The 60,948-nt window shown below is 39.5% G+C and overlaps 3 protein-coding genes across 6 annotated transcripts; 2 read left to right on the top strand and 1 right to left on the bottom strand.

The window, feature by feature from the left end:
- Positions 1–716: 716 nt before the first annotated feature.
- On the top strand, positions 717–9,716 carry CCNB1IP1 (cyclin B1 interacting protein 1). Its single transcript, XM_082736845.1, has 4 exons — positions 717–823; positions 2,349–2,681; positions 6,283–6,616; positions 8,633–9,716. Exons 2-4 carry the CDS (start codon positions 2,385–2,387, stop codon positions 8,833–8,835), a joined length of 834 nt encoding a protein of 277 aa, XP_082592971.1. The 5' UTR covers positions 717–823; positions 2,349–2,384; the 3' UTR covers positions 8,836–9,716.
- Positions 9,717–13,283: 3,567 nt separating this feature from the next.
- On the top strand, positions 13,284–31,809 carry TTC5 (tetratricopeptide repeat domain 5; the record flags this gene model as incomplete). 4 transcript variants are annotated; one of them, XM_082736753.1, is made up of 10 exons in its annotated part: positions 13,284–13,388; positions 16,984–17,116; positions 18,576–18,787; positions 19,148–19,298; positions 20,356–20,447; positions 22,346–22,402; positions 22,954–23,100; positions 23,268–23,482; positions 28,027–28,171; positions 31,187–31,809. In XM_082736753.1, the coding sequence occupies 10 exons, from the start codon at positions 13,284–13,286 to the stop codon at positions 31,304–31,306; spliced, it is 1,377 nt and encodes a 458-aa protein (XP_082592879.1). In that variant the 3' UTR covers positions 31,307–31,809. The 4 variants fall into 4 exon arrangements, with proteins under 4 accessions (XP_082592879.1, XP_082592880.1, XP_082592882.1 ...); XM_082736754.1 differs by having other exon boundaries at positions 13,305–13,388; positions 16,984–17,164; XM_082736756.1 differs by lacking the exon at positions 28,027–28,171 and having other exon boundaries at positions 13,305–13,388.
- A 27,930-nt stretch (positions 31,810–59,739) lies between these two features.
- LOC309867709 (olfactory receptor 11H4) lies at positions 59,740–60,720 on the bottom strand (the record flags this gene model as incomplete). The annotated part of the gene is made up of 1 exon (XM_082736777.1): positions 59,740–60,720. The coding sequence occupies one exon, from the start codon at positions 60,718–60,720 to the stop codon at positions 59,740–59,742; it is 981 nt and encodes a 326-aa protein (XP_082592903.1).
- Positions 60,721–60,948: the final 228 nt, after the last annotated feature.

Here is a 60,948-nt window from a genome sequence, read left to right as displayed (position 1 = left end):
CATTTAAACAATTAAAAGTAGGTCCAGGAGAGCACCTCAAAAAAGCTGACACCTCAAAAAAGGCAGGCAGATCACCTCAAAAAGCTGACACCTGATCCTCTCGCTTCGTTACAGGCACTGTAATGAATGTTCCTAATACAGATTCTAAACGAAGGAAAAGTTCTATTTTCTTTAAATGTATATAGAGGATGTGTAAAAGCTAGAAAGATGTCTTTACAAGATGGATTAAAAAATAAAACGGCAGAATCTACCTCAACATGGAGGTGATAATTATCCAAGTACAGGTATCTCAAATTTCTGGGACTTTTCCTTGAGACAACTTAGCAAGTCTGTGCTGCCCAGCCGGTCCTCCCCAAGAGCTCCCAGGACAAACACCCGCATATACGCAGGCGCACAAGCTAGCCCTGTTAGCTTCCCAGCTGTCCCTATCCTGCTCTTACTCAGGAGCCTCTGACCTCAAATGTTATACCCAGGATAGCCTAGGATGTTACTTTTTGTGCCAGCTGAGGGCAGTAAAGGGTACTCCATGGCCTATCCACGGGGCTCCCGTGTGGGAAACCCGGACCATGCTCAGTGGGATTCTTGCCCTCACAGCGCCTGAGACGCGCGTGCATGGGGATATGTGCCTGAATCCAGGTGCCACAGCCTGACGGTCCCAGGATCCTGCGCGGCCGGAAGCCCTGTGCCCACCACCCCCAGGCTCCAGGGCCACCCCACGCATGCGTTCTGTGTCGTACTGGAGAGGTACCGCGAATCCTCGCCGGTGTAGTGGTAGAGTTGTGGAGGCGACGGCGTTTTCCCGCGCTTTTTCTGGGCCCCTCAGGTTGGATATATTATTTGTATTATTATTGTTATTATTTTCTCTGTAGAGTGCAGAAAGCAGAAAGAACTCAAGTGAACTTTCCGTGAGTCCAATTCTTAAAAACTTGGTCTTCAGTAACTTAAAATTTGCCGAATTGGCTTTTCCCCGAGTCGGGGAAAATTTGGAATTAGCTGCACCTTCCGCTCTGCCTGAGAAAGCTCTCAGCTTTAAAACTTCCCAGCTCTTCTGCTTCCCCTGTGCCTGTTATCCAGCTGGAGGTAAAATAGGCCTCATAATTCCTGCTGCGAGGTGCCATTTATCGTTGGAGACTAACTCAGTGGGTACTTAGGGGTAAAGGTGTCAGAGTGCCCTCATCGACCCATGTGACCAAGGCAACATTTTTTAACCCCCTTTGGAATCAAGGCAACATTCTTGACAGAATTTGTCGGTTAATAAATGTGTTAAATATGAACGTTTTCCTTGGTGTGTAATTGGTGTGTCAAAGTTATTTCATACAATGTATGGTTTTGGTATATCCAGAATATTGCTGTCCAGTTTGGATTAGTAAAACCAGTGAGAATGGACACTATATTGAAAAATAACAGAAGAGTATTTATTTATTTATGAGTATTTATTTAGTTTTACAAACTTTTTTTTTTTTTTAGGTTTTATTTATTTATTTGAGAGAGAGCGAGCACAAGAGAGCAGAAAGGTCAGGGAGAGGAGCAGGCTCTCTGCCGAGCAGGGAGCCTGATGTGGGACTCGATTCTGAGACTCCCAAGCTCATGACCTGAGCCAAAGGCAGTTGCTTAACCAACTGAGCCTCCCAGGCACCCTAGTTTCACAAACTTCTTTACTGAGAGTATAGCATTCAATAGTATTTATATTAATAGGTGAATTATTTGATGGTAAGCAGCTTTTGTTCAGATTTTCAGTTTTCATAATGGTCATTTGCTGGAATGAATTAAGTTATTTTCCATTTAATACTACATATTATTACTCTTTTTTAGGTAAGGCAACACAAGTAAAGAATCTGAGAAATCAGTGTATATGAAAAATGTAAAACTGTAACTTAAAAAACACTTTTTCCTAAAGAGTGGCTGAACTTGGTGCCTGGACTTATATCTGCCAAGTGTGAGAAGTGGTACTGAAATATTCTGGCAAACTATGGATGGGTATAAATTTGGCTTTTTTGTTTAGGCATTGAGGAATGGCAAAAGGCACAGATTAATTTTTATTTGTATTTTGTAAATATTCCTAAACTTTATTTTCCATGTGCATATTATTTTTGGTTTTAGTAAGATTTGGATCACTTTGTGTCTTTAATTTTTTCTTTACATTTTTTTTATGGGCTTTCTAGAGGTTTATATAAAGGAGCACAGTTAATATTGTCGAGTCACTGAAATCAATATACTGAAATCAATATATTGATTATAATAAATGCAAACAATAAAATACATTATTTTATCATAATAAAATGAAAACATGCTCTATTTCATTTCATTGAAATTTGACTTATTTCACCTTTTCATTTACCTCTTATTAGGCTTCTTTTCAGCATCTGGAGACTTCACTCTCTATTATGTCTTTGTGTGAAGACATGCTGCTTTGTAACTATCGCAAGTGTCGCCTCAAACTCTCTGGTTATGCATGGGTCACTGCCTGCTCTCACATCTTCTGTGATCAGCATGGCAGTGGTGAGTTTAGTCGGTCACCAGCTATCTGCCCTGCCTGCAATAGTACCCTTTCTGGAAAGCTAGACATTGTCCGCACAGAACTCAGTCCATCAGAGGAATATAAAGCCATGGTATTGGCAGGACTTCGACCGGAAATTGTGTTGGACATTAGCTCCCGTGCACTGGCCTTCTGGACATATCAGGTTAGTGCTTAGGCTTGTTTTTCTGGAGAGTGTGATTTGAAGCATATGTGGAAGTTTCTAATGTTTCTCCTTCATTGTGTTTGTATTCATTTTTTTTTAAAGATTTACTTATTTATTTGACAGATAGAAATCACAAGTAGGCAGAGAGGCAGGCAGAGAGAGGGTGTGGGGGAAGCAGGCTCACGCTGAGCAGAGAGCCCGATATGGGGCTCGATCCCAGGACTCTGGGACCATGACCCGAGCTGAAGGCAGAGGCTTCAACCCACTGAGCCACCCAGGCACCCCTGTATTCATTTTTTTAAAAATATCTTATTTTTTTAAAAATTTGTTAGAGGGCACAAGCAGGGGGGCAGCAGACAGAGGGAGAAGTTGGTTCCTCTCTGAGCAAGGAGCTTGATGGGGGACTCAATCCCAGGACCCTGGGATCATGACCTGAGCCAAAGGCAGATGGTTAACCAAATGAGACGCTGAAGCATCCCTCATTTTTTATGAATATATAGAAAACATTCTTTTAAATAAATTAAAAAAAATTATTTATTTATTTGAGAGAGTATAAAAGAGAGAGTGTGTGTGTGCGTGAGAGAGAGAGGGCATGCGCACCAGCATCAGGGAGGGGTAGAGGGAGAAGCAGACTCCCCTCTAAGCAGGGAACCTGATTTGGGATTGGATCCTAGGACCTTAGGACCCTAGGATCATGACCTGAACAAAAGGCAGATGCTCAACTGACTGAGCCACCCAGGAACCCTAATAATTTTTTTTTAAAGTAATAGGTTAATTTTTGGAATTCCAAAAGAAAGAAAAAAAAATGAACCATAATTCCATCACTCAGATATATTTGTTTGATATATTTGTTTGTGTATTGCTGGACTTTTTCTGTGCATAAATATGTATTTTGTCTAAAAGTAAGGGTAATATCAGTTAAAGCTGACATTATGCTTATGAATATTTTATTAAGTATTTTAAAGTTAGCTATCCTATAATTATAATTATAATAGTTGTATTGCATCATAATTTATTTTCACGTAGTAAAAAAAGTGGGGTTGAGCTTTCTTATCAAATTCCACATTTAATTTTTTGCTAATTTAAATTCCCGAAAGTGGATGAATACATTTCAAAGTTGTAAAAATTGCAGTATTTTGGGGTGCCTGGTGGCTCAGTTGGTTAAGCATCCAACTCTTGATTTCAGCTCAGGTCATGATCTCAGGATGGTGAGATCAAGTCCCAAGTTGGGCTCCAAGCTGAGTGTGGAGCCTGCTTAAGATTCTCTCTCTTCCTCTGCCCCTCCCCTGTATGCTCTTCTCTCTCTCTCTCTCTCTCTCTCTCTCTCTCTCTCTCTCTCCCTCTCCTAAATAAATAAATAAATAAATGGGGACACCTGTGTGGCTCAGTCCGTTAAGTGTCTGCCTTAGGTTCAGGTCATGATCCCAGAGTCCTGGGATGAGTCACATTGGGTTCCTTGCTCAGTGAGGACCCTGCTTCTCTCTCAGTCTCTACTGTTTCCTCTGCTTATGTTCTCTTTCTTTCTCTCTGAGAAACAAATAAAATCTTTTTTTTTTTTTTAAAGATTTTATTTATTTATTTGTCAGAGAGAGAGAGTGAGTACAGGCAGACAGAGTGGCAGGCAGGGTCAGAGGGAGAAGCAGGCTCCCTGTGGAGCAAGGAACCCGATGCAGAACTTGATCCTAGGACGCTGGGATCATGACCTGAGCCGAAGGCAGCTCTTAACCAACTGAGCCACCCAGGCGTCCTGAAACAAATAATATCTTTAAAAAAAGATTTTTTAAAAGATTTTATTTATTTATTTGACAGAGAGAGATCATAAGTAGGCAGAGAGAGAGGAAGAAAGCAGGCTCCCTGCTGAGCAGAGAGCCCGATGCAGGACTCAATCCCAGGATTCTAGGATCATGACCTGAGCAGAAGGCAGAGGCTTAACCCACTGAGCCACCCAGGCACCCTTAAAAAAAGATTTTTAAAAAATAAAAAAATTTAAAAGTTGCAGTATTTTATTTTATTTTATTTTTTAAAGATTTCATTTTTAGGGGCGCCTGGGTGGCTCAGTGGTTTAAGCCGCTGCCTTCGGCTCAGGTCATGATCTCAGGGTGCTGGGATCGAGTCCCGCATCGGGCTCTCTGCTCAGCAGGGAGTCTGCTTCCCTCTGTCTCTCTCTGTCTGCCTCTCCATCTACTTGTGATTTCTCTCTGTCAAATAAATAAATGAATAAATAAAATCTTAAAAAAAATTTTTTTATTTTTAAGTGCTCTCTATACTCAATGTGGGACTTGAACTCACAACCCTAAAATCAAGATAGCATGCTGTGAGCCAGCCAGGCGTTCCCAAAATTGCAGTATTTTAAAATTGCCCTCCAGTTAGGCCATATTATTTTGTGTTCCCTTAAGTGTATGATGGTGCTTGATTTTCCAAACTTTCTACTCACCAATTAGCATGAGTAAAGTAGAATCTTGTTAATCTTTTAATATGCCTTTCTTGGATGACTTTTAGATGAAAACATTTTCTTGTATTTTTTTCATGAACTTTTCTTTTATGAATTGCCTGTTTCAGTTTGCTTATTTCAATTGCTATAGGTTTTTTCGTATTGATAAGAATTCTCTATATATCTAACTCAGATGTTACAGGAATTTTCTTTTTTTCAGTTATCTTTTATTAGTTTGATTTTTAAATTGGCCTTTTTACTGTTGAGTTCTAAAAGTTCTTTGTATGTTTTGGGTATACAGTCTTTTATGAGATAACGTCTTTTACAAATATTTGCTCTTAGTCTGTGGCTTGTCTTTTTATTCTCTTGACATTGTCTTTTGCAGAACAGAAGTCTAGCTTATCAATTTTTTCTTTTGTAGATTGTGTTTGCTGGTGTTGCATCTAAAAAGTCACCATCAAACCCAAGATCATTTAGATTGTCTCCTCTGTTATCATATTGCAATTTTACAGTTTTGTGTTTACATTTAGGTCTTGATTCGTATTGAGTCAATTTTTGTGAAGGTTGTACAGTCTATGTTTAGATTCAGTGTGACCTCAGTATTTTGCTGGCTATTGCCCAAAAAGTGCTCTTGGTAACTTGGCTTGTTGCCCTTTGTAATATGGCTACTTGCTTCTACAAAGCCAGCCAAGAGAGAGAATGCTAAGGCAGACTTTATAGTCTTATGTAGTGTGTTCATCCTGTCATTTTTCCTGTATTCCAGTCATAGTTTCTGTCCACATTCAAAAGGAGGATCTAAGTACAAGGAGGTAGGGTTAATTGGAGGCTATTTTATAATCTGCTCTCTGTAGTATGGATTACTTGAGATATGAAATTATTTCTTAAAAACCTTAAGACTACATGTCACTTGTTAAGGTTAGACAAATCCTTTTTTTGTTAGTATATTTGTAGTAGTTTGAGAGTATTCCTTCAGAATTTTTTCCTATGCATTTAGTGACACAGTGTATTATTTACTATAATAACCATCCTATTGTACATCTTAACCCGATTCTAAATGTTAAATTAATAACATCCCAGTGTAAGTCTTTCTTTTTCTTTTACATTTAAACTTTTACAATATATAACTATATTTATTACCTTAAAAATCTTTTTTTTCCTGTCTTGGGACAGGTACATCAGGAGCGTCTCTATCAAGAATATAATTTCAGCAAGGCTGAAGGCCATCTGAAACAGATGGAGAAGATATATACTCAGCAAATACAGAGCAAGGATGTAGAGTTGACCTCTATGAAGGGGGAGGTCACCTCTATGAAGAAAGTGCTAGAAGAATATAAGAAAAAGTTCAGTGACATATCTGAGAAACTTATGGAGCGAAATCGTCAGTATCAAAAGCTCCAAGGCCTCTATGATAGCCTTAGGCTGCGAAACATCACTATTGCTAACCAAGAAAGTACCCTTGAGCCTTCCATGATTGCACAATCTGGTGTTTTTGGCTTTCCATTAGGTAAGAAGGGATATGTAATATCCAATAACTGTTCTTTAAATCTTTCACACTGTGTTCTGCACAGTTCCAGGAAGGTAGTGGAGACTCCAAAGGCGTAAAATGGTGGTAAGCAGATTCTTCATCCATGTCTCAACATGTGCATCTTTGCTTTTATCTATTTTATTTGCTTGTGATTAAATTACATCTTCAATGTAAACAGAGAAAAAAATCTCTCCAAAGTAAAAGTTTTCATATTGGTACTTTAAGTGGAAAGCTATTTCCTTGCAGTAATAATAATGATATTAGCTGCTATTTATTGATTGTTTACCAAATACTAGACACTGTTACAGTTGTACATGTATTCCTCTTATTTTCAAAACTTTATGGTGTAGTTATTATTATTATTATCCTTATTTTACAGATGAGAAAACTGAGCACAGAAAATTTAAGTAAAATTTAAGTAAATTAAGTAAATTTAAGGTCACAGAACTGTCTTCAGAGCCCACACTCAAAAAGGCCATGTTTGGTTTCTTTCACATGGCAATACTGAGTGCACCATTCTTAACTTATTGTTGGTTGTTTGGTTCACATTTTTTCATTTACCAAATATTTATCAGACATATTTCATGTGCTAACTGCTAGACATAATCCTAGGCAATGAGATATAAGAATTATCCAGATAGGATCCCTGCTTCCTGGAAGTGTACAATCTAGGAAGATGCCAGTACTTTTTTGCTTTCTAGGTGCTTTGGAAAATGCAATGAATATCGTATCTCTTCTTGAGTCCTTCTCTTTATACTACTCTTGATATAACAGAATCCAAAAGATTTTTGTAATGCTATTAATGTAAGTTAGTTTTGGCATATAAAAAAGTGAGGTTTCTTGTACTTGACTTTCCTAAATATGTGTTTTTTGAATTATAGGCTGAAGAAAAAGATTTAGTGGGGAGGAGATATCCTAGAAAAGGCAGGAGGCAGGACGTAATGAGATGAGGTTTATCAGCTAGAAGAACTGAAACAAAAATGAATTTTTGCTTAACTTTCAGTTAATCATAATTATAATTTAGTCAAAGTGTTATTGTATATTAATACTGTAGATATTTTTTCCTTGTTATGATCCACATTTATTTTGATTTCTTTCATATTTACTAGTTCTTTCCTGTTCCACATTTTATGCACACTTAACTTTTTACTTTCACCTCTTGCTACAGTTGTTGGCTTGAAGAAGATATAGTCCACACTCTTCCTTTAGTTAGTTACATGTTCCCTTTAAAACTTGTAGAAGCCAGAGAATGGCTTGGTTGAAGTTGTTAGATGCTTATTTAATCAGATCTATTGTCTGATTTTTCTTAAGGTTATTCTAATTGATCTTGGATCATGAGTATATGCCAATTGTTCATAGTTGTCTTATATTTTCTAGAGTGTTTATGGCAATCTTTAAAAGAAAAATTATTCTTTTTTATTTTTTTATTTATTAGACAGAGAGAAATCACAACTAGGCAGAGAGGCAGGCAGAGAGAGAGGAGGAAGCAGGCTCCCCGCTGAGCGGAGAGCCCGATCGGGGCTCGATCCCAGGACTCTGGGATCATGACCTGAGCTGAAGGCAGAGGCTTTAACCCACTGAGCCACCCAGGCACCCCAAAAGAAAAATTATTCTTAAAGCACTGGGTCAAATGGTTTTATACACACACTATATTCCTTTGAAGTAGATTACATAGACAATGAATAAGATTATGAATTATAAGTTCTAGCATTACTAAAAACATATTTCATTGTGTCAAATTACTTTGGGTGATGAGGTCATAGCTACTGGAAACTGTGTCACAGCAGAAGATATGGTATATACTGTGGTCACGGAGGGAGTGGGAGCTATCATAGCCCTTTATCCAAAATTAGGTTTATATTTTACAGTCTCATAGGAGTTGAGTTCTGTTAAAATATTTATTAAATAAAAAAGATTTCTTAAATAATATTGTGTTTTGTTTCTAAAGATCTGTGAAGAAATAGATGCTTAAATTTTTCACTTATTTTTTTCTAGGGAACAACTCCAAGTTTCCTTTGGACAGTTCACCAGTTCGAAATCAGGGTGGTGGAGATGGAGATTTTCACTTCAGACCATTTTTTGTGGGGTCTCCCACAGCACCTGAACCCAGCAACAGCTTTTTTAGTTTTGCTTCCCCAAGTCGTGAATTAGAGCAGCAGCAAATCTCTAGCAGGGCCTTTAAAGTAAAAAGAATTTAGCTCACTTTACAGAATATTTCTCTGTTCACTGTTAGTGATCTCATTTAGCAGATAATCTTTATTCTGATTAGGATAGTAGTCACCAACCTTTGTGTGTTATTACATTTTCAACTTATGAGAAACTCAGTGCCAGTAGGAGTCCCTTTAGGGTCTGCCCCCCCATTATTTAAAGTATGAGCATTGTATTGAGCCCAATTTTATTGTGACTGTTGAATTTTCATGTTTTGTAGATGACTGTTGGTTTTCTGTCTGTGTTATTTCTGACTGAACTAGGTGTTTATGTATATGTACATAAGCACCTATATTATAGGTCTACATGTCACTTTGTGTTCTGGTATTTATGCATATGTGTGTGTGTGTATATTTGTGTTCCTTTATATTGATATTTTGCTGTATTTTCCAGTATATTTATGCAGAGACTTTGGTCTCAGGAAGTGGCAGGTGAATCTTTGTAGTTTGTTATTTGGGTATGTACATCTATGTATTTTTGTATTTGCCCTCGTATTAATTTGTTTGGAGTGTGCTCATGTTGGTGAATAAGAATACAATTTCATGCTTTTATGTTAAGTCTATATTTACAATTAAAAATGATTCACATTGGGTGTGAGGTTTGGTGAGCCTGGTGGTGGGTATTATAGAGGGCATGTATTGCATGGAGCACTGGGTGTGGTGCATAAACAATAAATTCTGGAATACTGAAAAGAAATTTAAAAAAAAGAAAAAAATGATTTACATTGATAAAATTATTTTGTAAAGTTGATTTTTTGGCATTTATTTTAAAATGAAATGACTCCACCCTTCTGACAGAGTGCCTTATTTAAGGATGCACTCTTACCACAGAAAATTTACAATATGTTATTTATCTCAAGAGATTATATTAATTAAAATACCTTTAAAGACTTATTCCTTGTTTTCCTTTATTAAATAGCATTTATGATCACTATCTCAAACAACTTATTTAAACCGTAGAGCTGGCCCACGTGGGTGGTTCAGTGGGTTAAGTGTCTGACTCTTGATTTTCGCTCGGGTCATGATGTCAGGGTCCTGAGATAGGGCCCTGGGTCTGGCTGTGCACTCAGGAGGAAGTCTGCTTCAGGTCTCCTCTCTCCCTCTGCCTTTCCTCCCCTGCACATGTGCTTTCTTAAATAAATCTTAAAAAGCAAACAAACAAACATAAAGCCCAAAAGAAATTTGAAAAATACTTTCAGTTACTGTACATCATTTTAGTGGCATGATTTGAAAGCATACTGGTTGCAGAAGCAGAACATCTAGGATTTAACTATGTTTTCTCCCCGTAGGTTGGTTTTGAATCTGAATTTAAACTTTTTGGGATTGCTTCTGAATCTGTAAAATGAGGGACTGAATTAAATTATCCTATAGACCTTTTCTAACTCTTGAATTTTATTATTTATTTCTATTGGGTTAGGAGGAATTATAGTAGAATTACTCTAAATACCAAATCCCTTTGATATTTGGGTAATAAAGTCATACTGAATATATTTGAGGATATTTTATATTTAGACATAGAAAAGCAAATGAATATTTTTGCTTTACATAATTGGATAGCAAGTACTGTTTTCTTCCTTAGTAGTATAGAATATAAAGCTTTTTCAAAAACATTTTTTACTCTATTCCAAAGTTAAAATGGTATATCAGAAAGAGGATGAAAAGTCTTCACTTAAAAAGTTTTAAAATATCTCTTCCCATTTCATAGCTGTTAACATATTTTATATATTACATTACAAAGTATTTTTCTTCCCTTTGCAGTTTAAATTTTGTTAGAAAATGGTGGGGAAATAATTTTATGTTTATTTATGATTTGCTTCTGCTTTGAAACTTCTTGTGTTAGGTTTATAGGATCAGTTTGAAATACATGTAAGCTATAATTAAAAAGTAGAGAGAATTTCTTAGGACTTTTACATGCTACTTTTAATTAGTTACTTATTGAAGAGTTTAATATAGTCACATGACACCAATTCAAAAAAAGTGTAAAACAAAGCATGGAGTGAGGTCTCACTTTCACCCTGTCCCCCAGTCACTCACTTCACTTTTTTGAAAGCGACTACTGTTGTCAGTATCTTGTGTCTCTTTTAGAGATAGTCTATGTGGAAGCAACTAATATTTTATGTAAAATTTATATTTATTTTTCAAGATGGAATTGGGAGGGAGACAAACCATAAGTGTCTCTTAATCTCACAAAACAAATTGAGGGTTGCTGGGGGGAGGGGGGTGGGGAGAAGGGGGTGGGATTATAGACATTGGGGAGGGTATGTGCTTTGGTGAGTGCTGTGAAGTGTGTAAACCTGGTGATTCACAGACCTGTACCCCTGGGGATAAAAATATATGTTTATAAAAAATAAAAAATTAAAAAAAATTATGTTTATTTTTAAATAGGTAGTACATGCACATGATAAGTTCAAAAGTGTACACAGCAAAAGCATTTTCTTTGCCTACTGACAGCTCTTGGTCCGCATTTCCTTTTACAGAGATAGTCATTGTTTCTTATTTATCCTTCTAGACATAGTCTATCAATATGTTGGCACTATTAATGTACTGATATACTATTAGTTTATTAGTTATGACTTTCATGATACCATTCTGAGTGTAACAGAATTATTAATATAGTCTGTTCAAAATGATGAAATCCCTCTGATATAGAAAATAACTGTCAAGTTTGGAAAATATTCAGACAAATTACCTTACCATTGTACTACATTTCCCTTAAGGTTTTAAACTTACAACACAGCATACACTGTCTTAACCTGTCCTTTTTTGGTGCGGAAGATGGTATTATAATCTTGGTATAAATAGAAAGATATGGAACAAAAAGATATATGCAATCAACCTGAGAATATTAGAAGTTTGCAGGATTTGGAACAAGTTTATAAACTCAAAAGTGATTATAGAGCATCTTCTTTGAGCTACAGGCATTGGGTTAAGTTGATTTGCCGCAGTGCCGTTTCATGAAAATCAGTTTCTAGCCATCCTTTGCACATTTCTAGCAGATAACCTTGCTCTAGTACCTGCTTGGATGTACTTTTGGTAATGTGGTTGGAATGTATCTGGCTCAGAATTATGACATATCACACCTGATTAAAAAAACTTATAGAAATTAAAAGGACTTGGACGTAAAGAAGGAATTCCCTAGTTCACGAGGTGGACTCCAGCATGGCCTTCTGGATATACCGATTCTGTTGTTTTTGTGTGCCTCCTTACCCTCAAAGCCAAAGTTTTTTTGTTTTAAATTCCAGCCTCTGATTTTCCTCTCTGCTAGATCCTGTGTTGGCTTAGAGTACCAATGGGCCACAAATTAAGAACTATGCTTTTCCAACATGCTTATCTCTTCTCTTCCTCCTTCTAGCCACTTGGGATGGCCTAAGACTGGAATGATGGTGCTAGGTTCATAAATGTGACCCCTAATTAGTAGTCTCTTTTTTATTCTTTGGGATTTCTACTACCTTTTCTTTTTTTTCAGGAAAAAATTGATGATTTGGGACGCCTGGGTGGCTCAGTTGGTTAAGCAGCTGCCTTCGGCTCAGGTCATGATCCCAGCATCCTGGGATCAAGTCCCACATCGGGCTCCTTGCTTGGCAGGGAGCCTGCTTCTCCCTCTGTCTCTGCCTGCTATTCTGTCTGTCTGTGCTCGCTCACTCTCCCTCTCTCTCTCTGACAAATAAAAATAAAATCTTTAAAAAAAAAAGAGAATTGATGATTTTTGTATACCCGATCAGATATAAATAATTCTGATTTCACAGTTTAGCAATTCTAATGGCTGTTTAAACATTTGGTACTAAATTATGTTGTTTCAAAGTAACTAAATTAAAGTCCAAAAGCTAGTTACTCCGAATTATCCACTTATTTTATGCTGTTGTCAGGAAGCTCCAGAGTTGTTAATTTAACCAGTAAGTCAATTTGCTACTCATTAACTGAGAAACTATATTCTGAGAACTCTGTCAGGAATTAGGGAGTTTAAAGACATTTAAACTCAGAGCTTTTGTCTTCTGTAGAATTCATAGTCTACTATTCAAGTTTTCCCTCAATTTTGTCTTTGATTAGGCTTTTTGCCCTCAAAAGAATCGTATTTATTTTATGGGAGTACAGGTGTATTTGATATTACACGATGGATAAATGACAAGTTGCCCATAAAGGAAATGTTATGCCTCTTTACAATAAAAAATGTATTTGCATTATAACTTTATAGTAATTCTTATACGAAAACTTTTTTTGTTTTTTTTTCTTGAAATAAGAAACCGCCATTTTAATTTATTAAATGTATAATTACTCCATGAATTTTTTTAATTAAATAATGTCTGGACACATAAAAAGCAAAAACAAAAACCCCAAACCAACCCCATTAATCCACCGGCTTTTCTACTCAGATGCAGATAAGCCTCCAGTGCCCTAGATGTCGCTCTGGCTCCACGATGCGGGGGGTGGGTGGGGTGGGTATGAGTCTCTGTGGTTACAAAGTTGGGGGCGGAGAAGCGGAGAGTGGCTGGGAAATGATGGCTGATGAAGACGAGGAAGTCAAGCCGGTCTTGCAGAAATTGCAGGTGGGACCATAGATTAAAATCTGTATGTGCCTTTGTTACTCGGGAAGAAGCGGGGAGCCCAGTTTATGTACTACCAGCGAATTCCGTGGCGCATGCAGGACGCTGCATGTGTCAGTGCGGTTACTATAACAACTCCTGAGGGTGCAGCGGCGGCGGGAGAGGGGAGCCTCCCGGGCCGGGGGAGGAGCGTTGCGGTGTGGTAGGACCTCCTGCTGCCGCCCTGACTACACTCAGTTCCAGTCCCGCGTGGAAGAGGATTTGTTGCCCCTAACTTTATTCTTGCACGTTCTTAGAGAGGATTTTCTTCTCCCTCCGTTCACCCGTCACAAGTAGTCTACACATGTGTGTGGTAGATCTGCAGGGGCTATTATGTGTTGTGATTCCCACAAAGGCCATTTCTTCGCTGCTTACCTGCTTTGAAATGGGCAACAAGCAGAGTAAGAGCTTGCACCAGTAGTATCCTGGTCAGTCCCCTCAGGACTCCACAGTTTTGATTCTTTTGCACACTTGGAATCCCAGTTTGGCATCTGATGCCCAGGGGTCCACATTCCACCCAGTTGCCGTTGTGACTAGGACTAGTCTTTTGTACTTGGTAGGTAGCCACCAACTGCTTGTTTGTTCTTTACCTTCTTTCAGTGACCCAAGATTTTCCTTAAACCTCAGAAACTGAGTTCTTTGTGTTCTAAGACAGCCTAGAATTTATTTTTTATTTTTATTTTTTGAAAAGTTTTATTTATTGAAATAATCTCCATGCCCAGCATTTGGCTCAAACTCACCACCTGGAGATCAAGGGTCGCATGCCTTTCAGACAGAGCTGGCCAGATGCCTCCCTCTGGAATAAACATTAGACCTGTGGCAGGTTTATAACCTGCTTAAAGGCTTGTAATACAAAAGTTTAAACATTGGTGAGATTTGTTTGTTTTTTTGAGGAGACTAAGATAATAACACCTTTTAGAGTGTGAACTTTATTTTACTTCCACTTGACTGAGATTAATTTAATTTCGTTCCCTAGTGTGACTGGGGAATTCCTAATGTGACTGGCTGAAATCAATCCTGGCTTCATATTGGAAGCATTGTGTATATATATTAGTATATGTATACTAAACAGTGGTTATCCCTGAGATTGTTTGGGAGATAATGAGGAACTTCTTACTTTGTATTTTTTTTATGTGTACTTGCATGAATTTTAGCAACTTACATATATTAATTTTTCCATGAGACAAGAAGTTATTAAAAATGTTCACTCCAGCAAAACAAAACAACAAAGCCAAATATTCATTTTGCACATTCGTTTTCAGGACTAGAAGCAGACAATGAAACCCTCACAAAAATTCCCAATTTACAGCCATGCTGATTGCAGGGCAAAAGGAATTGTGTTACAAGTTTTGCTGAGAACTCTCTTTTCCTGGGCTCATTTGTGGTAGATGGATTGAGCAAGTACCTTGGGGTATCTTGGGGTGGGTGGACAGGAATGGTGCAGGAATGGAATGGGGGAATGGAGTAGAGGAGAGGAAAAGGATAGTGATACTGCTATCCATGGGAATGGTGGTATTTCCTTGTCATTTTAGGACAGAAGGAATGTCATAAAAGGTTATTTCTCAAAGTGTGTTTTACAGGCCATTTTCATTAGAGTCATCTGCGGTGCTTGTTAAAAGGTGTTTGGGTTCTGCTAAAACTTCTAAAATCAGAATCTGCAGGCTGAGTCCTGAAAATAACACAAAGAATATTTGAGAAAAATTGCTACTACAGAGGGTACTGTCCATTTTCTTTGCTGTGGGCAGGGTTTTAAATTAAGTGTAGCACATGAGTGTTAGAGACAGGGATGATTCGTTAAGCCATTCCATCAACTTTTTTTAATGAGAGCCTGTCACGTCCTAAGCCCTTCTGTGGCACTCAGGTATAGCTCTGAACGTGGGGGATGGGAGATTAGGACCCTCCCTTCATGGAGCTTACATTCTAGGGGTGGAGACAACAACAGACTGTTACTGTATAGGCCACCTAATTTCAGCTGATAGGGACTGTGAAGAAAAATAAGTATGATTAACAGTGGGCAGAAGAGGAGGTGGTTACTTTAGTTTGGGTAGTCAGGGAGAGCCTCTCTAAGAAGTTTATAGTGAACTGAGGTCTAAATGATAATGAGGAATGAGGTGTGCAAAGATCTAGGGAAAGAGTGTCCAGGCAGAGGGAATAGCAGGTATGAACCCCCAGGGTGGGATTGAGTTTGCTGGAACTGAGGAACTGAGTGAAAGCCAGTGTGGCTTGATTATTGTAGAAGGGAGAGCATGTGAGAATGAAGGGAGAGGAAGTTTGTGGCAGGGTGAATAGTAGTGTGAGGTCAGATCGTACAGTCTTCTAGGCTGTGATTAGGAGTTAGATTTTATTCTCTCTATAGTGGAAAACAGTTTGTGATGTGATGTATATTTTTGTGTGAGGCGAACGTGATAACCACTACACTACGGAAACGTGATGTACATTTTTGTAAGGTTGTCCTGATTACAATGAGGAGAATGGGAGAGAGTAGAAACAAGATGACCAGGTTAGAAGCTATTGCAGCAGTCCAGGCAAGTAATGGTGCTGATTTAGTCCTGGATAGTCCTAGTGAGAAGGAGACAGGTAGATGGGTTTAGGATGTGATGTAGAGGTAGTTAAGATGTGAGAGAACTGTGTTACGTATTTCTGCTGCTAGTCAGTTTCAGTAAAGAATAGATAGTGGAAAGGCTTTGTTGTCACAGGAAGACTCAGAGACAGAGGCATTTAAAATAGGAAATGAGGGAGGTGCCTGGGTGGCTCAGTTCGTTAAGCAACTGCCTTCAGCTCAGGTCATGATCCTGGAGTCCCAGGATCAAGTCCCATGTCAGACTCCCTGATCAGCAGGCAGTCTGCTTCTCTCCTCTCATGCTCTCTCTCTTTCTGAAACAAATAAATAAAATCTTTAAAAAAAAGTAGGAAAGGGAACATTTACTTGGGTCAAATGCAAGAGAGCCAGAAGGTGACTTGACAAAAACAACAAAACAAAACAACAAAAACCACAAATATTTAAAGAAACAAAATCCTGTAAAAATACCAAGATCCTCAAACTTAAATTGATCTGTTTGTTGTGGAAAGCAATGGTTCTCTTGTGTTGGTCATCATCATTGCAAAGGTCAGGTACTAGTACAATAAAAATCAGGGATAGGATTGTTTTTGTTAGGAAGTCCAGTTTTAAGGGTGCATTTCGAAGTTCTATGCTCTGGGGACCAATAACCTTATTACCTTATTAACTCTGTTTTATCTCAAGTTGCAAAGTGTTTCCCTCCTCTTGACTGTGGTACATGAAGTGCTTAGTCATGCTGGAAGCCTTGCTAGGGCTGAAGGAGAGAAAACAATCATCATGGTGCTGAGACCAGCAGGGGACCACACGAGAGTGGTCTGGGACCTGGCTACTTTTCTTCATGATCTGTGGCATTTTGGGAGACCTGTCTGCTTGCCTCTTGTGTCATTCCTCAATGAGAGAGCAGATCTGTATTTCTAGAACAGAGCTGGTACGGCTAGCCAGTTTCCAATTTCCGTGTCTGGCATTCTCTCCTCTTAATGGTACCATTCTTATGCTTCCCAGGAACTGGTGGATCAGCTGTATTTGTTTCGAGAGTGCTATTTTGAGACACATGGTGTTGAGGATGCTGGAAGGAAGCAACAGGATGTGCGGGAGGAGATGGAGAAGACCCTGCAGCAGATGGAGGAAGTAGTGGGTATGAATGGCAAGGAGCGCGCAACCCCCTGCCCTTCACCAAAATGCGGTAGAGTTTTGCTCTCCCTCTGTAAACCCTTTTGTATCCCATTTGTGGTTGCTACAGGATGGTACAACAGAGTATTTCTTCTGAGGGCCCCTCTGTAGGATGGCTACCTTTTAGTCCTTTAAAGTATGTTTTCTGAAGTTTGATTATAGCAGATGCCATGAAATAAAAGAACATAACTGTTCCTTAAACTACTTTTTTTTTTTTTTAAGATTTATTTACTTATTTGAGAAGGGGGGAAAGAGAGAGGGTGTGTGTCTGTGTGTGTGTGTGTGAGAGAGAGAGAGAGAGAAAGAGAGAGAGAGTGTGTGTGTTAGTTGGGGGACGGGCAAGGGGGAGGGGGAGGAGACTCCCTGTTGGCTGAGTGAGCCTTACTCAGGGGTCGATCTCAAGACTCCAAGATCATGACCTGAGCTGAAACCCAGAGCTGGATGGACACTCAACTGTCTGTGCTACCCAGGAGCCCTTAATCTCTTAACTGACCTTTCTGCCTCTAATTTCTTTTACTTTCAAATTAGTATATGTAATGATCATGCAATTATCTTTCTAAATATTACTTCCTGTATTTAGTCTTACCTTTTTTCCTGCCTCCTGGTTCAAGTATATTCAAAGATTCCTACTATTGACTGCTTGAAGTCTAAACACCTTAATTTGGTATTCAGATCTCATTGACCATTTTTTCTTTGTTTTTTTTTTTTTTTTTTTTTTCTCTTCTACCCTTATCTCTGACTACTTACTTAACAGAGGAACTTTTTGTGTCTTTCAGGTTGGACTATCTATTCTCCCTTGAACATGCCACATGGGTTTCTGCCTCTCTGTCTTTGTGTACATCATTTTCTTAACTGGAGGATCTTGTCTTTTCTCCTTTTCACTTCTTTTTAAAACCTTTTTAAAGATTTATTTATTTGAGGGATTGAGAGTGAGCAAGCATGTTGTTTGGGGTGGGGAGTCAGTGAGGGAGGGGCAGCGGGAGAGAGAGAATCCCAAGCAGACTCTCTGCTGAGCATGGAGCCTGATGTGGGGCTTGATCTCATGATGCTGAGATCATGACATGAGCTGAAATCAAGAGTCAGATGCTTAACTGTCACCCAGGTGCCCCTCCTTTTCACTTGGTAAAGCCCATTTATTGGCGTATGCCTCTTTTCATTGTTGTTTTAATCTTCCATGAATATGCTTTGTCCTCTCCACTAGATTGTAAACCTTTCCAAGGTAGGGATAATACTTTCTTTGTTTCCCCATTACCTAACATACTACTCTGCCTTGATAGGCTTTCAATAAGTGGTTTGTTCATAAAGATTTTCTTCAACTATTTCATTCCTGGGGCTGATCTGAGGTTATTTCTTGAGAAAAGTTCTCTGGTCTTCTCTAAGACTGCCTGGGTTTTTCCAATTTCCTCTTTTCCCCTTCCTCCTAGGTTCTGTCCAGGGCAAGGCACAGGTTCTGATGCTGACTGGGAAGGCACTGAATGTGACTCCAGACTACAGTCCTAAGGCTGAGGAGCTTCTGTCAAAGGCTGTGAAGCTGGAGCCCAAGCTAGTGGAAGCCTGGAACCAGCTGGGAGAGGTGTACTGGAAGAAAGGCGATATTGCGGCTGCCCACACCTGCTTCTCAGGAGCCCTGACCCATGTGAGCCATCTGGGGAAACACAGATGGGAAGGCCGACATTCTTTTGGTTCTTGAATCTCCCTAGGATGTGAATACCAGAATAGGACTGTACTAGAACTAGGAGAATGGAATCAGAGGGGAGGAAGAGTCGGGGAGCAGACGTGGCTGAGGAAAACAGGGATAGAGATTGAGAAAGGAAGAAGATGATGGGATTCGTTTCAGGGGTAGATGAGAAGTGAAGAAAAATTAACAGCCAAGTTGATCCTTGTAGACAGTGCTAAGAATCAAGATGAGAAATTAGATTTCGAAGATTAAGATAGAAAAGATCTGGAAAGGGGATTAGAATCAGGAAAGTTGTGTATGTGTCTTCTCTGTTTGCAGTGCAAGAACAAGGTCTCTCTTCAAAACCTGTCCATGGTGCTTCGCCAGCTGCGGACTGACACTGGAGATGATCATTCTCGTCATGTCATGGACAGTGTCCGACAGGCTAAGTTGGCTGTGCAGATGGATGTCCACGATGGCCGCTCCTGGTGTGAGTGCTCTTGAAAGATCTCCCACAGTCCCACAAGTTTCTAGAGCAGTGGTTCTCAACATGGCCACACATGCCAGAATCTTCTGGAGCCCGCCTGTTGGGTCTGATTTTTAATGTCAAGCCTGGGCATCTTTGTTTTGAAGAAGCCTGATAGGTATTTTGATGAACCACGGTTCTAGGAACTCTTGGATCTTTTTGTCCAAGAGAGGGCCCTTATGTTTCCACATAAGCAAGGCAGGGCTTTTGTGCAGTTTGCTCAGGTTTCTGCTTTGGCTCTGTGTTCACCTCTTTATCCCAGTGGAATTTGGAGTATACTAAATATGGTGTTATCACTGGGGTCTGTCAGATGGGGGACCTTTCAGAGAGTCTTTTCAGGGTAACCAAAATAGGTCATATCCTGAACCTGGGCTCTGAGGTGACTCACCACTGTGTTTCTCAGGCTTTTTCCCCTACTTAGGTGGGGCAGGGTGGCTTGAGTGGGCTGCGGCTGGGTGCCTCCCCTCCCCCATATGGATGGCTACAGCCAGATGGAAATTTTCCTTCCTTAGGTTAGTTAGGCTCTAGTTAGCTAGTTTCTTCTGAGAGCAGGCCTCGTGAAGAACAGGGTGCTGTAGCATATTTCGTAACAGTTCTTTCTCCCATTTCCCCTGCTGGAAGTAGGGGAAAGAAGGGGATTTTTCTTGGATACTTGCTGTACGAATCTGGTTGAGCTTTTGGAGGTAAATCTCACAATATTGTGGGGACCTCCTTATGCCTGGGACCCCGGGAGTTTCTGACTCCCTGACTTGGTCACATTGAACCCTCAGCTCTTCGTCAGTCACAGTTGAGGTGTTCCTACCTCAGCACTGGTTCCTGCGCCTCGTGAGTTTCTGCCCTGGTGAACCACAGGACCTATGTTTGCCTGTCTGTCTCCAGTTTTAGGGGCAGTAGTTTGCCCTGTGTTCTTTCCTGTCTTATGGATCCAAGAAGAGTTGTGGGTTTTTCAGTCCACCAGGGTGGAGTGGTGACTTCCAAGCCCCTTACACGAGGAACCAGAATCCGTTTGTTTCTCTTTCAGATATTCTGGGGAATGCATATCTTTCTCTTTACTTCAATACTGGCCAGAACCCTAAGATCTCCCAGCAAGCCCTCAGTGCCTATGCCCAAGCAGTAAGTATTTATGGTCAAAACAGAAGCAAGAGTGTCATTCAGATTTCTTTGTGGCTCTTTAGCAAGCAACATGGATGGTAATCAGTGGCATCAACTGTGCATGGTTTTGCAAAGCTGTGTCTGCAGGGGTGACTTATTTCTTCTTATAAATGGGGTATTAGCAGCTACTTAAAGGGTGCCTCAGTGCTAGATAGCTCTTTGAACTACCTGGATTTCCTGCGGGCACTTATGACCAAATCCCAGAACCCATCCCAATGTGTTCATCTTTTGTGGGGGGGAAAAAGTCTATATTAAAAATAATGTTTATTAATATTTGTATATGTGTTTAAAGAAAAATGAAAGCTCTAATACTTAAGTATAAATGAAGTGTTATCTTGCAATTAACCACGAGACACTATGACTCTGGGTTTCCCATAGGCTAAAATCAAAAACAGTGGAGACACTTGGCTGGCTCAGCTGGTAGAGCATGAGACTCTTGATCTCAGGGTTGTGAGTTTAAGCCCCATGTGGGGTATAGAGATTACTTAAAAATGAAAGCTTTAAAATAGGAAACAGCGTCTAGCTTACTCTGCATCATTTCCTGAGGATCAATCCAGTGGAGCTCATGTTCTGCTTAGGCCTTTCAGGCTGTTTTTCTATCAACAGTCGCTTACATGGGGGATTCCTTCAGGCTTGAGCTCTTGATTACTCCTTATAAGAAGGTTCACATTGGCCTTCTAAGCAGTTTTTATTTGGGTCTCATATTCATCTCTCATTTTTTGCTTTCTTGCTTGTCTTGACCTAAATAATTGCCTTTTAACTTAGTATTACTTATTTGTTCTGTGTGACAGAATAGAGAATATAGCTACCTTCTGTTCATGTTTGTATTTGAGGGACTGATGTTTTTTCCATCGGGGAACTTGAAGGCAGAGGAGTTATATTTTAGTCTAATTTCTTACTTTGGTGGATGTTTACATTTTCAAAAATAGTAACGGTGTATTCTTTAAAAATTTTATATTTGGCTTCCACTAAATTGTTGCTTTTAACTCTTGATTTCTTTACCCAACCTGAATCTTTAAACATGTTTGAACCAACCATTTAAACAGATTTTTTTTTTTTAAATATTTTATTTATTTATTTGTCAGAAAGAGAGAGAGTCAGTGCACAAGCAGGCAGAGCTGCAGGCAGAGGCAGAAAGAGAAGCAGGCTCCCTGCCGAGCAAGGTGCCCGATGCGGGACTCAATCCCAGGACTCTGGGATCAAGACCTGAGCCAAAGGCAGCAGCTTAACCGACTGAGCCACCCAGGTGTCCCCATTTAAACAGTTTTAATCCATGTTGTTTTTACTTTTATAATGTGCTAGGCAATGAACATAATCAGAAAAATAAGCTGAACGTGGCCATGGACATAGCAGTTTCTTCACATCTCTCTGCACTTTCATGTAGTTTTTCTGGTCATCTATTTAAATTAGAGAATCAGAATTTGATTTTCAGTGGATTTTGAGGGGGCTTGAATGTAGAAACATGCTTCTACCTGTATCTGGAGCAGGGTTAATGGGCACAGGAAATGCATTTAATTGATGACATTTCTTTTCTAGGCTTTTCTCATTTATACCATTATATCAACATTAAAAAATTTTTTTTTTAATCAAAATGCATTTATACGTTTATTTTTGTACTATTGCATGGATAAATTATATTCAAAGTTTCATATGCACCCCCAAACCCTTACCTCCTTAAGGTGTCAGGGACTATGTAATATACCACTCAGCCAGTTACTGCATAACAGTGTGGGTATAGGTAACATTTTGACAAGGAAGAAACTCAAATTTTTGCAGGGGGAGAGGACTAGGCTATGTTGGGTATGGCCATCCGTAAGAATGAGACAGGATCCACTGATCGTCCTTTTCTCCTGCTACAGGAGAAGGTTGACAGGACAGCTTGCAGCAATCCTGATCTTCACCTGAACAGGGCAACGGTAAGACCTGTGGGGTGGTGGTCATCTGCAAGTCACCTAGGTGACATCTAAGTCTTTGCCTGGGATAATAACTGAGTATTCATAGGGACAGGGCTGAGTACAAACTATGAGAGAAAAGCCACATTATTTCGAGGGAGGGTTTGCCCAGTTTGACTTTAGGATCTGGTGGAGTCTATGGCAGGAAAGAGGAGGGGGCCGAGGAGGCAGGAGGGTACACAGAGGATGGAGGAACAGTTTAGGAGACTCTTCTGAAATGTTCGTTATAAATACAAAAATAGAATGACCCACTGTATGCAGGGTAACTAGCTTCGAATTTGGAAGTTAGCGTCTTTGAAACGATTCCATCTTCAGGATTTGTGATCCCCTGAGCCAGGAGGAGGGATGTAAAGCATTATTCTTTCTTTAGGCTGTTTCTCATAGATCAGGGAAACCACTGGAAAGAAAACAATTTATTTCTGTAGGTTTCTAGCACATTGTGCTGTTACTCCCCCTGGCATAGTTTGTGTTAGATACACATGTAATTGGGAGGTTTTCATTTACTTTTTGTGCAGTTACATAAATATGAAGAGAATTATGGGGAGGCCCTGGAGGGCTTCTCTCGGGCTGCAGCACTGGACCCTGCCTGGCCAGAGCCCCGGCGACGAGAGCAGCAACTTCTGGAATTCCTGAATAGATTAACCAGCCTCCTTGAGAGCAAGGTAAAGGTGTCAAAAGGCTGGATCCTGCTTTTCTTCTCCTGGGGGTCAATACAATAAGAATAAAATAAGCTTCATTTGTAGTGATTCTATCTACAGAAGTGGGTAGGAACAGACTCTCACAGTAACTAGTTTATAGCTTTTTATCTTTTTCCTTTTTTTTTTTGCAGGGAAAGGTGAAGACCAAAAAGTTGCAGAGCATGCTGGGAAGCTTGCGCCCAGCCCATCTAGGCCCTTGTGGCGATGGGCGCTACCAATCAGCCTCTGGGCAGAAATTGACCCTGGAGCTTAAGCCACTGAGTGCCCTACAGCCTGGGGTGAACAGTGGTGCCGTGGTCCTAGGAAAGGTGGTGTTCAGCCTCACCACAGAGGAGAAAGTCCCCTTGTGAGTTTCTCTTGCCTTTCCTCTTTTTCATTCTTTTGAATGAAAGGGTCTTACTTCCTGGCCCTTTTCTGACAGTGAGGAAGTTGTTGGTGGTCACACGTTAGTGCGTTCTGCTTCGCTCTCTGACTGTCCTATGAGCAGGTATTATCTAGGAGATGTTTCACAGATCTCTCCCCAGATTTTGTCATCACCTGTCCCCCCCCCCCCCCCGATCTTGGTGCTCTGGAGTCCTGCATCCATAGCTAAAATTTGAATACTGTTTTTAGTATTGAAAACCTAGAAATTCTCCTGCCTCTTTGTGTTTTCATGATCCCAGAAGTTGGAAGAGGGAGAGTTTTCAGTTCTGTTGGGACTTAGGTATGCCTAGGCAGTTCTGGAAGGTTAGCTTTAGGTTAGAATTTAAGGCCTGATGGGGAGATAGTCTTAGATGTTATTCAACAAATATTTTTTGAGCATCTGATATATGTGTGGTAGGGAGTGAAATGTAAAGGATCCAAGTGAAGGTGCTTACAGTTTAGCAGAGAGAATGAGTTAAGAACATTCTCTCAGAAAATATGTATTTTTTAAAGATTTTATTTTTATTTATTTTTATTATGTTCAATTAGCAAACATAATACACTGTTAGTTTTTTTTTTTATTTTAAAGATTTTATTTATTTATTTGACAGACAGAGAGAGATCACAAGTAGGCAGAGAGGCAGGCAGAGAGAGAGGGGGAAGCAGGCTCCCCGCTGAGCAGAGAGCCCGATGTGGGGCTCGATCCCAGGACCCTGAGATCATGACCTGAGCCAAAGGCAGAGGCTTAAACCACTGAGCCACCCAGGCGCCCCTACACTGTTAGTTTTTGATACAGTGTTCAGTGGCTCATTGAAAGATTTTATTTTTGGGGCGCCTGGGTGGCTCAGTGGGTTAAAGCCTCTGCCTTCGGCTCAGGTCATGATCCCAGGATCCTGGGATGGAGCCCCGCATCAGGCTCTCTGCTCAGCAGGAAGCCTGCTTCTCTTCCTTTCTTGTGATCTTGCCTATTTGTGATCTCTGTCTGTCAAATAAATAAATTAAAAAAAAATATTAAAAAAAAAAAGATTTTATTTTTAAGTATTCTGTACACTCTTAGTGCAGGGCTTGAACCCACAACCCCGAGGTCATGAGTCACACATTGTACTGACTGAGCCATCTAGGCACTTAGATATTTATTTATTTAAAAGATTTTATTCATTTGTCAGAGAGAGAGAGAGAGCATAGGCAGGGGGAGCAGCAAGCACAGGGAGAGGGAGAAGCAGGCTCCTCGCTGAGCAGGAAGCCCAATGCATGATTCCATCCTGGGACCCTGTGATCATGACCTGAGCTGAAGGCAGATGCTTAACTGACTGAGCCACCCAGGTGTCCTTCACTTAAAAAATTTTTAACTCTTGAAAAATTCCAGTTTAGTCCATGTCATTACCCTTATTTTCTGATCCCTTGTTGACTGGTTTCCTTTTTTTGTTTTCTACTGAATTTATTTTGTCTAGCATCACCAGTGTTTGGTCCAGTGGCTTCCACTACATGGCTTTACAACATTTTGACTTCCATCTCACTCTTCCTTTTCATATCTTTTCTGCTTCATCCAAATCCAAATACTTCCTGTTACATGCCTGAACTTTCTCCGTGGCATTCTCTAGAGATACACGAGTTGAAGAGCAAGAAAGTAGTAGAGAAAAGTTTAGTTAACTAGAGCAGACCTGAAAACTGAGAGGAATGAGAAGGAGAGATGGACAAATGTGGATTTTAGGGGGTCTTGAGGAAATATTTTATCACTCCTTGGTTTGTCTTTTTCTTAACTTCTAAATATTAAGTCCAGAAAGATGCTGTTTTTGTCCTTTCCTCTTTTCTCCCTTTACCAGGATGGCAAATAGGTGCCAGCTTCTATCGCTTAGCTGTGGCTGCCTAGCATACTGTGTAGAGGGTTCTGAGGCTTTGATTGGATTCACTAGCAGAGTGCTGGGCTTGCTTGCAGTGTTGGTTATGAATTTGGGTGTACCAAGTGGTGGCATGAGCCCCAGTTCTTTCCCATCTTTAGAGGTCCTCTCCTTTGGTGATTTCGTATAAATCCAAGGCTGTGGCTGCCCCCATAATGCTCACAGGTGTATCACCAGTCCAAGCCTCATTTCTAAGTTTTGAATTCCTATATCCAGCTGCCTCTGGGCTCCCAACAGAAATGTATAACTCACTATGTCCAAAATTGCTTGCTTTCTCTTTCTCTCTAAACCATTTCTCTACCCTGACTTCCTTGTCAATCAGTGGTGCACTTCTGCTCAGTCACTTAATTAAGACTTCTGGAAGTTGTTCTGGAATTCTCCATTCTCATGCATTATGGCACTCATCAAGTCTAATACATTCCCCCACCTCCCTCTCTCTGTGGACACAATGTAGCCCCTTATTGCTTCTCCAGACAGGTCTTTGGACTCCTTGTTTTTTTGTCCAGTGCTCCACAATGCGGAGAAATATTTTCACAGTGTAGAGAAGCAACACAATGTTAGATGCCATTTCCTGTATAAAATCCCTTCTTACTCCTGTGCTTACTTTCAGGATAAAGTTTGAACTCTTAGGTTAGCTTAGCATGCAAAGTCCTTCGTAATCTGCTCTGTGCCTGCCTCTTTCCATTCTCTTTTTTCATTTTCCTGCTTGTGCCTCTTGTTCCTGTCTTGGCATAGTTTTGTAGTTCCAGAACGGCTGTTTTCATGCCTCCATACCTTTACACAAAGCTCATGTCTGTCTGGATAATCCTTTGGCTGCTTCTTTTTTTTTTTTTTTTTTAAATTTTATTTATTTGACAGAGAGATCACAAGTAGGCAGAGAAGCAGGCAGAGAGAGGAGGAAGCAGGTTCCCCACCAAGCAGAGAGCCCTAAGTGGGGCTCGAACCCAGGACCCTGAGATCATGACCTGAGCCGAAAGCAGAGGCCTAACCCCCTGAGCCACCCAGGCGCCCCCTTTGGCTGCTTCTTTTTTTTTTTTTTTTTTAAAGATTTTATTTATTTATTTGACAGGCAGAGATCACAAGTACGTGGAGAGGCAGGCAGAGAGAGAGGGTGAAGCAGGCTCTCTGCTGAGCAGAGAGCCCGATGCGGGCTCGATCCCAGGACCCTGGGATCATGACCTGAGCTGAAGGCAGAGGCTTTAACCCACTGAGCCACCCAGGTGCCCCTTTTTGGCTGCTTCTTGATACAACTCACATTTTCCCCCCAACATTTTATTTTAAACTTTTCAAACACAGCAAAATTAAAAGAATTTTGCAGTGAACAGGGATGCCTCAGTGGCTCAGTTGGTTAAGTGGCTGCCTTCAGCTCAGGTCATGATCCCAGGGTCCTGGAATCGAGTCCGACATCGGGCTCCTTTCTCAATGGGGAGTCTGCTTCTCTCTCTGCTGCTGTCTGCTTGTGCTCTCTCTCTCTCTTTGACAAATAAATAAATCTTAAAAAATAAATCTTAAAAAAAAATCTGCATACCCAACCACCCATATTTTACCACTAATACCTTACTTGGTTCCTCATGTATCTCTATGTCCCCTTATTAATCTATTAATCCATCTTATTTTTGGAGCATTGCAGAGTAAATTGCAAAGATCAACATACTTTCCCCTAAATACTTAAGCATGTAATCATTAACTAGAGTTCAGTATTTAGTTTTCTTCTTTTTATGTAAAATTTATGTAGAATGAAATATACAAGTCTTAGTGTACATTTGCTAAATTTTGACTAACATACATCTATGTAACCCAAACACCTGTCAAGATAGAGCGCATTACTTACCAGCACCTCAGAAAGTTCTCTTGTGTTCCTTCCCAGGTAATCCCTATTCCCATTCCCCCAGAGGTTTTCTGTTCCTACTGAGGATTAGTTTTCTTTTTGTAACCCAGATAATTTTTCATCCTTTACATTCCGTTTGAGGCTCTCCTTCTCAAGGAAACCTCCCCTGTTTTCTCCTCTGGGTTCCCATGGTCCCACTTTTGGCCTCACTGAACTCAGCATGAGGGAGAAACTGTTCTAGCACCTCTCACACTTGTCTTGTAAGTGACGGTTTAAGTGTCTCACTCCTGCTAGACTGTAAGCTTACTCACAGCTGGATCAGTGTCTTCTCACTAAGCACAAAGCTTGACACATGATCTGTAATCACTGAAAGTTTATGGGATTCAGTGACATTGGTGGTGATGCTTAGAGAATTGGAAGGTTATGATGGTTAAATTGATAGACCATGAATAAAGTTGCAGCTGCCACATTTTGAGCTGGTTCATTATTAGTATTTTTTGAATGGTCCCAGCGTGCATACATCTCAAGTGTGTGGCAAAGTGACTGATGAGTCTTGTGCGTAATCTTTATCAAGGATATTATATATGTATGAAAAATGAGGACTCAGATGTGCGTTGTGCATGATGGTTACCTGTCATAAGTGTTCTAAGTAACTGAGAAAGCATTTGTTTATTTTGTTGGTATTTTAAAACCACTGTTTTTGCTCTTCTTTCCTGCCCACTTTCCTCCCCACCCCTCCCTTAACCCATCTTAACCTGGCAGTACATTTGGCCTGGTAGATTCAGATGGACCTTGCTATGCAGTGATGGTGTATAACATGGTACAGAGTTGGGGAGTGCTCATTGGGGACTCTGTAGCCATTCCTGAGCCCAACCTCCGGCTTCACCAAATTCAGCACAAAGGAAAAGTGAGTGATGGCCAGGATTTGTTCCCAGCTCATAGGCTCTGAAAGTGGAGCCGAGTTTATTTGCTTTAACAAATATGTAAAATAATGCATATATATGTATATATATGTGTGTATACGTATGCATACATGTAATTTTTTTTTTTTTTTTTTTTTTACTAAAAAGGGAAACTACTGGTAAACAAAAAGAATTTTAAAAAAGGACTGGACAGAGAAAGACAAATACTGTATGATATCACTTCTCTGTGGAAAGTAATAAAGCTGAAATTAGGAGAACAGAGATTACAATTGTAGTTGTCAGGGGCTGTGGGAGTGGGCATATTAGGGAGATATTGTTTAAGGGTCAGACTTGTAGTAGATAAATGTGTCCTGGAGACCTAATGCATAGCACAGTGATTACAGACAACAACATGGTATTATATACTTCCGAGCTGTCAAGAGACTAGATCTTAATTGTTCCCATGACAAAAAAAGCAATGACACGATAGAAGTGTTAGCTAGCACCATGGTGGTCATCAGATTCCATGATATAAATTCATTAAATAAACATGTTTAAACCTTAAACTTGCACAATGTTAGATGCCAGTTATCTCAACAAGAATTTTTTAAAAACTGGACCAAAATATTATCACTCAGATGTTATTACTGTTTGTGGTTTCATCTGTACACCTCCAGTTTTTTTTTTCATAAATCTGTACATGCACATTCATATGTTATTTTTAAAAAGAGCGGAATAGTATATGTAATGTTTGTGAACATTTCCTGTGTTTTTACATATTCTACAGCATTGTTTTAAATGGAGAGGTGGTGATAAGGACGATGATGATAGTTAACATTTACTGAAAACTTAACTGACTGCTAGATGCTGGGTTAAGAGCTTTTTTGCCTGTACTGGCTCATTTCATCATCACAGAAATCTTACATGAGTTGCTGTTTAACCATTTTTCACATTTAGATTAGGGGTTGACAGCTGGTGGCCTATTGACCAAATCTGGCTCCCTGCCTGTTTCATATGGTCTGTGAGACAAGAATAGTGTCTGTATTTTCAAATAAAAGCAATTGGAAGAATAATAATAATTGGTGATACCTGAAAATTCAGAAAATCCATATTTCAGTGTCTACAAATTAATTTTTTTGGAACCTAGCCATGCTCATTTGTTCATGATGGTCTGTGGCTGCTTTTTGCAGTGTTCGAGTTGAATAGTTCTGTGACAGAGACTGTAGAGCCCGAAAAGCCTAAACTGTTACTTGGCCATTTACAGAAAAAATACACTGCCCCCAGATATAGATTATTTCTAATTTCTCCCTGTCATAAAGGTACTGTAGTGAAAAAATTTGTATCTGTCTGTATTCAGGATTATTTACTTAAATGAATTTTAAGGTTGAATTCTGGCTCTAAGGGTATGCAGAATTCTAGGACTTTTGCTACATATTGCCAAGTTAATTTTTGGAATGTCGTACCAGTTCTTACGAACAGTAGATGTGAGTAAGTGTTTCTTTGTAGTTTTCTCAGCTCTGGGGAGAATTTGAAACATTATATGCTGCTTTTACATGAAAAATACAGCATCAGTATTGTTTTGCTTTGGTTTCTTGATGATTGGTGACGTTGGACATTTTATCAGATGTTTATTGACTATTTATATTCCTTTTATAAATCAGCTTTTTTTTTTTTTCTTTTTTTGGTTATTGCCCATATTCCTGTTAGGATGTTAAAAAAATTTGATTTAATTCACCTCATTACTTTGACTTAAAAGGGCTGCCTTCACACTCCTGGTGGGAAAGTATTTTTTGGATAAAGATCTTTTTTTAACATGTTTTATAACTTAAAATACATTTGAACTGGTAAAGGGAGCTCTCTTTTCTGTTATTAGAAGAATGTCTAAACTACACATTCTGTTTCTTCCTGCTGATGCAAAAGGAGAGTTAACTCGAATTTATATTTGGCAGATTAATTTCGGGCCTTACAAACACTTGAACTTAGAGTTTCTCAGAATTTTTACTGGTGGCTCTGTGTATCTGGGTTTTTGTTTTTAAGATTTTTTTATTTATATTTTTAAAAGATTTTATTTATTTGACAGAGAGATACACAGTGAGAGAGGGAACACAAGCAGGGGGAAAGGGAGAAGGAGAAGCAGACTCCCCACCGAGCAGGGAGCCTGATGTGGGGCTTGATCCCAGGACCCTGGGATCATGACCTGAGCTGAAGGCAGATGCTTAATGACTGAGCCACTCTGATGCCCCCAAGATTTTATTTTATTTTATTTTATTTTATTTTATTTTATTTTATTTATTTATTTTTTAAAGATTTTTATTTATTTATCAGAGAGAGAGAGAGCAAGCACAGGCAGACAGAATGGCAGGCAGAGGCAGAGGGAGAAGCAGGCTCCCTGCGGAGCAAGGAGCCCGATGTGGGACAGAATGGCAGGCAGAGGCAGAGGGAGAAGCAGGCTCCCTGCGGAGCAAGGAGCCCGATGTGGGACTAGATCCCAGGACGCCGGGATCATGACCTGAGCCGAAGGCAGCTGCTCAACCAACTGAGCCACCCAGGCGTCCCCCCAAGATTTTATTTTTAAGTAAGCTCTACATCCAGCATGGGCTCGAACTCACAGATCAGAGATCAAGAGTCTCATGTTCCACTGACTGAGCCTGCCCAGTGTCCCTCTGGGTATCTGGTTTTGTCAGGAAACAACAGGAAGGGCAGATTCTGTGAGAGCTGCTGGTGGTGCCCTTTTGCTAGGCTGTTTGCCGGAACCTGTCTTTTTTCAGAGAATTGTTCCATTCTTGTAGTGGTGTTACTGGCGTGTTACTTTCTCCAGATCTTCCTTCTGAAGATTGAAAACTTGGGGAAAATGACCCCCCTATGGTAGCTCAGCTTTGTTTCTTTAATGTGAGATAGAGGTAAGGGTGTATGTCCTGAGGGGGAAGGAATGGGGAGAAAGCCCCACTGGTGTATTCCTGTGCTGAAGTTGCTTCCATCTTAGGATCTGTAACGAGCCTCTGTGTGTTTGTCTTTTCTAGGACTATTCCTTTTCCAGTGTTCGTGTGGAGACACCCCTCCTGCTGGTGGTGAATGGGAAGCCTCAGGGCTCCAGCAGTCAGGCTGCAGCCACAGTGGCATCTCGGCCCCAGTGTGAATGACCTTACCTGACTCGCATGCTAAGGAGTCGGGTTGAGAGGAGAAGCTCACGGGCACTTAGCAACTGGACCACCTACACCCCGTGACTCAGCCAGGCCGCGGGGGATGTTTGAGATGATGACTTTTCCCTTCCTCTGCCCTGTGAGACACTATGTGTCTCTTCTTTTCCTCCTTTTATCCTGTTCAAGCTCTCCCTGAGGCCACACACTCCTTGGTGTAATCCCTGCAGCCTCTTTCATTGCTCTTCTGTGTTTTAGGCAAAGAGCATGGAGTTGGTAGAAGTGTGGGATCTTGCCATGGGATGGTGTTCCCAAGGTTCTTGTTCTTGCCTCCCTCCTAAGCCTCATGTGTATATATCATTTCAGTATTTATTGCTGAGGGAGGGGGCTTAATTTTTTAATGGCTTGTTTTTTTTTTTTTTCAATTTTTATTTTTATTTTTAAACTTTAGGTTCTTCCCCTTCTTTGGGGCTAGAACAGAATTAAATTTGTTTGGAGAAAAATAATACTGTAGTTTGGCTTTATTCTCTCCAAGCTTGGATTTTGGTTTTAGGATCACTTCAATCTGTACTCTCCCCTGCCACCCCACACCACCCTTTTTTTTCTTCACATAAAATAGTTCATTTCTCTCCCAGTTAAAAGAATTCTGACAACAGGCAGCCCAAGGCAGGAATGGTAACCCCACAAAGTCACTGGGAAATAGGTTCCTACCATTTCATCCTTCTGTCATCCCTAGGGGTGGCCCTCACCATGGTACAAGAGGACAGTAATATTCTAATAGTGTTACTGGGCTGCAAGACCAGAGGGAGCTAGGTATTCAGTTCCTTTAGATTATAGTGATGTTTTGTAGTAGTTTTTTTTCCTCCTAAGATTTATTTATCTATTTGAGAGGGAGACGGTAGGGGGAGGAATAGGGGAGAGAATCTTCCAACAGACCCCACTGAGTGTGGAACCTGACTTGGGACTTGATCTCAAGACCCTGAGATCATGATCTGAGCCAAGACCAAGTGGGAGACTTAACTGACTGAGCCACTCAGGTACCACGGTCTTGTTGAGCTCTTGATCATTGGCTTGAATATCATTGGTGACTCATTAATTTTATAAAGAATATAAAACTCAGAGGACTGCTCAGAGAATGGGTGATAAATAAGCTAAATGGATGATAATAATGGATGATAAAACTGAAGAAGTTACAAGGGGCGAATCTAAGATAAAAGCTTGAAGTCATTGTTTTGGTCCCAAAAGGCCAACTTCATAGGTGTCTCTTTAGCATCATGTGCGAAAACTTACTGGGAATTTTAGTAGATAAAGTTAGTATGAGTAGTCCATGTGCACAGTTGCAAAAAGCTCTGTTTTCCGACTGTACCAGTGAATCTAGTAGCCAGGAGTTTTCAACACAGCCCACACGTGGAGTTTTGTGGGCAGTTCTGGACGTTGATTTTGAGACCTACAGGCAGGCATGGGAGAGCAATCAGGAACTTGAAGGGATGCAAAATGCGTTGAGAAAAGGCTGAAAGCAACTGGGGAGGTTGTGGGGGTGGTGTGATGTATGAGTCAGTAGAGAGATGAGAGCCAGTCACACTTGCCCTTTTACCTAAGTCCTGGGTGTGATTTTACATACTTGGTGTTAGGACCAGACAGTAGAAAAATGTGCCTAAATGGGGTGTTTTCATTGGATGGGGGCCCCCAGATGTGGGGTGGCAGGTGGTGAAAGAATGACCTGAGGCAGAAAAGGAGAGAAGTTTATTGACTACACCACTAGGGAACAGCAGGCAGGAGGGCAGAGGAGGGGCTGTCTGCCTTGAGGCAGTGGGTGGGGGCTGTATTTAAAGCAAGAAGGCGAGGAGGTAATGCGGCCCATGGAATTCTGTTTTTCTTAGCTGTGCCTGGTTTTGAGTAGCACATTGGTCAGTGAGGGCCTATGGAAATTTTGAGGTGGGGCGCCGGATGGGCCCTAGGGGTGGCTGTGGGCCTCTCTATCTTCTAAAGCTCAAGCCTGTTTGACTAAAAACGACCTATACAGTAGAGTGAAACAGAACTTAAAAGATTTAAGATGAAGTACATGTTCAAGGGAGTATACAAATGTGTACGTAGTTTAGAGAGTAATTAGAATATCTGTGAAAAAGTCTGCCTGGCTTATAAACTAGAACATCCCCAGTATCTTAGAACCCCTTGTGTGCCTCTCCACGAGCTCATTTATTTTCACAGCTGGAAAATATTTCCTTGTATGATTGTGCCACAGTTTAGTCATCCTACTGTTCAAGGATGTTTGGGCTTGTTGTTGTCAGGGTAGCACATTATTAATATTCTGCACATGTCCTGAATGTGTAAGTGTAAGAGTTTCTTTAATAGCAGTGGTTCTCAAAAGACTGGTCCCCAGACCAACTGCATCATCACCACCTGGACCTACTTATTCCCCCCACCGCCCAGAGAGAGTTAATGAGAAGGGGGGGAGGGGAAATGGGCGGAGGGTGGGATTGCATTCCATATATAGATCAGTTTAGGAAAATAGACATCTTTATAACTTTGAATCTTCTTATCCATGATTTTCTTCATTTATTTACATCTTCTTCAATGTCTTTCAATATAATTATATACTTTTCCCACAAAAGTCTTACATATATTTTATTTTTTTTTAAGATTTTATTTGAGAGAGACAGAGAGCTTGAGAGTGGGAAGGGTCAAAGAGAGAAGGAGACTTCCTGCAGAGCAGGGAGCCTGATGGGGGACTCCATCCTGGAACTCCAGGATCATGACCTGAGCTAAAGGCAGTCATTTCACCAACTGAGCCACCCAGGCACCTCATATATATTTTATTAAATTTATTCCTAAATAGTATTCAGTGCTATTGTAAATAGTGTCATTTTAAAAGTTACATTTGCTATGTGTGGGAATAGAAATACAACTGGCTTTTATTTTCTTCTTCAAGATTTTATTTATTTATTTGCGAGAGGGGGAGAGCACGCATGAGCACAAGCAGGGAGAGCTGCAGAGGGAGAGGGAGAGGGAGAAGCAGGTTTCCCATTGAGTAGGGAGCCTGACACAGGGCTGGATCCTAGGACCATGACCTGAGCTGAAGGCAGATGCTTAACCAGCTGAGCCACCCAGGCGCCCCCAACTGGCTGTTTTATATATTTTTCATAGCTGTGACCTTTTTAGAATCTCTCATTCTAATAATTTGTTGTCTCTGTTGGGTTTTCAGCATACAAATAATGACTGTTTTGTATTTTCCTTTCCAGTCCTTTTACATGTTACCTTTTCTTTTCTGTGTAGTTATGACCTCCAGTATGCTGAATACAAGTGATGCTGAATACAAGCATCCTGGTCTTGTTTCTATACTTAAAGGAAATATTTTCAATATTTAATAAAAAGGGTAAACTCACAAACTAATAAATTTCACTCATGACCCACAGATATTGTATGCAAGTGAGTCCAGCAATATATACAAAAATATATATCCTGACTAAGGAAGGTTTGTACCAAGAATGCAAGTTTGGTTTATTAATTGAAAGTTGAGTATTCTACTTCCCACATTAGCAGATTAAAGGAGAAAAATTATTTGCCTTCTCATTAAATGCAGAAAAAGCATTGGATAATTTATAACACCTTTTCATGGCAAATACTCAAAACAGGTGTAGAATCTAAGATCAAGTGTATATAAAAAGCACATAATCTAGTCTGTTTTTTTTTTTTTATTAAAGATTTTTATTTATTTATTTGACAGAGATCACAAGTAGGCAGAGAGGCAGGCAGAGAGAGAGGAAGGGAAGCAGGCTCCCCACGGAGCAGAGAGACCGATGCGGGGCTGGATCCCAGTACCCTGGGATCATGACGTGAGCCGAAGGCAGAGGCCTTAACCCACTGAACCACCCAGGTGCCCCTCTAGTCTTGTTTTGATATGAAACATATGCTAGCCTCATACAATGAGTAAAGAGTATTTCTTCTACATGTTTATTTGAAAAGTTTATTTTATTTTTTTAAGGCTTTATTTATTTGCCAGAGAGAGGGAGAGAGAGAGAGAGAGAGCGAGAGAGCGAGCATACAGTCAGGCAGAGTGGCAGGCAGAGGCAGAGGGAGAAGCAGGCTCCCTGCCCAGCAAGGAGCCCGATTCGGGACTTGATCCCACGACCCTGGGATCATGACCTGAGCAGAAGGCATCAGCTTAACCCACTGAGCCACCCAGGCATCCTGAAAAGTTTATTTTAAATCCGTTTATCTTTTTCTTGGTAAAACTTGCATATAAAATTATCAGTACCTGACTTTTTTTTTATTGTTGTTGTTTCATATTTTTATTTAAATTCTAGTTAGTTTTTAAAATTCCTGTTATAGTGTAAGATTGGTTTCAGGTGTAGAATTTAGTGATTCATCACTTATGTATAACACCCAGTGCTCATCCTAACAAGTGCCCTCTTTATTTTTTTTTAATTTTTTATTTTTTATAAACATATATTTTTATCCCCAGGGGTACAGGTCTGTGAATCACCAGGTTTACACACTTCACAGCACTCACCAAAGCACATACCCTCCCCAATGTCCATAATCCCACCCCCTTCTTCCAAACCCCCTCCCGCCAGCAACCCTCAGTTTGTTTTGAGAGATTAATAGTTGGGAGGGAGACAAACCACAAGTGCCCTCTTTAATCGCCATCACCCATCTAGCCCATCCCCTGCCCACCTTCCCTCCAACAACCCTGTTTGTCCTCTGTAGTTAGTCCCTTATGGTTTGTCTCCATTTTTTTTCTTTCCATCTGTTCATCTGTTTTGTTTCTTAAATTCCAGATGTGAGTGAAATCATATGATGTTGGTTTTTCTCTGACTGACTTATTTCATTTAGCACAATACCCTCTAGTTCCATCCACATTGTTGCAAGTGTCATGATTTCATTCTTTTTTTTTTTTTTTTAAAGATTTTATTTATTTATCAGAGAGAGAGGGAGAGAGAGCGAGCACAGGCAGACAGAATGGCAGGCAGAGGCAGAGGGAGAAGCAGGCTCCCTGCTGAGCAAGGAGCCCGATGTGGGACTCGATCCCAGGACGCCGGGATCATGACCTGAGGCGAAGGCAGCTGCTTAACCCACTGAGCCACCCAGGCGTCCCTATGATTTCATTCTTTTTTATGGCTGAGTAATATTACTCTGTGTGTGTGTGTGTGTGTGTGTGTGTGTGTGTGTGTGTGTGTGAATCTTTATCCATTCTCCAGTCGATGAGCATTTGGGCTCTCTCCATAGTTGGGATATTGTTGATAATGCTGCAATAAACATTGGGGTGCAGGTGCCCCTTTGAATCACTGTGTTTGTATCCTTTGGGTAAATACTTAGTAGTGCAATTGCTGGAGTGTAGGGCAGCTCTATTTTTAACTTTCTGAGGAACCTCCATACTGTTTTCCAGAGTGATTGTATCAGTTTGCATTCCCACCAACACTGCAAAATTGTTCCGCTTTCTCTGCATCTTTACCAACATATGTTTCTTAAATTGTTAATTTTAGCCATTCTGACAGATGTGAGGAGATATCTCACTGTAATTTTGGTTTGTATTTCCCTGACGATGAGTGATGTTGAGCATCTTTTCATGTGTCTGTTAGCCATCTGGATGTCTTCATGGAAAAAATGTCTATTCATGTCTTCTACCACATGGCATTTTTTAATGGAAAGATTAACTACTGATTTAAATTCTTTAATGTTTCTTATTCTCTTGATTTTATTGTGATATTTTATATTTTTAGTAATTTATCCATCTCATTTAAGTTTTCAAATTTACCAAATTATTTGTATTATGTTCCTTATTTATTTATTCTTTGTGGTATGAGAATTTTTGTTCTCTTTTTCTCCACTGATATTGTTTATTCATACTTTGTATCTTTTCTTTCAGCAGTTTGTCTCTTACAACTCTTGAAAGAACTTGACTTTGTTGACCCCCATATTTTGTAGTTTTTTTCCATTTTATTAATTTTATTTGTATCTTCATACTATTGATTTTCTCCCTTCCCAACTGTTACAAGAATGGGTATTCATAACGTGGTGTATGGTTTTTATATCTGATAGGCAACATGACACTTAATTCTTTTAAATTTATATTACTTTATCTGTGATATTGAACATTTTTAAAATTTAAATTAAATTAGCCAACATACAGATATTAAGCATATTTTAACAAAATATTTGTTAGTTACTTATGAATTTGATGTGAAATGTAACAGAGGACATCCAGGACTGAGGAAACCATATTAAAAAGTTAGGAACATATGTTTAGGAAATGATACAGCACTTTGTACATTCTATATTATATGACATATGTTTTATTATGTTAGAAATATTTGGTTATATAGTTTGAACTTTTTAAGGATAGACACGATTCATACTTACCTTTGAGCTTTAGACATTATCACATACCTCGGAGGATTACATTGCCTGACTCAATGACAGATAGCTGGCTGGCTGGATAGATGGTGGATTAGGAAAGAAGGACATACTCAACTAATGTAGAGGGTGCTGACACATTGTATGCAGAATAATAATGCTGAAACTGTATTCTATTGGAGTGAAGAGCCTATAGTGCAGGGCTCCTGCTCTGGTAGTTGCTCCTCTTGCAGGTCAATGTGGTCTCTAGCCTTTCAAAGAAATCGGAGGGATACCTGTGTGGCTCAGTTGCTAAGCATTTGCCTTTGGCTCAGGTCATGATCCTAGAGTCCTGGGATTGAGTCCCCATTGGGCTCCTTGCCCAGGAGGCTTTTCCCTCCACCTGTGGCTCTCCCTGCTTGTGCTCTCTCTCTCTCTTTCTCTGACAAATAAATAAAATCTTGAAAAAAAGAGAGACAGTGGAAATTGCGCTATTCTTAACAGAATATGGAATATATGGGTCAAAATTAGGGAATTAGAGGATGGAATATATCAGTCTGTGGTATAATTGGGAGCAGAACGTTTATGAGTTACGGGATAAAGGATTTATCATACAAATTAGACCTTCTACAGTTGTCAGAGGGCAGGAGGAAGTTAGGAGTCCCCAGCCAGTCAGAGAAGCCAAGCACAACCAGCCCCTGAAATGGGACTGCAGAGGGAAGTTAGGGAGGTGTCTTTGGGAGGCTATTCCACTGTAAACACAGTCTGCATGGCCTGCCCACCACTGGCCTGCCCGTCCATTATAAAGAAGAGCAGGAGAGTAGGGGAGAGTGAGAACAAATTGGAACTTGTTGACACTTCTGTGTCTGTCACCACCTCTTGCCACAACGACCTTCGGAGTAATGACTACTGATTGATTTCCACCTTGTAGGTCTTGTGAAAATTGCTTTTTTTGGCCCACTCCAAACCAGAACTGTGAAGGGCAGAGGATACTTAGAAATGTAGTTCCAGCTCAGCAGGCTGACACAGTGCAATCCAACACGGAACTGCCAGGAGGAGGATCCTCCAAGGGTTGCAGAAGTTGAAGCTTACAACTAGGTACTGCAGGGAATGGAAAAGAGGCCTAATTATAGTGATTAGGGGAAGAACTGAGAGGTGAAACAAAACGCTGAGTGCTCAATCTGAGAGAATAACCATGAGCGCAGTGAATGCTGCCAGTATAAGCACTGTTTCTGATTTGTGGATGAGCATAGCCCTGGTGTGAGGTCAGAATTTTCCCGAGTCCTACTTCCTGCATGTACACTTCCCTCTTCCCATATTTAAACAATGGTGGCCTTAGGAGTTCTACCTGTGGCCTGTGGCTTCTCTTCCTCGAAACATTCTGCTTTCACTGTTTCATTCAGAGCTATGTGTTCAATTACCAAATGAATTACCAATTTTCCCAAATCTTTATTTCCAGATGGTTTCTCTAAGCACTTGTGATAAAATTATACCAGCTTACTAGGCTATGTATGCGCCATAGACACTTTAAATCCAAAATCTGTGAAACACAACTCTTTTTATCTCTGGCATCCACCTCTGTTGTCTCCATATTAGCAACTGCCCTCACGTGTGTTTAGTTATCCAGGTCAGAAACTTGTGAAGTCTGACAGTTTCTTCTTCATTTCTTATATGCTGTCTGTCATTGGATATGTTAATCATACCTCCTAAATATCTCATTTATTTTCTTTCCATTTGTATTATCTTAATTCAGTAGTTCAGCATTTCTTGTCTGATTATTGCAATGGTTTTTTATTTTTATTTTTTTAAAAGATTTTATTTATTTATTTGACAGACGGAAATCAAAGGCAGGCATAGAGGCAGGCAGAGAGAGAGAGAGAGGAGGAAGCAGGCTCCCCATAGAGCAGAAAGCCCGATGTGGCGCTTGATCCCAGGACCCTGGGATCATGACCTGAGCTGAAGGCAGAGGCTTTAACCCATTGAGCCACCCAGGCACCCCCCCCTTTTTTTTTGGAGAGGAAGATTGAGTATGTGTGCATGTGTGAGTGGGGATGAGGACCAGAGAGTGTGAGAGAGAATCTCAAGCAGACTCCATGCTGAATGCAGAGCCCAACATGGAACTCAGTCTCACAATGGTGAGATCATGACTTGAGTCAAATCAAGAGTCAGTTGCTCACCCACTGAGACATACAGGCATCCCTACAATGAATTACTATTTTCATTATTTTCTCAATAGTTGAATAGAATTATTTTCTCAATAGTTGAAATCTTTTTTCCCCATTTTAAAACTTCTTAATAATAATGATCATAATAGTAACTTTGTCCAAGTTTATGAGCTAGTAAGCCACAGAGCCAGCATTTGACATTTTTAAAAAAAGATTTTGTTTATTTGATAGAGACACAGTGAGAGAGGGAACACAAACAGGGGGAAAGGGAGGGTTTGAAGCAGGCTTCCTGCTGAGCAGGGAGCCCAATGTGGGGCTCGATCCGAGGACCCTGGGATCAGGGTCTGAAGACGCTTAATACCTGAGCCACTCAAGAGCCCCGGGACTTGACATCTTAACTATTATTCTGCTCCAAAGGCTGTGGTCAAGTTTCTTAGTTCTCTGAGATTCAGTGTCCCCATCTGTGAAATAAAGATAATTTCACTACCTACCCTGTAGGAATGTTGTGAGATTTAAATGAGTTAATTTATGTCCTCTATGGTATAGGACAGGCAGAGACCAGCAGGACAACACTCAATTATACTGATATTCCAACTGTATGGCAGCTATCATTTGACCCCTGTGATCCTGGCTCCAGATCTTATAGGATTATCTATTCTGCTAATGTGCTCTGCTGCTGTTTCAGAAATGGCAAATGTTGCCAACAGTTTCACCTTTCTCAAACATCAGTCTGATGTTTGACATCAGACTGTTTGACAGTCTGACATTACAGTAGTCCCCCCTCATCCAAGTTTCCGCTCCCACGATTTTGCTTTCTGCTGTTTCCGTTACCCTCATCAGTCACTGTCTGGAAACAGGTGATCCTTCTGATGACTTGTCAGAAGGCCATTAGTAGGTTGACACTAGATCACAATGCCTGTGTCATTCACCTCACTTCATTTTATCATATAGGCATTGTATCATCCCACATCATCACAAGAAGAAAGTTGTGTACAATAAGATGTTTTGAGAGAAAGACCACATAACTTTAATTACTGCATGTTGTTATAATTGTTCTATTGTTCTATTTTATTATTGGTTACTGTTGTTAATCTCATACAATGCCTCACTTACAAATTTCACTATCATACATGTACATATATGGGGAAAAAAACAGTGTATATAGAGTTTGGTACTCTCCAGGATTTCAGGGATTCAGTGGGGGTCTTGGAACAATATTTTGGTGGTTAAAGGGACTACCCTATTTCCTTATTTAAAAACTTTCAACAGTTCTTTAATTTAAACAGTTCTATAATTCCAGCAAGATACTCCTTCACATGGCCACAGCCTTCAAGTTTTGTCTGCTTATTTATATTTTCTCATTCCTGCTCTTTTCTCCTTATAATCCTAATGCATGGCACCCTCAACATATTCTTAATGTCTGGAAATTTTCCATGCTCTTTCATACCTCAGTACTTTTGCACATTTGATTCTTTTTGCTTGAGATGTGTTGCCCCCCCCCCCCACTAGAGAGTTCCTAACTGTCCTTTGAGATTCAGTTTAAATGTTACACTTCTTATAAAAACTTCCTGGGCTCACTGGAAGCAGATTTTAATGTGTCTGTCTTTATACTCTCAGAGCACTTATGACATTGTATTTTAATTATTTGCTAATTTCCTGTGGGCTATGAGCTTTTTGAAGTTACTCATTTTCATGGTCTTAGATCCTAGCACTGTACCTGACACAAGTGCTCAATAAATTTAAATGGAACAGATGAACAAACTTTAGAAGAGTTGTAGTCCAAACTGATGACTGCCTCTTGGTGTCAGGATTCTGTCACCATTTTCTTTTTTTTTAAATTTTAATTTCTTTTTTTTTTAAATAAAATACTTTATTCCTTTATTTTAGAGTGAGAGAGAGCAGCGGGGGTGCACAAGTGTGTGTGGGAAGGGCAGTGGGAGAGGGAGATAGAGTCTTAAGCAGACTCCACACTGAGTGTGGAGCCTAAACAGGGGCTCAATATCATGACCCTGAGAATAAGACCTAAGCCAAAACCAAGAGTTGGATGCTTAACCTACTGTGCCACCCAAGTGCTCCAGCACTTTTTTTTTCCTGCTTACCCTTCTACCTGCATCTATGATTAGTAGATACAGAGTATTATTGTTGCAAGTGGTGGGATGGGCAATATCTTCCAGTTCTCTATCAATTTAGTTTTATCTGTTTGGTCTCTAGATGTGTGTAGCTGCAATCGCCATTGTGTCATATGTGCTCTCACCTTTTCTTCTTGTGGGAGCCCATCTCACTATATCAAGTGGAGGAATCTCTTCTGATATTCAGGGAAGAGAGTTCTTCCCCTTCAGTGAGTGACTTGCCAGCCTGTTGAGTATTAGGGAGCCACAGTCCCTAGTACTGGCAGGTTTTGTGGCCTTCATTCTTTCTAAACTTGATCCTTTATTTATTTATTTTTAAAAAATATTTTATTTATTTATTTGACATAGAGAGAGATCACAAGTAGGCAGAGAGGCAGGCTGAGAGAGAGAGGGGGGGAAGCAGGCTCCCCACTGAGCAGAGAGCCTGATGCGGGGCTTGATTCCAGGACCCTGAGATCATGACCTGAAACAAAGGCAGAGGCTTAACCCTCTGAGCCACTGAGGTGCCCCTATACTTGATCTTTTATGCTGAAGTGTTTGTTTATATTTCTATTCTCTTAAAATATTGGACAAAGATGCTATATTTTTTCCAAATGAAACTATCATTAGGATCACTCAATCTATAAGCAAGAATCATGTTTTGACTTTCCTTATCACTTGGTTGGTTTTCAGCACATTCTTAGCTCCTGGAAGATTGCACAGAGCAGGCATTAATGGGAAATTTCTCATAGAAAATTGTGCTTGTGTATGTATATGTGGATGGAGGTGATGGAATGGGGAAGAAGTGGGAGGATACAAGAGAAAGAAAGCTACTCTGGCTTCTTACCCTGCAGGGGAGGCAGCATTATGCAGTGGGAAGAGAAATGGATTGTGGTTTTCTACTCCTTAATTATATCTTTCTTTTTCATTTAATTTCAGGAAGTTAAATATACAAGACTATAAAATTGTAAAGTCATAAAAAGAGTAACAGAAGCAAGTTTAATTTCCATTCCTGACCCCTAGTTCCCTTGCTGTAGTAACTGCTCCACTTTCTCATATTTTCTTCTAGAGATAGTCTATGTATATATGAGCATAGTGGCCCATCACTTAAAGTATGCAAATCTGTGTGATATTAGGCACCTGTCTTGAACTTCAGCATTAACTTCTTTAAATTCTTAGATGGAAATACGAACACACACCGGACAAAACCCACAGGGATTTTGTGACAATGAATGAAGTGCTGTTTGTGAACATGTGTGAAAATCATCAAGTATCTTACATGCACGGGGTGAGGGAGTGTAATCATGGCAGTAGTGTTGTGCTACACCAAGGTCAATGAGTCATGTGTGATCTGACTTGACAGGTGTGATTCAGAGTCGGTAGCAGGGCTGCTGTGTCAGCAGCGCCCTGTGTAACTCCACTGGGTCTGCTTTCTAGCCTACAGAGCCTATTGCCCTCATGGCATGTTCTTTGGGTTTTCTACGTGGCTAATCAAGAGATACCACTTACACTTTAATTTGCCAGGGATGGATGCACTTGGGGTAAGAAGTGGACACTTGCCAGTGTGTGAAACTCCTCTGGCTCCCTCCCTTTTGCTCCCTCATCATGTTTGGGGAATTGGTACTGAAACTTGGCTGATGCAACAGTTTGAGTCATGGTCCCTTGGTGATGTGGGATCCATTCACTTTTAATTGGTAGTTTCTGGAATCATTTTTTCTCTTCCTCACACTGACTTTATTTTCTAATTGGCTCTCAGGGGCCTCCAACTCCTGCTTTAATCAACCAAAGCAGAGCTGGTGCAAAGTCCCAAACTGTACCTGGGGACCTCAGGATCTTCTGCCATGGCTCTGACTCTTCAAGTTTCTTTTCAATCTGTTAAAATAACTCGGTCTTTGGATTAGGCCTGGGGGATGGGAATCCTTTGGGCATTTCTTTCACAGAGGCAGCTCGAACAGTGCCAACCACTTCAAGATATTGCCAACTGGGCCTGAAATTTTTTCTTCTTGCTAGCAGAAAGGGGGAAAGAAGATATTTGGTTGAGGTTTCCCAAATGGGCCAAGTGAATGATGGCAGAAATGAGTAGACGAAAAAAAAGTTATTATTCAAGGAAAACTTACTAATTGAGCCTCTATATTTTGGTCTACAGGCTGCTTCTGTACCACAAAAAGACTTGTGGAAAGCTTACTTTGTCTGCTTTTTGTCACTGCCCAAAAGAAAGTAAACACTAATTGTGTAGTCTTGGCCAATAATTATTATTGGGTTACATTTTTATGATTATTTTAAAAATAAGCTTCATTTTTTAAAGCAGTTTTACATTCACAACAAGACTGAGTGGAAAGTACAGAGAGTTCCCATGTACCTTCTGCACACATGCACACATACATACACACACACTTTCTCAACCATCAACATCCTGCGTTAGAATGGTACATTTGTTATAGTCAATGACCTTACACTGATACATCATTGTCACTCCAAATCCGTGGTTTATATTAGGATTCACTCTTGCGGTTGTATATTCTGTGAGTTTTGAGAATTGTATAATGACTTGTATCCATCATTATAGTGTCATACAGAATAGTTTTGCTACCCTAAAAATCCTCTGCATTCTACTTATTCATCCTTCCCTACTCCTCTAACTCCTAGCAACCGCTGGTCTTTTTACTGTCTCTACAGTTTTGCCTTTTCTATAATGTCATACAGTTGGAATCATAGAGTTATGTAGCCTTTTTGGGTTGACTTCTTGGATTACATTTTTAAATGACATTTAAAAACATTTTTTAAAGTATGATTTTAAAGCTATGTTAGAGAATAAATTAATCTCCTTCTAGCATACCCAAGAACATTCATGTGACCTCTTTCTGAACAAATGGATACTGCTGAAGGGACTGTCCTAGTTCCAGCTCACCCTTGGAGAAGCAAAGTGATAGGAGACTTGACTTTGAGTGCCCTTTACCAATGCTCTTAGGCCAGGCCAGTTGAAATCTAGGATGGAAAACTTCTCTGAGGGTTGAATTGTAACCTTTCTACTGAATGATAGGATTGTTGTCAGCCTACAGGTAAATGTGCTTATAAGGCTGTGTCTTTAAAAAAAAATATGTGTATATATATATATTATTTTTATTAACATATAATGTATTATTTGCCCCAGGAGTACAGGTCTGTGAATCATCAGGCTTACACATTTCACAGCCCTCACCATACCACATACCCTCCTCAATGTCCATAATCCAACCACCCTCTCCATAGCCCCTCTCCCCCAAGCAACCCTCAGTTTGTTTTGTGAGATTAAGAGTCTCTTATAATTTGTCTCCCTCCTGATCCCATCTTGTTTCATTTTTTCCTTCCCTACCCCCAAAGCCCCCACTCTGCCTCTCAAATTCCTCATATCGGGGAGATCATATGATAATTGTTTCTCTGATTGACTTATTTCGCTTAACATAATACCCTCTAGCTCCATCCATATCGTTGCAAATGGCAAGATTCCATTTCTTTTGATGGCTGCATAGTATTCCATTGTATATATACACCACTCTTCTTTATCCATTCATCTGTTTGTTGATGGACATCTAGGTTCTTTACATAGTTTGGCTATTATGGACATTGCTGCCATAAACATTTGGGTGCACGTGCCCCTTCGGATCACTACATTTGTATCTTTAGGGTAAATACCCAGTAGTGCGATTACTGGGTCATAGGATAGCTCTATTTTCCACTTTTTGAGGAAACTCCATGCTATTTTCCAGAGTGGCTGCACCAGCTATAAGGCTGTATCTTGGGATAAGCCCAAGAAAGACATGGAAATCTCAATCTATACAATTTTATCAGTGTTCATTGAGAATTGTGTTCTAGATAAAGCAACCATATTTATATATTCTTATTACTAAAGCAACTGTGTTTATATATTCTTATTACTATCTAATGTATAAGTGATTTGTAAACTATTATCAATATCTCCCATAAGATTTTGATCTCTTTTAAGTAGGCTGTATCTGAAATATGTCTGTCTAAATTGTTTCCCTAGCTATTTGTTTTTAGTAAACAATAAATTTTGAATGAATATACATTATTCTGTTGTTGACTACAATTCTCTGAACATGTGTTTTTCTATTTTTGCTTACACAAATCTTCTCTTTTTTTCTTTCAGAAAATATTTTTATTACAAAATATCAACTATCATTACATACCTCATATGCCATTGTATTTCTAACATCCTTGTAATATGAAATAATAATTGAATATAATTTTCTTGACATGATTCATTATAAAAATCATTAAGTTAGTCAGTGATCTTGTGACTAAATCACAACTATCTTTTTTCTCTCCTTTTTATTTGTTTGTCAGAGAGAGAGAGAGAGAGAGAGAGAAAGAGCGCGCATAAGCAGGGGGAGTGGTAGGCAGAGCAGGCAGAGAAGGCAGAGGGAGAAGTAGGCTCCCCATTGAGCAAGGAGTCTGTCATAGAACTTGATCCCAGGACTCTGGGATCATGACCTGAACCGAAGACAAACACTTGACTGCCTGAGCTACCCACATACCCACATATCTAATCTTTTCTTTAGGTTTAAGCTATCAGATTCTCACTTTTTTTTTTTTTTTGCATCTTTTATATGCTCATATTGATAGAGAAGATAAACAAAATGGCTTCATGGTCCAGCTTATCTTTGCTCAGGTCATGATGGCTATAGAAAATATAAACCAGAATTCTATCAGATGAATAAAGAAGCTGATCTAGAAAACTGGGATTTTATGTCATGGCCCCACTGCATGGCAGAATGCATGCTTTCCCAGTGGGATCAGAGAAAACTGCTTCCCAGGGGATAAAGAATCTTAGTGAGAGTATAAGTCTACCAGTCTTTTTGCCCTGTTGGCTTTCCTTCTCTTTGTGCTCATTTCCGGGTGCAGGCCATTTCCTCTTTGCCTTGCCATGATTGAACAACTGGTGAGGGAAGAACTCTATCCTTTATTTTATTTTATTTGCTTACCTGTTGTTATAACCAAATTCATAAGTTGGCAAGCAAAGAGGAAGGCTCTTTCACTTCTTCACTGGGTTCTCCTAGACTCAGTTCCTGATTACATTTATAAACATTGATTGAATACCTGCTCTAGTATCGGATATAGCAGGTTGAGAGTTTTAAGATGAATGTTGTATAGCTAGTGAGTGGTAACCCTGGGCTTAAATCTCCTGAAACCAGGTCTAGTGTTTTTGACACTATACTTGGCTGTTTTGTGGACTTATTATTGCAAAATAAGGAAGCACTTTTACATGTTCTTATTTAAACCCATAAAAAGATAATGTAGAAAGGGCTAAAATTTAATAGTTAAGATTAGTGTGTATAGTGTCTGGTTCTCCTTAGGTGTTTAGAGTTGATTTTTAATGTACTTTAAATAATGTTTATACTTGTTTTGTATAAAAAATATGTAACTGAGGATAAACCATGTTAATCTAGGCTTTTAGTAAACCATTTCTGTTTGATGTGTAGTTGCTCATATATAAGACATAACCATTACTCGTCTCTTTTCTTTATTTGGTCATTTGTTTTGTTTCTTAAATTCCATGTATGAGTGAAATAATATGGTATTTGTCTTTCTCTGCCTGACTAGGTCTATCCATGTTGTTGCAAATGGCAAGACTTCATTCTTTTCTTCTTTTTAATGGCTGAATAATATCCCCCCCCCTTTTTTTTTTTCAAATTTAAGAAAGAGACAGAACACAAGTGGGGGGAGGAGCAGTGGGGGAGGGACAAGCAGACTCCCTGCTGAGTATGGATCTTGATTCGAGGCTCGAGTCTAGGACCCTGAGATCATGACCTGAGCCAAGTCAGATGCTTAACTGACTGAGCCATCCAGGTGTCCCCTGGCTGAGTAATATTCTATTACTTCTTTATCCATTCATCCATTCATGGACACTTGGCTGCTATCATAGTTTGGCTATTGTAAATAATGTTGCAATAAACATAGGGGTGCATATACCTTTTTGAAAGAGCGTTTTCATTTTCTTTGGGTAAATACCCTGTAATGGAATTGCTGGATCATATGGTAATACTATTTTTAGTTTTTTGAGAAATCTCCACACCATTTTCCACAGTGGCTGCACTAATTTGCATTTCCATCAACAGTGAGTGATGATTTCCTTTTCTCCACACGGGACATGAGCAGTGTGATAATTTATTTTAATATTAATTATCTTGCAAGTCTCTAGGAAGAAATAAGCAGCCAAAGTCAAAGCTCAAAATGATGGCAAATGTTACTCTAAGAAATACAAGAAAGATCTTATTAAACCAAGGAGGGCATTGAATTAGTGGTTGTTGTAAGTACTATTATGAAGGATAGAGATGGTTGCCTTGGACAGTATGTTTAATGACTAGAGAAGAGATAGGAATCAGCATAATATTGACAAATTGTATTGATGTAGAATCAACCTCCAGAGAGTTCATTAAGTTTTAAACCTATAAATATATTCATCTTCATGAACAGTTCTGGGAGGAGGAATTGAATCTGATCAGTTCCCCCAAGACATTATAGAGAATTTTTGACTGAACTGATTTGCTGTCCATTATGGCAATGCTTAGAAAATTGTACCCCAAGAAAATGATGTTTGTGTGACATACTGGAATAAACTTGAAGGGATTTAAAGTCAGTTCTATAAATTTTGGTGAAAAAAATTCATTATATTTCTTATGTCCTAAGGAAAAAAATTATATGATTACAATTTATAATATATTAAAACATATTAAATATTAAAACTCTTCAAATTCTAGGTATCCATCATTGTTGATAAAATTGCTTTGCATGAATACATGGTAGCAAATGGCAGAAGGTATCTATTGCTTTTTTTCCTTTCTGGCTATTTAACAGAATTTGGAAAATCCAATTTCGTTGGATCATGCTTCAGGGTGTGATCACTCTCTTTATTTTTTTTTGAAGTTTGTTTATGTATGTATGTATGTATCTATTTAGTAATCTATACACCCAGTGTAGGGCTTGAACTCAAAGGAGCCCTGATATAATTATTCTTTAAATCTCTCAGCTCATCCTTTTCTGTCATTGATAATATGATGTTAAAATTTTCTTCACAAGGTCTTTTAACATTGTAGTAACATCTAATCAAATTTCTCTTATTAAGTATTTTAGAAAATGTTTAAAATTTTCCTCAAGTGTGAATTGAGGTTGTTGTACTCATCTTAATAAATATTCTTCAGGATTCAAGTAGTAAAACTGACTAAATGTTACAAATGAACTAGTCTTAAGCTTCCTGTTTTCCGAAGTTGAGGCTTTCATTTTGAATCCATGTACGCTGTCAGTACATCAGCATATTTTCATGTGGACCTTGGAATTTTATGTGAGATTATTCAGGTGGTAAAAGTATCAGATAAGCCATTTAAAAAGTAAGAAACTGTTTATTTTGCTATCCTTTTATATTTATACAAGTTTAAAAGATAATACGGGCTGCCCACGTGGCTCACTCAAGCATCTGACTCTTGATTTCAGCTGGCATCATGATCTTAGGCAGTGAGATCAAGCCTGGCATGGAACCCTGTGTGGGGGCTCTGCACTAAGGGTGGAGCCTGCTTGGGATTTTCCCTCCCTCCTTTTCTACCCCCCCATGCTCTTTCTCTCTCAAAATAAAATAAAATTAAAACTAAAAAGAATACGTAAAATTCCAATATATCAGTCACCCAATTTTCCCCATTGTTAACATCTTATATGTTACATTTGGTAAAACTAATAAGCCAACATTGGTATATTATTAATAACAGACATCCATTATTTGGACTTCATCAGTTCTCTCTGAATGCCCTTTCTTTATTCCAGGATCCAATTCAGGGTACCACATTACATTTAGTTATGCTCTCTCCTTTGGGACTGTCACAGTTTCAAAGTCTTTCCTTGTTTTTCATGGCCTTGACAGTTTTGAGGAGTATTGAGTATGGTTTCTGGTAGACTGGTCCCCAGTCTGGGTTTGATATTTTTTTCCTCATGATTAGACTGTGATTATGGGTCTTAGGGAAAGATACCACAGAGGTGAAATATCCTTCTTGTCATATCATATCTGGAGACATTATATCCACATGACTACGCTCATGATGTTAACCTTTATCATGTGGTCAGTGTTGTGTTTGCTAGGTTTCTCCGTTGTAAAGTTATTATTTCCCCCTTTCTCTTATATTCCTTGGAATCAAGTCACTAAGTCTAGACCACCTTTGGGAAAAAGAGTTAAGCTCCATCTCCTGGAGGGGGTAGTATCTACAAATATATATTGTTTCTCTCTTCTTCCTATCTTCAAGCCACGGATTAACCACAACATCCTCCTTTCAATACATTTGTTTACAGCATTCACTGCTATCTCATTTCTCTAAGTTCTTATAGTACTTAATGTCCAATTCAAATAAGGAAAATTAACACAGTATCTACCTCACCTTTCATTGGCAAACAAATGAGAAAGTGTGGTAAGATCCAGTGCTGAGGAGGCTATGGGAAAATGAGCATGTTAACACAAGTTTTTTAGTGAGATATACTTCACATTGCCTAAAGTTCACCCTTTTAAAGTATAGGTAGTTTTTAGTACATGCACAAGGTTGTGCAACTATCACTGCTATCTGATGGAGAATATCTTCACCATTCTGCCCCAAACTGGGTACCCATTACCAATCATTCCCCATTCTTTCTCCTGCCTAGTCCTTTATAACTACTAATCTTTCTGAGTTGCCTACTTTGGACATTTTATGTAAATAGAATCATACAATATGTCACCTTTTGTATCTGGCATGCTTTACTTAGCATAATGTTTTCAAAGTTCATTCATGTTGTAGCAAATATCATACTTAACCATATTTTATTTCAGCCATAATTTTTTAATGAATTTCTTTTTTTTAATTTTTAATTTTTTATAAACATATAATATATTTTTATCCCCAGGGGTACAGGTCTGTGAATTGCCAGGTTTACACACTTCACAGCACTCACCAAAACACATACCCTCCCCAATGTCCATAAACCCACCCCCCTTCTCCCAACCCCCCCCCCCCAGCAACCCTCAGTTTGTTTTGAGAGATTAAGAGTCACTTATGGTTTGTCTCCCTCCCAATACCATCTTGTTTCATTTATTCTTCTCCTACCCACTTAAGCCCCCATGTTGCATCACCACTTCCTCATATCAGGGAGATCATATGATAGTTGTCTTTCTCTGCTTGACTTATTTCGCTAAGCACGATACGCTCTAGTTCCATCCACGTTGCTGCAAATGGCAAGATTTCATTTCTTTTGATGGCTGCATAGTATTCCATTGTGTATATATACCACATCTTCTTGATCCATTCATCTGTTGATGGACATCTAGGTTTTTTCCATAGTTTGGCTATTGTGGACATTGCTGCTATAAACATTCGGGTGCATGTGCCCCTTTGGATCACTACGTTTGTATCTTAGGGTAAATACCCAGTAGTGTAATTGCTGGATCATAGGGCAGTTCTATTTTCAACATTTTGAGGAACCTCCATGCTGTTTTCCAGAGTGGTTGTACCAGCTTGCATTCCCACCAACAGTGTAGGAGGGTTCCCCTTTCTCCGCATCCTCGCCAGCATCTGTCATTTCCTGACTTGTTGATTTTAGCCATTCTGACTGGTGTGAGGTGATATCTCATTGTGGTTTTGATTTGTATTTCCCTGATGCCGAGTGATATGGAGCACTTTTTCATGTGTCTGTTGGCCATCTGGATGTCTTCTTTGCAGAAATGTCTGTTCATGTCCTCTGCCCATTTCTTGATTGGATTATTTGTTCTTTGGGTGTTCAGTTTGCTAAGTTCTTTATAGATTCTGGACACTAGTCCTTTATCTGATATGTCGTTTGCAAATATCTTCTCCCATCCTGTCAGTTGTCTTTTGATTTTGTTAACTGTTTCCTTTGCTGTGCAAAAGCTTTTGATCTTGATGAAATCCCAATAGTTCATTTTTGCCCTTGCTTCCCTTGCCTTTGGCGTTGTTCCTAGGAAGATGTTGCTGCGGCAGAGGTCGAAGAGGTTGCCGCCTGTGTTCTCCTCAAGGATTTTGATGGATTCCTTTTGCACATTGAGGTCCTTCATCCATTCTGAGTCTATTTTTGTGTGTGGTGTAAGGAAATGGTCCAATTTCATTTTTCTGCATGTGGCTGTCCAATTTTCCCAGCACCATTTATTGAAGAGGCTTTTTTCCATTGGACATTCTTTCCTGCTTTGTCAAAGATTAGTTGACCATAGAGTTGAGGGTCTATTTCTGGGCTCTCTATTCTGTTCCATTGATCTATGTGTCTGTTTTTGTGCCAGTACCATGCTGTCTTGATGATGACAGCTTTGTAATAGAGCTTGAAGTCCGGAATTGTGATGCCACCAACGTTGGCTTTCTTTTTCAATATCCCTTTGGCTATTCGAGGTCTTTTCTGCTTCCATATAAATTTTAGAATTATTTGTTCCATTTCTTTGAAAAAATGGATGGTACTTTGATAGGAATTGCATTAAATGTGTAGATTGCTTTAGGTAGCATAGACATTTTCACAATATTTATTCTTCCAATCCAGGAGCATGGAACATTTTTCCATTTCTTTGTGTCTTCCTCAATTTCTTTCATGAGTACTTTATAGTTTTCTGAGTATAGATTATGTGCCTCTTTGGTTAGGTTTATTCCTAGATATCTTATGGTTTTGGGTGCAATTATAAATGGGATTAACTCCTTAATTTCTCTTTCTTCTTTCTTGTTGTTGGTGTAGAGAAATGCAACTGATTTCTGTGCATTGATCTTATATCCTGACACTTTACTGAATTCCTGTATAAGTTCTGGCAGTTTTGGAGTGGAGTCTTTTGGGTTTTCCACATATAGTATCATATCATCTGCGAAGAGTGATAATTTGACTTCTTCTTTGCCGATTTGGATGCCTTTAATTTCCTTTTGTTGTCTGATTGCTGAGGCTAGGACCTCTAGTACTCTGTTGAATAGCAGTGGTGATAATGGACATCCCTGCCGTGTTCCTGACCTTAGCGGAAAAGCTTTCAGTTTTTCTCCATTGAGAATGATATTTGCGGTGGGTTTTTCATAGATGGCTTTGATGATATTGAGGTATGTGCCCTCTATCCCTACACTTTGAAGAGTTTTGATCAGGAAAGGATGCTGTACTTTGTCAAATGCTTTTTCAGCATCTATTGAGAGTATCATATGGTTCTTGTTCTTTCTTTTCTTTCTTTTTTTTTTTTAACTTTTTATTTTTTATAAACATATATTTTTATCCCCAGGGGTACAGGTCTGTGAATCACCAGGCTTACACACTTCACAGCACTCACCAAAGCACATACCCTCCCCAATGTCCATAATCCCACCCCCTTCTCCCAAACGCCCTCCCCCCAGCAACCCTCAGTTTGTTTTGTGAGATTAAGAGTCACTTATGGTTTGTCTCCCTCCCAATCCCATCTTGTTTCACCAGTCAGAATGGCTAAAATCAACAAGTCAGGAAATGACAGATGCTGGCGAGGATGTGGAGAAAGGGGAACCCTCCTACACTGTTGGTGGGAATGCAAGCTGGTGCAGCCACTCTGGAAAACAGCATGGAGGTTCCTCAGAATGTTGAAAATAGAACTGCCCTATGACCCAGCAATTGCACTATTGGGTATTTACCCTAAAGATACAAATGTAGTGATCCAAAGGGGCACATGCACCCGAATGTTTATAGCAGCAATGTCCACAATAGCCAAACTATGGAAAGAACCTAGATGTCCATCCACAGATGAATGGATCAAGAAGATGTGGTATATATACACAATGGAATACTATGCAGCCATCAAAAAAATGTTCTTTCTTTTATTGATGTGTTGTATCACATTGACTGATTTGCGGATGTTGAACCAACCTTGCAGCCCTGGAATAAATCCCACTTGGTCGTGGTGAATAATCCTTTTAATGTACCGTTGAATCCTATTGGCTAGTATTTTGGTTAGAATTTTCGCATCTGTGTTCATTAAGGATATTGGTCTATAGCTCTCTTTTTTGGTGGGATCCTTGTCTGGTTTTGGGATCAAGGTGATGCTGGCCTCATAAAAAGAGTTTGGAAGTTTTCCTTCCATTTCTATTTTTTGGAACAGTTTCAGGAGAATGGGAATTAGTTCTTCTTTAAATGTTTGGTAGAATTCCCCCAGGAAGCCATCTGGCCCTGGGCTTTTGTTTGTTCAGAGATTTTTAATGACTGTTTCAATCTGCTTACTGGTTATAGGTCTGTTCAGGCTTTCTATTTCTTCTTTGACAGAGAGAAATCACAAGTAGATGGAGAGGCAGGCCAAGAGAGAGAGAGGGAAGCAGCCTCCCTGCCGAGCAGAGAGCCCGATGCGGGACTCGATCCCAGGACCCTGAGATGATTACCTGAGCCGAAGGCAGCGGCTTAACCCACTGAGCCACCCAGGCGCCCCCCATTCTTGTTTCTTGAGAAAGGCTTGTACAGCTATATATTTTCCTCTCAGGACTGCCTTTGTTGTGTCCCACAGATTTTGAACCGTTGTATTTTTATTATCATTTGTTTTCATGATTTTTTTCAATTCTTCTTTAATTTCCCGGATGACCCATTCATTCTTTAGAAGGATGCTATTTAGTCTCCATGTATTTGGGTTCTTTCCAAACTTCCTTTTGTGGTTGAGTTCTAGCTTTAGAGCATTGTGGTCTGAAAATATGCAGGGAATGATCCCAATCTTTTGATACCGGTAGAGTCCTGATTTAGGACCAAGGATGTGATCTATTCTGGAGAATGTTCCATGTGCACTAGAGAAGAATGTGTATTTTGTTGCTTTGGGATGAAATGTTCTGAATATATCTGTGATGTCCATCTGGTCCAGTGTGTCGTTTAAGGCCTTTATTTCCTTGCTGATCTTTTGCTTGGATGATCTGTCCATTTCAGTGAGGGGAGTGTTAAAGTCCCCTACTATTATTGTATTATTGTTGATGTGCTTTTTTGATTTTGTTATTAATTGGTTTATTTAGTTGGCTGCTCCCACGTTAGCGGCATAGATATTTAAAATTGTTAGATCTTCTTGTTGGACAGACCCTTTGAGTATGATATAGTGTCCTTCCTCAGCTCTTATTATAGTCTTTGGCTTAAAATCTAATTGATCTGATATAAGGATTGCCACTCCTGCTTTCTTCTGATGTCCATTAGCATGGTAAATTCTTTTCCACCCCCTCACTTTAAATCTGGAGGTGTCTTCGGGCTTAAAATGAGTTTCTTGGAGGCAACATATAGATGGGTTTTGTTTTTTATCCATTCTGATACCCTGTGTCTTTTGATTGGGGCATTTAGCCCATTAACATTCAGGGTAACTATTGAGAGATATGAATTTAGTGACATTGTATTGCCTATAAGGTGACTGTATATGGTCTCTTCCTTTCTGATCTACCACTTGTAGGCTCTCTCTTTGCTTAGAGGACCCCTTTCAATATTTCCTGTAGAGCTGGTTTGGTGTTTGCAAATTCTTTCAGTTTTTGTTTGTCCTGGAAGCTTTTAATCTCTCCTTCTATTTTCAATGAGAGCCTAGCTGGATATAGTATTCTTGGCTGCATGTTTTTCTCATTTAGTGCTCTGAAAATATCATGCCAGCTCTTTCTGGCCTGCCAGGTCTCTGTGGATGAGTCAGCTGCCAATCTAATATTTTTACCATTGTCTGTTACAGACTTCTTTTCTCGGGCTGCTTTCAGGATTTTCTGTTTGTCACTGAGACTTGTAAATTTTACTATTTGGTGACGGAGTGTGGGCCTATTCTTATTGATTTTGAGGGGCATTCTCTGAACCTCCTGAATTTTGATGCTCATTCCCTTTGCCATATTGGGGAAATTCTCCCCAATAATTCTCTCCGGTATACTTTCTGCTCCCCTCTCTCTTTCTTCTTCTTCTGGAATCCCAATTATTCTAATATTGTTTCGTCTATGGTGTCACTTATCTCTTGAATTCTGCCCTCATGGTCCAGTAGCTGTTTGTCCCTCTTTTGCTCAGCTTCTTTATTCTCTGTCATTTGGTCTTTTATATCACTAATTCTTTCCTTTGCCTCATTTATCCTAGCAGTGACTGCCTCCATTTTTGATTGCACCTCCTTAATAGCTTTTTTGATTTCAACTTGGTTAGTTTTTAGTTCTTTTATTTCTCCAGAAAGGGCTTTTATATCTCCCGAGAGGGTTTCTCTAATATCTTCCATGGCTTTTTCGAGCCCGGCTAGAACCTTGAGAATTGTCATTCTGAACTCTAGATCTGACATATTACCAATGTCTGTATTGATTAGGTCCCTATCCTTCGGTACTGCCTCTTGTTCTTTTTTTTGTGGTGAATTTTTCCGTCTTGTCATTTTGTCCAGAAAAGAGTATATGAAGGAGCAAGTAAAATACTAAAAGGGTGGCAACAACCCCAGGAAAATATGCTTTCAGAAAGTGGTTATTTTTCTGTTTCCAAAATTGCTATTCTTCTTCTCTTCGATCTGCCGATGGACTTGCAGGTGTTTGCAATCTTTAGATAAGCTATCTAGCTGATCTACTGCTAGCTGAAGTAGTCTCAGCCTGCTACTTCTCCACCATCTTGACTCCTCCACCTCCTGTCATGATTTTGATTTACCTTTACCTAATGAGTAATGATGCTGAGTATCTTTTAATGTGCTCATTGGCCATTTGTATATCTCATTTGGAGAAATGTATAGATAGATTTTTGGGCATTTAAAAAATTAAGTTATTTATCCTTTTATTGTTGAGTTGTAAGTGTTCTTGATATATTCTGGATAATGACCTCTTATCATATACAAGATCTGCATATATTTTTTCCCATTTTGTGATTTTGTACTTTGAAAGTAACCTTTGAAGCAGAAATTTTAAAAATTTTGATGAAGTCAATTTATTTTTCCTTTTATTGCATGTATTTTTTGTGTTATATCTTAAAAATTGCACAATTCAAGGTCATAGAGATTTAAATCTATATTTTCTTCTAGCAGTTTCATAGTTTTAGCTCTTACATTAAAGCCTCTGATTCATTTTGGATTAATTTTTGCATGTGTTGTGAGGTGGGGGTCCAATTTTATTGTTTTGCTGGATATCTAGTTGTCTCAGCACTCTTTGTTGAAAAGTTAACATTATTTGGGGAAATCTCATTTAGCAATATTTCTCAGAATTAAAAATATACATTTTTTGTATCCCAGAAATCCTTTCTCTAGTTTTTAAAAATTATTTTATCATTTTTTAAAAAGATTATTTATTTATTTGACAGAGATCACAAGTATTCAGAAAGGCAGGCAGAAAGAGAAGGGGAAGCAGGCTCCCCACCGAGCAGAGAGCCCGATATGGGGCTCAATCCCAGGATCGTGAGATCATGACCTAAGCTGAAGGCAGAGGCCTTAACCCTCTGAGCCACCCAGGTGCCCATCCTTTCTCTAATTTGTGGAATACTGATATGACTATATAAAGTCTTATATTTCAGGACATTAGTTGCAGCATTGTTTTAATTATAAAATATTGACTACAATAAAGTATCTTAAGTGAGTAATTGATAAACAAATTAGGATATGTTCATATAATGGAACACACCATGTCTATTAGAGTGAGGTAAAATTATATGTACTGTCTTTAAAAGATACTGTTATATTTTATTGATTTAAAAATATTTATTGAATTCTGTTCACCAGGCACAATACTAAGAGCTTTAAAAGTATTGACTCATTTCATAAAAAATATTGACTTATAATCATCCTATGAGATAGCTATTATTATTATCATCCTATTTTATAGGTGAAGTAGCTGAAATTGTGGCATTTAAGCTGCTTGCCCAAGGTCACAGGCAGGATATGGAAACTCTGACTCTAGAGTTTGCACTTTAAGCATTAACTATGAATTTATATGTATATTATTTGGCAACAGAGGTTTTCATAAGCATAGTGAAAATCTGATAGAATAACCAGCCAATTATCCATGGTTGGATTTAAATGATGGGGGGAGGGGAGACAAACATGTGCTGAGAACCTCCTATGTGTCTTTTATTATGTCTGGTCCCTATATAAATTGTCTCATTTAATCTTTAAGGTCTTATTTTCAAGATATAAGTCATATACTCTTTTTATAAAATAAGATCCTAAGAATCTAAGTGTCAGGTTTCATAGAAGAAGACAAGTAAGGCTTCTCAGGTTTAAAGAGCAGCCTAGGCAATAGTGTTGAGGTGGTAGAGAATGAAGTAGTTAGATGTTGAGTCTCACTAGAGCTGAGGGTTCATTTGGGAAGGAAAAGAAAACAAAGTAGGTTCGGTATAGCCATACTATGAAGTGTGTTGAATGTTGGACAGAGGAATTGAGAATGTTGACTTTGAGGAATAGAGTGAAGAACTGGTGAGGATGAGAGTGAAGATGAGAAATCCACCATTTTATACATTTCTTTATTGCTGGCCTTTTTACAACTACCTATTATTTTCATAAGTAAAAAAATTGAGATAAAAGTATTAATCAAACATTTTGAGTTCTTACTCTATGCTAGGTATCATAGTACTGTTGATTCCTACTCATTCACAGACCATTAGGAACACACCTGTAGTTAAACAAAAATAAGTTTATTGGCTTTTTGCAGTAAGGCAGAACATATGTCATGAGGAACATGGGGCATCCAAAAGGAAGGTGTTAGAAGGGATTTATTATATGATTTGGGCTTCTGTTAGTTGACACAGGAGAATTTAAAGAAATAGAGATTTTCTCTGGATGTCGTCAGAAAGTGAAAGAAAAGTCTATGATTGGGTATCTTAATTTTTATCTAAAAGGCAGTTGGGTTAAAGCTTTACTTGGTAAAGGGAGAGCAGCCACTAATATTAGCCTAAAGAAGGGGATGTTTGATCATTTTTTATAGTTGGGACTGTTCTTGTTCAGACATGATTGTGGAGTGGTCTTTTTTTGTCTTGATACATCATGTTCACATAGTGGCCTGGTCTGTGGGTGCCATTCTGTGTAATTGTTTATGTTCAACATGTTTATACACCATGGCCTGGCTGACAGTGCTAGGCAGGTTCCTCGCCACACCAAGATTTACGTGATAATTGCCAGATCACTTCCCTAGTTCCAGGGGCTGCTTTCTTTTCTGTCCCTGTGTGTTGGGAATCTGGAAAGGAAAACGGCAATTCCTGTTCTCAAGGAGCTCTCTCAGGGGGAAATACATGTGACCAAGTAAATAATGCTACAATAAGGTACGTGTAATAATCGATCTGTTAAGAGAAACATCAACAAATGATTTTTTAAGCATGTATCCAAGTTTTATCTCAAACGTACCACAGAGGAACTATACATCTAAGAAAATTTGTTGGAAGAGTTCCTACTGGCCAAGAGAGTTTTTTTCTCCTCTCTTTTAATACAGGGATAAGATTGTTTAGATAAGATTGTTAGGCTAGGGGTAAGAAAGGAGTTTCTGTTAAAACTTATAGAAAGGTCTCATGCCTAGTTAAAATCTACTGCCCTTTTAATGTACATTAAACACATGCAGTCCTTTTCTATATCAATTACACCTAAACAAAATTGTTACAAAAGTCACTGCACCTTTAACTATTTGGTAAAAATCATTGGGCTTGTCCTAAATCTGAAGGCAAAATTTTCAGGAAAGTTTGACTTCCCACTTCCACTATTTAGAACTTTAGAAAAATTACACTGCATGTTGACATTGCAGTGAATTTAGGTTTTAGCAGTCCACATTGGTTTCTAAACTGAGCATACTTCTGGGGGAAAAAGAAAAGCTTTTAATTACTCCCGGTAAGAACTAAAAGTCCATTAAAAAAATTACATTTTCAACTTACTCATCATTAGAATTTGGAAGTGTGGGCATTTTTTGGCTCAAGAGTTTTGACTAATTTTCATTCTAAACAGGATGTTTCTCAGGGCAAGTTTCATGTCCTTATTGCGAAGACTATAGATGAGGGGATTAAAGAGAGGAGTCATTACTGAATACACCAGTGTGAGAATCTTCTGCATCAAAGATGGGATGCCATATGTAGGACTCACATACATTACCATGACTGTCCCGTAAAAAAGTGACACCACAGCTAAGTGAGAACCACAGGTGGAAAAGGCCTTTCTCCGGCCAGCTGCGGAAGGGACCTGAAAAACAGTTCTGAGCAATAGGATATAGGATCGAAGAATGTACATAATAGTAAAAAAGAGAACAAAGGAGCTCTGAGTATAAAAGACAAATTCAGTAATGGGAGCTGGAGCACAAGACAGAGCCATCAGTGGGTCCATGTCGCACAGGAAGTGATCAATGATATTGGATCTACAGAAGGGGAGTTGGGAGATGAAGAAAATGGGTATTGGGTAACCAAGGAATCCAATAAGCCAGCAGAGAGACACCAGAATTCTACAGAGTTTCCCAGTCATGATTGTGGGGTAGTGCAGTGGGTGGCAGATGGCCAGGTACCGATCATAAGCCATTACTGCCAGGAAGAGACATTCAGTTGTGCCCAGGGAAAAGAAGAAATAGAACTGGAGGAAGCATCCAGAAAATGAGATGGCCTTGGTTTTGGAGAGAATGTTAACTAGCATGTTAGGAACAGTGGAAGAAGCATACCAGATCTCAAGGAAGGCAAAATTTCCCAGCAGAAAGTACATTGGGGTATGTAGTCTTGGGTCCCATCTCACTGCACAGATGATGGTTCCATTCCCCAGCAAAGTCAAGACATAAACCAACAAAAAGAACAAGAAGAGGAAAATCTGTATCTCCCAGCAACCAGGGAATCCCAGAAGAACAAACTCAGTTACTATGTGAATGTGTGCTGCTGACCAGTTCATGGGTCTTAAACCTATGAAGAAGAAAGACATGAGTGTAACACAAAGTTTCTTTGCTTCCTAAATGTCTCAAGGACTTTGTTGAGAAGGGACCTCAAACTCTACAGGAAAATATGAGATATTTTGAGACCATGTGGGAATAAATCTTTTTTTTTCTTTTAAAGATTTTATTTATTTATTTGAGAAAGAGAGAGAGAGAGAGAGCATGAGCAGGGCAGAGAGGGAGAATCAGGCTCCCCACTAGGCTCCATCCCAGGACCC

Source organism: Mustela nivalis (assembly GCF_964662115.1).
Source record: "Mustela nivalis genome assembly, chromosome: 6".
NCBI classification, from domain to species: domain Eukaryota; kingdom Metazoa; phylum Chordata; class Mammalia; order Carnivora; family Mustelidae; genus Mustela; species Mustela nivalis.
This window is presented reverse-complemented; position numbering and strand designations above follow the sequence as displayed.

Coding starts and splice junctions, on each gene's coding strand:
- CCNB1IP1 (XM_082736845.1), top strand. CDS start 2,385: ATGTCTTTGTGTGAAGACATGCTGCTTTGTAACTATCGCAAGTGTCGC. Junction 2,682..6,282: donor TGGCCTTCTGGACATATCAG/GTTAGTGCTTAG, acceptor GTCTTGGGACAG/GTACATCAGGAGCGTCTCTA. Junction 6,617..8,632: donor TGTTTTTGGCTTTCCATTAG/GTAAGAAGGGAT, acceptor ATTTTTTTCTAG/GGAACAACTCCAAGTTTCCT.